This window comes from Melospiza georgiana, chromosome 24, assembly GCF_028018845.1.
Source record: "Melospiza georgiana isolate bMelGeo1 chromosome 24, bMelGeo1.pri, whole genome shotgun sequence".
NCBI lineage: Eukaryota > Metazoa > Chordata > Aves > Passeriformes > Passerellidae > Melospiza > Melospiza georgiana.
Window position 1 is genome coordinate 8,603,529 of NC_080453.1, and position 59,450 is coordinate 8,662,978.

The window sequence follows — 59,450 nt, forward strand, 5'->3', positions numbered from 1 at the left end:
GGAACCTCTCAGGTGCTTTCGAGTGAAGCTCTTTTTGTGAGTCAATCTTCTTTTTGAGCATTCTGATAAAGAGGTTTTTGTTCTGCTGCTACGAATTTGAAATCTGGAAGTTCTCCAGTGTATGAGGAAATCAAGGTTACTCCATTTATTCCTATTGACATGTGAATCCAAATCAATCCAAGTAAGGACTGGGCTGAAGGAACACTGCTAATGACTTTGAATGAGGTTTAGGCAGTTTGGGGAGCACACAAATGTTTGGTGGCCTCAGGCTCTTCCCTTCAATCCTCCTCTGCATCTCCTTTGTGACTCAGCCTGCTTTCCATCCTTTCTTCATTTCAAATTCCATCCTCAGAGCGTGAGAATTGTTGCTGAGCTTTGAATGCCAGAGCTTTGAATGCCAGTGCAGAAGAAGTTGGGAGCTGTCAGCAGTCTCCTGTGACTTTGGGAATAACTGGTTTATTCAAAAAGCAGATTAAAGTCTGTGATAATTTGGCTTCCTCATCACATGGGCTGAAGCAGTGACTGAACCAGCAGCTGTCACAAGTGGAGAAGAGCAAAATAGTTGGGAAGCAGAGGTTCCTGATCCATTCTCTGGATTCCAGGGCAATAAAATCCTCATAAATGAGTTTTTCAGAGGCAAGAATGAGTGATGGCGTGGGGCTTTTTTAGCCTTATCTTCCCCCTCTCTGAGAAACTGCAAACTAATTGAAATCTCTTGGAGAAAGTGGCTGCTGAGTCTTATCTTGCACCTGGGTTCACAGGTCTGGAGCACAGGCACAGCACTTATCTGAGCTGCCCCAGAGCAGCAGGAAGGGAGGGAGATAAACAGCTTTTATTGGCAGCTGGGTGCTGGACCCAGTGACCTTTGCAGGTCCCTTCCATCCCAGGCTGTTCCACGATTCAGGAATGGTTTAAAACTCTGCTCTTCTCCAGGGTGTGCAAAGCCCTCTGGGTTCCTTGGCTGAATTTGATAATTCTCAATAATTGTGTGTTCCCTTGGTTTTGCAGGAGAACTTGATTGGGGCACTCCTGGCTATTTTTGGGCACCTTGTCAGCAGCATTGCCCTCAACCTGCAGGTGAGTGCCCTGGAGCAACCCCTCACCCTGCACTGAGATACCCAACGCACCGTGACAAAGCTGCTTTGTTTGTGTGTTCTTGCCCAGAAATACAGCCACATCAGGCTGGCAGGCTCCAAGGACCCCCGGGCCTACTTCAGAACCAAGACCTGGTGGAGTGGCTTCGTGCTGCTGCTGCTGGGGGAGCTGGGGGTGTTCTGCTCCTACGCCTTCGCTCCCCTCTCGCTCATCGTGCCCCTCAGTGCAGTGTCTGTCGTGGGTAAGGAGCAAGGAGCCCGAGTGTGGTCTGTGGGAGATTCCTCACTCCACAATTCACTGTTTCTCTCTCCTTTTCTTTTTTCCATAGCTAGTGCAATCATAGGAATTATATTTATTAAAGAAAAATGGAAGCCCAAGGAATTTTTGAGTAAGTTCCACAGTTCCTTTTCATTTCTCCTCTGTGTTTACAGTTCATCACACAGCATGGGCCCTCAGGAATTATAATTACAGGGCTGGCAAGGTCTCATTAGCACCTCTTGGATGAAATGTGTCATCTCCTCCACTGTTTATTACAAATGGAGATCTTTTTCCTGGCTTGTGCCAAATCCCCTGAACCTCACAGCATTTAGAAACAGGCTGAAGCTGCAGCACAGGCACAAGGGAGTGAATTCCATAAATGTGGAGGTGTTTGCAGAGGTGGGAAAGGGCTGTGGGCAGTGCCAGGCAGGATCACAGACCTTGCAGCTGGATTTATTCAGCAGATGCCACCTGGTCCCAACTTTGTCTCAGCTCCCACATCCTGGTGGCTGCAAGATTTTGTAGGTGGGTCAGAAGGGCACCCAGAGGAACACCCAGTGATGGTGCTGTGGCATTAATTCATTAATTGCATGCATCCCTCATTAAGCCTGTGCTCTCCTGTCCCGTGCTGCCCCAGGGCGCTACGTGCTGTCCTTCGTGGGCTGTGGCCTGGCAGTTGTTGGCACTTACCTGCTGGTGACATTTGGACCCAACAGCCACGAGAAGATGACAGCAGAAAACATCACCAGGCATTTAGTGAGCTGGCCATTCCTGCTCTACATGGTGAGGGGCCATGGAGGGAGGGGGCAGTTTCATTTCCAGCATTATTTTTCCTGGTTGTTCCCTGTGTTCACTCACAAACCTGGGCCAGCTTTTCCAGGTGTCACACACACGCACAGCTCCTTTGTTTCTCTGGATTCTGTAGGATTAAATGTCTTTGACTGAAAATTTACCTGAATCTGGGCTTTTTCCACACTGATTTTCTCTGGGCCCACAAATCTCTTATTGAAAATCCCATGAAATTTGTGTTCTAAGGAAGATAATCCTGGCATTGCCCCAGGGATCACTTGTGGGAGCTCAGTGCAGAAAGCAGACTGAGATCTCCCCTGTGAATATTCAGTCAGGACTGTTTGATCAGCTGCTTTACCATAAATCCAGCATCAGAAGTGCCCTGTGTTTCCTGTTCTGCCAGCAGCTGCTGAGTATCTCCTCTAACTGGAATCTGAGATGATGCAGAATTTGGTCTGTAATTGTGTGGGATCCCCATTTCCCTTTGATTTGCCCTGTTCTGATGTTTGATTGGCTCAGAATCTCATTTACTGCCAACCCTGTGTGCTCTGCATCTCTGATATTCTCATTTCTCTCTCTTGTAGCTTGTGGAGATCATTGTGTTCTGTCTGCTCCTGTATTTTTACAAGGAGAGAAATGCAAACTACGTTGTCATTATTCTCCTGCTGGTGGCTTTGCTGGGTAAGTTGATATGCACTTGTAAGATCTTTTATCAGTAAATTGAGGCATGCAGGGGATTATATTGATTTAATTAATGCCATGAAATGCACTAATTTCCTCCAGAAATGTTCCTGAAGCTGATATTTAGAATCTTTGCAAAGAACCTTTGAACAATTAAGGCTTTTTCCCCATCAGGCAAATAATCTGCCAAGCACAGAAAGTGCAGGTTATTTATTAATGTTCTTAATTTTAATCTGGGCACACAAAGGGTGGCATTCAGTGTGTGAGGAGGGCTGAGCCAGAGGGTGAGAGAGAGGATTTGACCTACAAGGATTCTCTTAGCTCTGGTAAAGAAATGGGGAATCCTCTGCCACCCCAGCTTGTCCCTGTGAAAGAATCCCTGGTGATTCTGATATCCCACAGTGGGATCCTGCAGTCATTTTGGATTTACACATTTAATACTTTTTTAATGGAAACTGTAATCAATTAAACTTCAAAAAGGATGAGTAATGGCGAGTCTGCCATGCTGAAATCTGTGTCACAGTCCTCAATTTTTGTTTATGCACCCTCAGTTCCTGCAGTGTCTTTTCTTTTACTCTTTTTTGGTTTTTTGTGCTGTTTGGGGCTGGATTTCAGTGGTGTCTCACAGGGTCCATGAATTACAAAGCAACTGCCCTACTTCTGAATGGCCCAACTTTCAAGAGAGGAAAATTCTTCCTGATTCTTGTTTTGGACACCTTTTTGGCTTTATGAACCAAACCAAATGGAAAATTTTATCCTCCCATCCTGTAATTGCAGAACACTCTTTACACACTGACAGCACCAGTAAATGTGTAGCCATGATAATTTCTGAAAAATCCTTTCCTTAGGATTTTTCCTCCTGAGAAGCTGAGAGGCCTCAGGAACAAAATGCAAACATTGATTATCTGCTGCTGTGGAATGCAACAGGTGCATCTGGGATTGGTCTCATGTGGCTGTTTCTAATTAATGGCCAATCACAGTCAGACTGTCTGTCAGAGACACAAGGCTTTGTTATTCATTCCTTCTTTTTCTATCCTTAGCCAGCCTTCTGATGAAATCCTTTCTTCGATTCTTTTAGTATAGTTTTAATATAACATATATGATAAAATTATAAATCAGCCTTCTGAGACATGGAGTCAGATCCTCATCTTTCCCTCATCCTGGGACCCCTGTGAACACCTTCACAGTAAATTCTCCCAGTTCTGTAGCTGGAGAAGGGTTCAGTGATTTATTGGAGGTTGCTGTGGTGGGTTTGTGGGGATAGAATGGGCAGAGCTGGTGGCAGACAGGCAGAGCTGGTCTGGCCTGGCAGGAGGAGGTGCTGGGGTTTTTGGGGTGCTGGGGTTTTTGGGGTGCTGGGGTTTTTGGGGTGCTGGGTTTTTGGGGTGCTGGGGTTTTGGGGTGCTGGGGTGCTCTGCAGCCTCGTGCAGCTGCCCCAGCTGAGTGTGGTGCCCCCCAGGTTCCATGACTGTGGTGACAGTGAAGGCAGTGGCTGGGATGATCCTGGTGTCCATCCAGGGCACTCTGCAGCTGGACTCCCCCATCTTCTACATCATGTTGGTGTGCATGGCTGCCACTGCCATCTACCAGGCCACGTAAGGACTCCTCTCTTGCTCTGTGGGGTGTGGGGTGTGGGGCAGGGGCTGTTTGTGCCATGCCAAAAATACCATTAAAATCTAGGGGAATTATCCATTCTTTCCTGTGATCTGTCCCAGGAGCCTGGGGGTCTCTGCTTTTCCACTGCCAGGTGGTTTTAATGCCACCATTCAAGTGTTTGCCAAACAATTTTAGGGCTGGAATGGTGGCCAATCAAATGCAGTATCTGCACTGGCTAAAATCAAAGTGTTGTTGAAAATGTGACTATTTTTAGGGTTTTTTTCTCTTTTGTACTTGCAATAACATAAAAATGTTTTAATGCCACCATTCAAGTATTTGCTAAACAATTTAAGGGCTGAAATGGTGGCCAATCAAATGCAGTATCTGCACTGCCTAAAATCAAAGTGCAGGATCAGTGTTGTTGAAAATGTGTCTATTTTTAGGGGTTTTTTCCCCTTTGTACTTGCAATAACATAAAAAGCTGCTAGCAGCAGGGATAAAAGGCTTCTCAAAACATGAGGGACACTCTGGCCCTGAGGTTGGGGCAGTAATTTCAGTGCAGCCACAAACCTCCCTCTTCTGTCCTTTTTATTCTTTCCAAGGCTTGCTGCTGCTGTTCAATGAGAAAAAGAATGAATTTCCTTAAATTTATGCATCACTTTTGAAAGGTGTTTCCAAAAAAGGATCATCCCAATCAGCCCCTGTTGCCTGTGATTGTGTTGCAGGTTTTTAGCTCAAGCCTCACAGCTCTATGACTCAGCTCAGATCTCCAGCATTGGCTACATCCTATCCACCACAGCAGCAATCTCAGCAGGTAACTGCACAAACCTTTCTGAAAAAAGGGCAAAAGATTTTGGGAAATAATCCTCCTGAAGAAGGTGAATACTCAGCAATATGATGACTCTTATTTTTTTGTCATCTCTCATCTGTACTGGCTTTGTTTGGGTCTTTTTTTCCTTTTTAAAAATGTGAATTATCCCAGTAGACTGTTAAAATTTTCTGTTCAGTGCTGTCATTTTGTTTAAAGTGCAGGGGAATTTGTTTGAGACTGTTCCTCATTCAAAATGTGTTTCTAGATGTGCAGGTAAAATGTTTCCTTGTTATTTATTTTTTACTTTATTTTCTTTACATTAAAAATGTAAAGAGGAGGAGACAGAATGTGTGTCCTGCTGCCACCCAGGACACTTCTAGAATTTGGAGCTGTTTGTTGTTGTTTGGGGTCAAGAGTTTGCATCTTTTTATAGTTAAATCCAATTTGTTTCATCATTCCAAAATAGTCCCTCTTGTTTTTACTGCACAGTTTCATTTATATCTCTGTTAGTGACACCAGCAGAACTATTTTGGTAGTGACACTCGAAAAGATTTGTCAATAATTTGTGTTAAAATAGAAATCAGGACACCTATTTTCAGATGATTAAATAAACAAAGGTGCTGGCTATAAAAATAGGAATCCTGGCTGAAGATGGAATTGGGAAGATGTAATTGAATTATTTCCTTTTCAAGGAGCAACTTTTTACCTGGACTTCATGGGTGAAGATGTTCTCCACATTTGTATGTTTGCACTGGGGTAAGTGCTCCAGGTTTCCTTGACAGGAAACTGTTGCTTCATGTGGCTCACATTTTAAAAATGCAAATCTGTTTTAAAATGCCTCTCTGTCAGAGCGGAGAGTGGCCCTTAGAGCTCAGTGTTGTGTTTGGAAAAAATTGTGTAACCCTTGGTAATGCACAATTACACAACAATTAATCACTAAATCCTGGGGATCAGCTGGGGTGCTCAGCATATGGCTTGGTTTTCAAGCTGCCTGCTCATGAATTGTAAAATAACCCAAAGACTCTCTCTGGGAACCTTATTTCAGATTTTGCCCCTTCCCTGAACTGTGCCTGACTTCTGGAGTTTTTAGAGCATGGAGAAGGCACAATGCAGATCTGATCAGTGAAACATTTCCTGTGTAACTCAGTGTTTTGGTGTAATTAGCTCTCCATAATCAGGAGACATTCTCAAATGGCTTTTAGATAAGTACAGAAAAAAATCCCCAAACAATTGGGAGAGGATTGTTCTGAGCTGCACCTTGCTCTGTGACAATGCAGGTCCGTGGCTGTTGCTGTGTTTACAGGGAGCCTTGGAAAGGTCAGGCTGCTGGATCCTGGAATCCCATCAAAGCAAAACCAAATGTTGCTATGCTTCCTTGCCCCTGCAGTTAGCCAAGGTTAATTAATTAATTAACATGGAAACTTTTTGTGTTTGATAAAGGTGAAGCTGTGCTGGTTGCTGGGGGTGTTCCAGTGCTGCTCAAGGGGGCTCAGTGCCCTGGAATTCTGCCTTGGCAGTGCCCAGACTGCAGCTCTGAATTCTGTAGGGAGTAACAGGGAATAAATATTGTGTGCTCTGCCTTGCCAGGCATCTCAGTGACCCCTTCTCCTCCCTCAGGTGCCTCATAGCATTCCTGGGAGTGTTCCTGATCACCAGGAACAGGAAGAAGCCTGTCCCCTTCGAGCCCTACATCTCTATGGATGCCATGCCAGGTGACCAAGCCCAGGGTTTATCACCCTGTGAGGGAGCTGGGCTGCACAGGGAGGGCTCAGGCTTTGGCTCAGGGTTGGGTGGGTCACACAGTTGTTATCTGAATTTGAACTGGTCTGAGCACATGCTTGGGATGGGGCAGGGTCCAGCAGGAAGAACTGATTTTTGGGGATGGCTCAGCAGTGAGGTAGAGGAGCAGAAATCTCCTTTGGGAAGCACAGCTAAGCTCTCTGGTGAGCTGTAAGAAAGATCTGCAGCACTTGCTGGATAACTGAGAGCCATCCCTCATTCACTGGGACCTTATTTCTCATCAGCTGCTCCAGTGCTGAGCACAAAACCTGTCTTTGATTCAGCAGCTGACGAGCCTCAGGGACTGCTCATTTCCTGGCTGAGCAGAGAGCAGCAAAAATGCACTTTTGTGCCTAATGTGTGCCTCTGCTCCTACAGGCATGCAGAACATGCACGACAAAGGGATTGCAGTGCAGCCTGACCTCAAAGCCTCCTTCTCCTACGGCGCCCTGGAGAACAACGACAGCATGCCAGAGATCTACACCCCAGCCACGCTGCCCATCGTGCAGGAGCAGCACGGCCCCAAGGGGGGCTCTGCCCCTCCCTACAGGGTGCTGGAGCACAGCAAGAAGGAGTGAGTGACCTTCAAGGACTCAGCACTTGGACCTGTATTTATTTACCTGTTCAAATAGAAGCGAGCGTAGAGCCGACCTTGAGAGGAGTTTTAAGCTCGTCTCGAGCTGAACTTTCCAGGCTGATTATTAAAATCAACAACTTTTGCTAGTTGGGAAGTTGAAAGCACTTGGCAGGAAGCAGCTCCCAGTTGTGCATGGAATTGTGCTGGCTGGGAGTGTGCAGTGATGGACTGGGGAGTGCAGCCCTGTGGAACTGATGGCAGAGGAGATGCTGTGCCAGTGACTGTGCAGTTTTCAGCCCTGCTGGGAGTGGTTTTATCTCCAGACAAGTTTGCAGGAGCTGCTCACAGAGAGGGGAGGACAGGATTTAATCTCTCCTTTACAGGGACTGTGACAGATTTCCAGGAAGGCTCCAAATCCTGGTGTGACCACGGAGCTCCCCTGACACAGCAATAAATGGAATTGTGTTGAAGCACCAACACTGGAACTCGCTGTGTCTTTAGAGCAGCAGGACTGGTGAGAGTGAACATTTATTCCCTCAAAACACCAATTCTGGGCACTTCTGTTCTGGTGTTGAACACAAGCACTGAGGATGGGGGTTGTTTTTAGAGCACCACTGGATTATATGGCTTAGAACAAAGATTATTTGCCAGTTTTCTGATTTCATAGCAGGAGCTTCAAGTTGGATTAAATGGTGCAGAGGGAGCACTATGAAGGATGAGGACAAGGAGAAATGAGAATGATGTGACTGTATCTATTGGGAATTGATGTAATTTTGGACAAAATCTCAATTCTTTATCTTGCTTATTTATTTTCTTTCTGATTGAGGCAGGATTTCCAACTTTAATGGCCCCAACTCTTAAAGGTGTCAAAGTTCCTTAGTTAAAAGCTCAGTTTAGGTGATGTAAGCTGGGGTCTTCCCCCTTTTTCTTTCTTTTTAAAAAAGGAAAACCAATACTTGTCTACTACTGTGGATGACCTAAGGAGAGAAGTTGCCCAGCACTCACTGAGGCCTGTGAGGACAATGGAGCTTTGTGTACTTTGACATTTATCTTTCCAGCTTCCAGGAGATGGCCAAGAGATGATACTGAGGGAGAATGGACACAGGGGGGACAATGGGGAACTGTCAACTCAGGAGAAAGTACAACATTCACTGCTTATCCTGCACTTTGATAGCACTGGCTGCTCTAAAATTGGGGTTTTTTTCCTGAGAAATTGAATTTTAAGTCCACTCAGTGGGGTCTGGGCTGTCTGCACATTAGAGTCTCCAGGACCCTGGAACTTTATTTGAAAGGAATGTGCTCGTGTTCTGTGCATTTTTAAGTGATTCCTTCAATACCACGGAGTTTGGGATTATCTTAGATTTGGAATAGTGTCTTTCTGCATCTATTTATTTTTATTTGTTAAATTGACTCATGGCCAGTTTCTGTTCCCACTGCCAGAAATTCCCAGCAACTCCCCTGACCTGCACATGATTACTCTAGGTTCTTGTTGTTGTAAATGCCAACAGAACTGTTCCTTTGCATTTGTTTGCTTTGCAGACTGATTCAATCTGGGCATGCTTTGGATTGCTTTGGCATTTTTGTGCAGCTTAGAAAAATGACCTTCCCCTGCTCAGGGGAGGTGCCCTGGGGCTGTACCCAGCTCCCTTCATCAGCTGGGCACAATTCAGATCTTATCAGTGGCATCCCCTGCAGTGGGACTTAGGAAACCTCAAGAAATAACAGCTTTGCTTTCACCCTCAATCCTTGATTTGTGATTAAGCAAGATAAGGATGTTAATGGGCTCCTGCTGCCAGAGCATTCATCTGCTGGGGTGCAGCGACACTGATTGAGTGCCTTTGGATGTGGCCATGGATTGTTGGTGAATTTGTGGGCAGCTTTTGTTCATTAACAATGCAGAATGAGGCTGCATGGGAAGGGCACAGGAATGCTGCCTTTCCGTATCTCTTCCCGTTTCATCAACCTCTTGTGGCCTATTGGTTCTGCAGCCACAGAACACAGAGTCTGGAAACAAGCTGTGCCACCACACACTTGTTCCATGGCAATATTCTCTGTGCTTAATTGAGTGGTGTGAAATAATCCAGGAGGGCCTAAATGGCTGCTGACACCCAGATCAGTGATGGTCCCAGCTCTCAGCAGGGATTAAACCCAGCACAGACTGGAGCACAGACTTGGCAGCCATGGATTTGGGTTTGGGTTTTCCTCCTCAGCACAGCCCTGAGAGATGGACACAGAGCCAGGGGACAGAGCTGAGGTGGCTGTGCCTCCTGTTCAGGGGTGGTTTTGCTGTAAACTCCCCAATTCTCCTGAGCCCTTGTTGCCTTCACAGAGCCCTCAGGTGTCAGCCCTTCTCTGAGTGAAACTGCCACGAGCTGAGCTTTTATGCTATTGTGTGGCTTTGGCCCTTTCTTTGCAAAGATTCTAAATCCAAAGCTTTACATAACCAAGATTCTAAATCCAAAGCTTTACATGTTTTATTTACACAGGCTCTGTGTGCTCAAATAATTCTACTTAATAATGACAGTTCCCTTTACCTGCAGCCACAGGGAAATCTTCCTTTGTTTGCTTCTGGAAACTTCCCTGCCAAAGGCCTCCACTGGAGGTGGTGTCTGTTTCTGCACCACATCAATCACAATATTTTTGATCACTGTGCCACAGCAGTGGAGCCTGGGGTGTTCCTTGGCCATGGGCCTCAGCTCCATGACTGATGTAGGGGTAGGGCTGAGGGACTGCACCTCACTCCTGCTTGCTGCTGCTGTTCAACACTGGAATCTTAAAATGAGGTTGATTTTGTTTGGTTGGGGTTTTTTTGGTTTTTTTTTTTTTTTTTAATTTTATGCATATTCCTCTTTCTTGCTTTTTCTCCCAATCCTCCAAAAAATGTTATTTTCTGCTCTTCAGCCTAAGAAAAGGCATGAGCAGGGCCCAGAGAAACCAAGTGTCTTGCTTAAACTTGACTGAAGGAGTTCTGTGCTCTTTCAGGAGTGAATTAAACTCCTCACCTCCCTTCTAGTCCAGAGAAGCTGGAACAGGAAGAGTTTTGCACCCTCACACTGAGCTTTTCACAGAATATTTGTCAGTCTGAGGTGACAGTGGCCATGCCTGGGACTGCAGCAAATATTTACAGCAGGGCAGCACAGGAAGGTTTAAAGGAGAGGAGCCCTGTGCCACATTCCAGGGTGAAAAATTATTTAAGTGTTGTCCAGCACACTCTGATCTGTGAATGTCAGCACTGCAGGGTTCATGCAGCACCCCCAGATTCCAAATGGAAGGAATTTCTCAGCACCAGGAGCTGCTCCAGCACTTTGGTGAAGGAGCAGCTCCTGGGGTTCATCCCTGCCTTCCTTACCCAGTTTGAGCTGACATCTCTGGCCTCCCCTTGTGTGGCTTCCTGAGGCACCAGAGCACTTAAAACATCCTCAGTGTGTGTTTTATGTGTAACTGCACTCTGTGGAGCACAGCTGAATGTATAAAATGATCTGCCTCCAACGTTCTCCTGTCACCTTAAAATGTGTAAATAAATCAAGCTTTACACTCTTGCATTGTAAAGGATAACTGCTTCATTTTTCACAGGCAGTGTTGCATGTCTGTTTAATTCTGTTTGTCTTTCAGGTGAGACAAATGAAACCAAACTTTGAATAAATGATTGTGGTAAAACCTATGGAATTCTGGCTTGCTCCATGCTCCTGGTAGAGCTTTCACTGACCAGAAATGTTCTGGGAGAAGTTGACAGGATTTAGGTGACTAAAGTGAATATTGAAAGAGTTCTCTGTCTGTTTTTAACAGGACACTTGTAAATGAGATGCAGATTGTTACAGCATTACTAATGCTCCCAGTTTCACAGGAGTCTCCACAGGGTTGGGGTCAGCTGTAGGAATTGTGCAATTTACCTTTAAAACTTCCTTTTACAGGGCTTTGGAAAAAATATTTTGCATTTAGTATTTTGAAGAGGTTGAAATTGGGATCCAAAGAAAGGAGTGGGGACACAGCCCAGACTCACTGTATGTTTGGTGGCCTGTTTAGTGATGTTTATTACTGAAATTGAGCTTCTCTGACACATCAGATCCCCCTGAGAACAGCTGGAATGCAGCTGTGGCAGGAGTCATCCCTCAGGCACAGGGCACGTGTCTGGGGGACAGAAAAGTGGCAACTTGGCTTAATGGACTGCTTGCCAACCTAATTAACACTCACCAGATGGGTTTGCAGTCCACCCGGAGAAGCAGAAGATTACCCTCAGGACACTTTTAATTAAGTGTATCTCTTGGGGTCCCAAACCACAAAGGGAGACAAGACAAACAACCCAAGGGCAGCCTCGGTGTTAGAGCTGCACTTCACTGAATCCCCGATTCCCTAATCCCCAGAATTTCTGATAAAAGTCCTTTGTTAACATCCACCATTCAAAGATTAGAGGGTTATATTACAAGTGTTCCAAGTGCTGATACAAAGATGTGCCGTTGATGGCAGGAGTGTTACAGGAGTGTTACAAACGAGGTGTTATTGCAGGAGACAAAGTATTTTAAATGCCACTGAAGTGGGCACAAATGTTGCAGTTAGTGGTATTAAAAAAGAATCTATTGTTGCCCAGGGAGGAAAATGTGGTATTGAATCGATAAAGCAGGAGATTGTAGCAAGGGAGGGCTGAGGATGGAGAGTAACCTGTTACACCTGGATTTGCACTGCATCTAAATTGCACAATGTTTTACCTGGACAGGGAAAACTGATCCTACCTTCCTGAAGTGACATCTGCTGGGCTGTTTTCTTCCAAAGGAAAGGGACAAATCTCCTGTAGAGAAGCCCAGCTCAGCATCTCTCTCTGTCTGTTTCTGAAATTTAAAAGAAAATATTTCAGCCACAGAAATTTCACTACTGCTATCAGCAACCCACGCTGTCTTCTGCCTTTCCAAGCAAGGACAAAGCTGTTGAACTCGATATTAGTGTCAGTGAAACTCAATAGTTTTGTGTGGGTTTTTTGTGAAAAACCAAAGAAAGGATGTTGGTTTGTGTTTTCTTTCTAGAGGTAAATGTGCACAGGCACTGATGTATCACTCAGCTCAGATGATGGCTGTCTGAACCATCTCATGGCCGGATTAAGCTGTGATTTACTCTGAGGAGGACACAAACCGTCACTGTTCCCAGCTGGCAGCTGGCCGAGGCTGATGGCAGAGCCATCCCGATTGATGGCAGGGGACGAATCAAAGAATCCCAGAATGGTTTGGGTTAAAAGAGACCTTAAATCTCATCCCATCCCACCCCTGCCATGGCAGGGACACCTTCCACTGTGCCAGGCTGCTCCAAGCCCCAGTGTCCAACCTGGCCTTGGGCACTCCAGGGATGCAGGGGCAGCCCCAGCTCCTCTGGGCAGCTCCTTCCTCCACAGCAGCCGCCGATCCCTCGTCCGGAAGCTGCTCCGAGGGCGATTTGCAGCATTTAAAATAAATTCTCATGGCTCTGAGCTCAGCCATTCCCACAGGGAGCCTGGACGGCCGTTCCTCGGGGCCTCTCCAGGGCTGGCTCAGAGCCACAGTGCCATACAAACACCGTTTGAAGCGTACCCGGAGCGCTTTGGGGCTCTCCCTGAAACCTCCCGGGGGAGGCGGCGGCGGGGCCGGGACCGCGGCGCCCCTCAGGAGAGAGGACCCGCCGCGACCCCTCACGGCGCCGGGCATGCGCAGAGCCCCGGCTCCCTCCCGCCTCTCTCCCTTTCTCTCACGGCTCCCTCCTTCCCTCCTCTCCATCCGGGTCACCGACCCCCCTCACACACCCTCAGCTCCCGGGGACGGCGGGAGGGGGGGAGACGCGCGCGCAGGCGCGTTCCCGCCGCCGCCCCGCCCCGGGACCCGCGGGCGCCGCGCGCTCCCGGCGCCGCTCACGGACACCCGCGGGCGCCGCGCGCTCCCGGCGCCGCTCACGGACACCCGCGGGACCCGCGCGCTCCCGGCGCCTCTCACGGACCCTGCGCGTCCCCGGCGCCCCTCAGGCAGAGCCGTCCGCAGGTGAGCTGAGCCGCGGCCCCGCCGGAGCCGCCCGGGGGCCGTACCGGGCCGGGCCGTGCCGTGGATGCGGGCGGGGAAGTTGTTTTCATCCTCTCTCAGGGCGGAGATGGAGTGTTTGAGGGTTGAATTAAAGAATATTCGCAGCCGAGCTCCGGCCCCCGGCCCGGGCTTGTCCCGGCGCGCTGAGCCAGGGCAGCTCCGTGGGGTCCCGGGGCAGCTCCGTGGGGTCCCGGGGCAGCTCCGTGGGGTCCCCAGGGCTTGGAATCGTGGCATGGTTCGGGTGGGAAGGATTAAATCCCACCCGGTGCCACCCCTGCCATGGCAGGGACACCTTCCACCGTGCCAGGCTGCTCCAGCCCTAGTGCCCAGCCCGGCCTTGGGGATCCAGGGACAGCCACAGCTGCTCTGGGCATCCCCGCCCTCCCACGGAAGGATTTTCTCCCTGTCAGAGCAGATTTAACTGCTTCTGTGGAAATTGCCACTATTCCCAGCCCTTACATTCCCTGAGCGGTGAGATGTGACCGTGAATGAGCTGCTGCTCCAGGGGATGCCAAGGAAAACTCCCCGGTGCTGCCTGAGCCCGTGAAGAGCCACAGTTCCCTATGGCAGGAGCTGCTTTGCTTTCATTTCAGATGATTTTTAGCCTTCTATGAAGTTGGGGAGTTTGTTTGTAAGCATTGTTTGTTTATAAGCATTTGTCATTATGAGTATTTCCCTGTCAGCTGGTATTTAAATGATAAGCAGGTGTTAATGCTCAGAGAAAGGACTTAGTGAAAGGTCTGATCCCAGTGGCTTTAGTTCTTGGAATCCTTTAAATTGTGCTGTTCAATCTGAAATCTATGAGGGAGTGAGTGATCCAATAGTTTGCTAATGAGTATTGCAATGAAATTGTTTATATCTCTATTGCTGTTAATAGTATGATAAGAATAAGCTGATTGTAATAAATAACTTAGATTTGCATATCTCCATTCACATCAAACAATTTATAAATAGGAACTCTCACCTTTCCAAGGAGGTAAGTGAAGAAATTCCTTTTCCTGAAGCAGTTTGGCTGTTGCACTGATAATCACATTCCTGTACCTGTCAAGTTTGGAGTGTCCTTCTTCTGATTTTGATGCTTTCTAATAATTGCACAGTAAATAGTTCTACCCAGTCTGTTCAAATATCACTTCTCACAGGGCTGTTACTCACTGTACTTCTTAATTAATATTCATACCTGAGTCTCACCTGTCTCATCCTGATGGCAGGGGGCTGCTGGAGATATCTGCCTTGCTCAGCAATCAGGTGTTTTGAATTGATTGGGTGAAGTAATGAAAAATCAGTTATCTGAGAAAAGAAATAGAATTAACCATCAGGTTTATGATTAAAAACAACACAACTATGATGAAATCTTAATTTAAAAAAGAAAGAAATACAAAATGATTGCAGTATCTCCTACAGCCCAGTGTGTTTCTACAGAAGCTCTGTGCTGAGCTGGCTTTGGGCTAATGTCACTGCTGCCCTGACTTGGTTCTGCACTGAGGCTCAGACCTGACCAAATCTCGACTTGCTCTGTGTGTTCCTCACTCCATGTTTGAGTCACCATTCATCCAAGTGTTTGAGTTTACTTTCCAAACTCTCCCTTTTCTCTGCCAGTGTTGCTCTCTCCTTGCTGGAGGCCTCCCCATCCTTTGGGCTGTCAGGAAAGCAGAGTTGGTGGGTTGGGTGCTTTGATCCCTCAGGAATGTGGCTGGAATGTTGCTCCCAGCCCAGCAGAGCTTGGCTGGATGTGGGAGTCTGTCCTGCTGCTGTTTGGATGAGCCCAGATCTCTCAGAGCCAGATGGTGCCTTTGGTTTTCACCATGCTGGCAGATTTTTGTTCCTCTTCTCTTCCCTCCTTGCATGAATCAGCAAGCACAAGGACTGAGGTTTCCACCAGCTGCCTGTTCTCCCAAATTTCCATCCCTCCTGCCATGCTGGGCAGCAGAACTGAGATCCCCAGGTGTGACTGGGGCAGTCACTGTCATTAACCCACTTAATCCCCCCTCATTAGGCAAATATTCAAATGAGATCATTGCCAATGAAGCATCATATATTTACTACCTTCTTGTAGTGTTGTGTCACAATTATCACTCTTTCCAAACCCAGATCTGGTGCAATTAACCTGTTTTTCTCTCAGCTCAGAGCAGTGTGATAACCTCAGGAGTTCTGCAGGGATGGGTGGCAGAAGGCCCACTCCAGCAAAATCTTTTCCATTGTTTAAAAAAATACTCTCCCTGATGTTTTTTATTTGCTTATTTGCATCTTTTTGTCTTCCTTGATGTGTCTACTCCTGTAAGTACTCCTACCTATGGAAAGGTGCAGGAAAAGGACATTTCCTTACATCAGGAGATTTCAGATTCTGGAGAGGCTTTGGAGAGATGATTTAACTTTGTCCACATGCTCTCATTGATAAAATAAAGTTATTTTTTCAGATACCAGAGGACTGCTGTGATTACCCAGGGAATGGTTTTAATTATTAAACAAGAAATTGTTGCTCACTGTAAAGTGTGTCATGGAGAAAAGCTTCTAGAACAGCGCTGTCATTTTGGATTCCTGTCAGAGTAAAGGGAGGAGAAATTGCAGTTTCCTGACGGGGTGACTTTATCTTCCCTTGGATGGAGCAGCAGTCCTCCCTCCATGCTCAGCAGGGGAACTGAGGGTTGGTGCTGATTTGTGGGGACAGAACAGATTCTGTGCTGATTGCTGTTCTTTGAGGAATGATTTGCCTTTACAGTGGGCAGGGAGCTGTGCTGCCCTCACATTCGGGTTTTTGGCTGGCAGGGCCCTGCTGGAAGCTGGCACCTGAGGAGCTGCAGGGCGGGAAGGATGCTCAGGGATTCCATGAAGTCCTGGAGCGACAGCCAGTCAGACCTGTACAGCAGTGACCAGGAGGAGGAGGAGCAGATGATTTTTGGTGAAAATGAAGAGGATTTGGAAGAGATGATGGATTTCAGTGACTTGCCTACCTCACTCTTTGCTTGCAGTGTTCACGAGGCTGTGTTTGAGGTACAGGAGGAGAAGGTAAGGGAGAAGGAGTGTGAGGTGTTCTCAGTGTTCATTGAACGTTTTTGTCTGGATTTTCAGTGTATTAATGCACATCATAATTGAGGGGGGAAAAATCTGTAAATGAGGTCTCTTGTGGATCAGAGAGCTGGTAAATTAATTGAATTTCATAATTGAAAATTATTAATTGGATTTCAGAAGCATGAAATCGATTTTCATGCCAGTGCAGTGCAGCTGCAGCACTGGGCAGCTCTCGCTAGGTGGCACCTGGTGCATTCAGAGTTTCTGGGCTCATTCACATCGGTTTGCTCTTGGGATTCAGGTGTAACCAGTGAGACAATGCTCTGCTGCCCTGAGTGTGGATTTACAAGCAGGGAGGGAGGTGTGGAATGTGCAGGTTGAGGTGATTCAGGAAATGGATGGGATTTGGGAGAGGAGAGTAAAGGAAAATATCTTTTCATGGAGTGAGAATGCTCATTTTACACCTGGAGAATGTTTGTGCTTCTCTCCAGGAAAGGTTTGAAGCACTTTTCACAGTCTATGACGAGCAGGTGACATTCCAGCTGTTCAAGAGCTTCAGGAGGGTGAGGATAAACTTCAGAAACCCCGAGGCAGCAGCCCGAGCTCGGATAGAGCTGCATGAGACCGAGTTCAGTGGGAAGAAGCTGAAGCTTTACTTTGCACAGGTACAGGGGGACCAGAGACCTTGTACCTCTGTCCTTGCTCCCTTATTCCTCCTTTGCCCATGAGCTTCATTTGGGGGAAATAGCTGAAATCACCTCATAGTTACATTGAGCTGTGCCAACATTTTAGGGCACAGTGTTGTTTTTTGTCTTGAGCTAAGATTGGTTGGGACAGTCACCAAACCAGACACACAGAGGGGCTGAAACAAAATAAATGGGTCCTAAATTCTCTTTCTAAGAGATTTGTCCCTGCTGCATTGGCACAGGTCTCACAGCAGCCCCTACAAAGGTTCTGAGCTGCAGCAGTTCCTGAGGTGTTGTACAAAGAGCTGAACCCGTTTTTTAAAGCTAGGCTGAATTAGTGGGGAAATAAACCAAATAACAAGAGAATTAATATTTGTGCTGCCTGCAGGTGCAGGTGTCCAGTGAAATTGGGGACAAGTCCTACCTCCTTCCTCCACAACCTGTGAAACAATTCCTGATTTCCCCCCCTGCCTCTCCCCCAGTGGGGTGGAAGCAGAGTGAAGATGCAACTCCTCTGATCAATTATGACCTGCTCTGTGCTGTCTCCAAGCTGGGGCCAGGTAAGGACATTTACTTTTGTTTGGTACTTCCCTTCAAAAGTGGCTATTGAGGGAGTTTTTCTACTTGTCCTTTTCTGTGAGAAGAAACTGAGTCTCTTCTCTTTCTAAGCCTTCCTGGGAAATGTGGTATTTGCTTTCTGTGAAAAGCAGGAAATGGGGAGGCTTGATGTGCTCAAATGCTTTTGTAGCTTTTAGTTTACAAATGTCACAGAAATCTACAGCACAAATGATGCCACTTAGAGATGTGTTTGCTGCTCATGTTCTGATATCTTCCTGGGATTTTTACATCCCTCCCTTCCTCTAAATGTCAATTAAAAATTGATTGTATTCAAAGTGTGCTGTAACTGCTACAGAGACTGTTTCAAGGCATTTGGTGAAAAGTGGAGGCAAAGCACATTAAAGATGGGGTGGGAATTAATGATTGCTTGGTTGTGTTGTTGAAGTTAAGGGGTTTTTATCTAAATGCTTTTCCTGGGGGTATTTTTAACCTTGCTCTTGCTGGCTGCTCCCAGGGGAGAAGTACGAGCTGCACGCAGGGACAGACTCCACCCCCAGCGTGGTTGTGCACGTGTGTGAGAGTGAGACTGAGGAGGAGGAGGAGATGAAGAACCCCAAGCAGAAGATCCTGCAGACACGGCGCCCAGAGCCGCCCCCCACCATCCTGAGTGACTCCAAAGCCTTTGAGTGTGCCCTGGAGGTGGGGGGCACAATGCCCTGCTAGAGCTGACCTGCTCCACCTGGCCAGTCCATGTGTTCTGTCTGTGCTGCTGCTATAGGTCACAACAGGTCTGACTTGTAGTTGTCTCTCATGTTCAAGATTTTGGATGCCAATGCTCTGAAAAGCACTTTAATTTTAGGGACTAGTCCCCCCCGAGTGTAGCAAATCCACCTGACTTGAAATAGTGACAATTAGGGAGTCTGGCTGTGTTTTGGTTTTTTAAGATGTCGCCCTTTGCTCTCTGTTGTACAGTGTGATGTTCCAAGTGCTGAAATAATCTCCTCCTGCCACGAGTGGGTTCCAGCAGGTTCCTTGTACAGCAGTTAAAAGCTGATCTGTCCAACAGCTTCCAGTTAATCACACAAGTGAAATGCACTCTCTGTGCTCAGATTCCTTGCCAGCCGAGGTGAGGGTTAACCTTTGCTTTTCTCAGAAATACCAGCTGTGTGTGTAGTTTGACATGAGGCACAAATGCACTGAGGAGCTGAATTCAGGGGGAGAACACCAGAGGAAGAACCTCAGAGTCCATCACCAACACTCCTGCTCTGGTGCCTGTGGGGGTGCACTGAGCCCTAATTAGGAGTTAATGACAGTGGTGGAGTGAAATATGGATCCAGCTGGTGAGTGTGCTGTGTCTGATCCTCTCTGACAATCTGGGATGTTTGTTCCTCTCCAGTCCTTGGGACAGCCTCCACCTCTGAATAAACCCAGTGACTGTTAGGTCCTGGCAGGAGCTAAAACATCCAAGGGTTAATTGTTAACTTCTCCAGTCTGTTTTGTATTTTCAAAGACAATCAGTTGCCTGGCTTAGCCAGTTTTTATGCAGTTTCAGCCCTTGTTTGCTGTTTTTCATGAAGACTTTTTCTGTGTGGCCTCCTGTGTGTCTGACAGAGCATCTGCTGCTTCTGAGACCAGGATGCATCTTTTAGAATACAGATCTTTGATTTTGTGATCTTGTGTTAAATGTTTTAGTAGGAGGAAAATATGCCTTGGTATAACAACACCTGCTCCTGTGCTTTTATGCTATTTTATAGCCAAACTTTTTTAGTCTAGACAGATTCTTCTTTTTTTCTATTTAAAAAGATAAAATGATTTGTGAACAAACCAGGCTGCTGATGTTCCTGTGTAGAAATCATTCAGAAATTCAGACTTTTCAGGTTCATTTCAGTGTGTTTCAGTTGTACCTGATGTGCTTCTTGAACTTCCAGAAGTGTTTTCACTTGGCTGGCAGCAGGGGGAAAAGGAATGGGCAGGGATTCTCATGGATGTGGAGGTTTTCAGCTCTGTGTTATGCCTGCTCAGGATCCCTCCTGCCACCAGCTTCAAAGTGAGATCCTGCAGGTCCTTGCTCCAGAGACAGGAATAGCACAGAGTGAAAAGGTGGGAAATGGGGTTTGTCCTTCTATCACAGGTGTGGTATTTATGTATCTCTTCAGGTATTGAAATCACTCCAAGCCCAGCTTCACTGTCTCACTGTTCCATGGAATTAAAACAAAGGTAAAAACCCCAACAAAAACCTGTGTTATCCAGCAGGCTTATGGATTTTTGAAATTCCAGAAGTCCGAGTTGGATTCTCTGTGGTGTTTCTATTTTTTAAATGATTTCATTTCTACCCCAGTGTAGAAGTTGCTGTAAGTAGGAGTAAATGGGAAACCTTCAGAAACAATTTTATAAGAATCAAGTGTGATGGTGTTGATGTATAAATGTGTAAAATGTGGAACAACATTCCAGCACTTTCCATTGTGTAAAGACACTTCAAATAAAACAATGCAGTGCCATTCACACTTGGGATCTGGAGTGTTCCATCAGGACAAGGAGGACATTGAGATCTGTGATGGTGGTGTCTGCCTGAATGTTCTCCTGGGCTGAAGGGATGGCAGGGACCTACGAGAGGGATTTGGGAACCTTGGGTGGGAAGGAGGATTCAAACATCTTTAATGAGGCCACTGATCAATATCAGAAGTGATTTTCTCCACTCCAGGGTGACAGGCTGCCTTGGCAAATGAAGCTGGAGTTTGTTTTATTCCTCCATGCCATGATTCAGTGCCCCCCACCAGAACTTTCTCCCAGTCACTGACCTGCTGGTGAGGGCTATTTTTAGCAGCAAGCTTGCACAGAGGCACCAACTCAGCCCTTTCTGAGCTTGCACTTTGTATAAATACCCCAAATTCCTTTAAAACGTCCTCCTTGAGCAGCAACTGAAATATGTGGTGTTTCTTTGTGTTCTGGATTTATGGGAGTACTTTGGTTCTGTAATAACTGAGAACCTGTGATTGCACCTCCTCATTCTGCCTTGTTCCCTGTGCATAAAATCCCAATTGCTTCATTTATTCCCTGAAAGGTTTAATTCCCATTTTTGTCTGTGTTTGGATTAGGGATACTTTTGAGCCCAGAACAGAAGGCTGGTTTGTGAATTTTACTGGGTTTTGTTTATTTGCTCCACTCTCAGTGTAAAACCTGCTAGGAGAGAATCTTGGTGTGGAAAGAGACCCCAGCCAAGCTTCATCTCCTTGGAGAAAATGCAGAGCAAGATAAAAGAGTTCTCCTGCTGCAGGTACTGACCCTGAGATGTGAGTGAGTGTGACACAGCTGTCCCTGCCATCACTCACAGCTCCAGGGAGGGTCCCAGGGGCTGACTGCTCCATAAAACAAGAGCAGGGCCTAGAGAGTAGAAAACACTGTTTGGGATGTTACCTAATGTGTTAAAATCCTGCTCTGAACCAGGCTCTGTACTGGAACACCCTGGCATGCTCAGGCTTGCAGAGGGAATGTTTGATTCCCCTGCTGAAGGAACGTATTCCAACCATCAGCAGCATCGGGGTGAGGCAGTGGGAAAGACACTCAGGCAGTCTGCTTTGTTCTTACATAAAACATATAAAAAGAACCAATTCCTGTCCTCTGTGGCTCTGTGTTGGGATCACAGGCACAGGACAGGGACTGGGAGGGCAGCCAGGCTGAGCTGTGCCCTCCTAGTGGGACAGGTCACCTCAGCTCCTTCATCCCTCCCAGGGGGTCTGGTAATTATTTCTGAGGCTGTGGGTGCATGGAGGGCCTGGTTTCACAATTCAGTTCCAAACTCAGTCATAATGAATGTTTAGCTGGTTTTGATATCTGCTGTGATCTCTGTTTCCTCTTGGTTCTCACTGAGACACTCCAGCTCTGTGTGCCCTTCCAGGGGTAGGCAAAGTGCAGATTAACCAGCAGAGCCATTCCAGGAGGAGTCCAAACCTGCTCCATGGTAAATTCACTGAGACTCCACACCTCGTAAGGCTGTGTCACTTCCTGGGGGTTGGTAATGCTGTAGTAAGCCTGGAGTTAATTCAGAGTTATGTTTTGTCCTTTGATGTCCATTGACTTCATCAGGATTTTATGGAGCATCCCAGAGTCTCCTTTGGTCCTCCTTTAATGGGATAAGCTCAGGGTTGGTGCCGCAAACTGGGTCACTGATGGTGACAGCAGAGCTTTATAGTGACAGTATATAAACATTTATTTATCCATTTAACAGTGTATAAACCTGGTGTGTGCCTCTAGCTGGTAGTAAAGGGCTACAAGTTTAGGACTGGTGAGGGACAAACCTTGGGAACTCCCGCTGTGACACGGGGGTTTATCCCAGACCCCTCCATCCCCTCGGCCGCTGCCCGGCGGGATCAGGGGCACCGCAGCCCCGCACAGGGCCGGGGAGGCGGCGCCGGGGGCCGGGCCGGGCTGGGCGGCCCCGGGGAGGCACCTGCGGCGGCGGGGCTGTGCCGGGGCTGTGCCGGGGCTGCCTCCGGCCGCAGCGGCACCGGGCTCCCCGCGGCAGCGCCGGGGCGGGGCGGGGCTGGGCAGCTCCGCGCTGGGGAAGGGGCGGGAGCGGCGGCGGGGGCAGCCCCGCAGCCCCGGCGGGCGGACGGAGCCGGAGCCGCTGCGGCAGCGCCGGAGCCCCGAGCCCGCAGCATCCTCCGTGAGTAGCGCCGGCCGAGGGTCGGGTGTAGGGACCGCTCTGAATGGGGATAACTGGAACCTCTCTGCCCTAAAACTCTCTTCCCTTCTGCCCCAAAGCTCTGCTCCTTTCCGCCCCGTTCCAAGCGCTGGTGGGAGCGCAGTTACTCCGGGTTTGTGTGCAAGGCAGTGTGGATGTATCATGGGAAACGCGAGTTCTTCATCGGCGCCTCCAAACCAGAGGGAAATAGAGAGCAGATGTCCTCGCACGTTTTTCTGTTCAGCTGCTGCTCGAGCAGTTGTTCATTAATCGGGAGCCCGCAAGGGACGGCACTGGGACTGCTCTGGCGCGGTTTCCTCCCCACAGGAAGGGAAGCCCGCATGGCTGTTGAAAGCTCATTCCATCGCCGGCGGTGTCCTTTCATCGCTGGGGACGCTGAATCTCTTGTCCTGACTTATTCAACCCTGGCGCTATAAATATGGGTTTGTCGTTGGTTATTTGTTTGTGGGTTTGGATTTTTTTTTTTCTTCTATACTTTTTTTTTCTCCAATCTGCTGAGCGGCGTGCTGGAAAGAGCTGGCAGAGTAATATTTAACAGGAACAGAACTCGAAAGCTCAGAGCATTGTGTTACAGTTCACTGAGTGTCCCCAGCACAGAACAAAACTACACTGCTTGCATTATTTGGGAACACACTGAAGCTGCTGACAGGTTTAAATGGTAATTTCTGGTTTTTCCTGGTAATTAATGTATTTAATGCCCCAGGAAGTCCTTGCTAAGGGAAGCGTAGCTTTTTGTAAACAGCTTTCACTGATGGGGTGCATTGTGCTGGGTGGCAGGAGGGGTTGATTTAGTGATTACAAACCAGGAGACAAAGGCAGAGCAGAGACCAGTGACTTCAGGGTCTGACAGAGTTATTGTCCCTCTGTGGGTGCCAGACTGGGGCACTGAGGGTTTGCCAAGGGGTTCTGGTGGAGAACGGGCTGCGAGAGTGAGGTGTCAGCTGCTGTGTGTCCTCAGGGCTCTGCAAAGGGAAGGCGCCTCACTGATTCAACAATAGGCAAGAAATCCTGGGGCTGCCTCTGAGCTGCTCTGAGCACTGAGAGGAGCTGCATTTCTGTGTGGAGCCTTTGTACTGTGTACAGAATTCTTTACATATAGAAGCACAGAACAGGTTGGCTTTGAAAAGACCTTAAAGCCCACCCAGTGCCACCCCTGCCATGGCAGGGACACCTCCACTGTCCCAGGCTGCTCCCAGCCCCAGTGTCCAACCTGGCCTTGGGCACTGCCAGGGATCCAGGGGCAGCCCCAGCTGCTCTGGGTACCCTGTGCCAGGGCCTCATCACCCTCACAAGGAAGAAGTTTTTCCCAATATCCCACCCATCCCTCCCCTCTGACAGTGGGAAGCCATTCCCCCTTGTGCTGCCTGCATGAAAAGCCCCTCTCCCTCCTTTTTATATGACCCTTTAATTGCTGGCTTTAAAGAAAACCTAATTGGGCAATGTGCAGTTCACAGTCTGCTTTAGACACTGCTCTGGATGAGTCAGTGACAGAGGTCTATCAAGTTTATATTTCCAGGCTTTAGAAATGAGGGTGTTCCTTTTGGGGGTCCTGTTGTCACTTCTTGTCACCTGTGGGAGCTGAGGGGTTTTGGTGCCTCTCATGATCTAAAGCAGGCAGGTAAAATTACTGAGGGGTTTTTAGTTGCTGCTACTGCCCAGAGCTGCCTGCAGTTTATGCCCCTCTGTCTTGGCAAGGCAGTGAACTGCTTTTAATGTGTGTTTTAGCAGCAGCTCAGCCTGGGCAGCTCATGCCAGAACCTGAGAAAATGCTCATGTAAAGGTGCTGCCCTGACAGGGGGACACTCAGGCTCACACAGGGAGGGTTGTTTGCCTCAGGCCACTTTCAACCTGGGCTTTTCTTTCCTCCTTCCTCCCTTTCTGGAGCCTCTCAAGGTAAAGCCAGGCACGTTCAGGTCTCACTGAAGGACATAATGTTTTCACTACTCCCTGAAATCACAGCTTGCCTCAGTCCCTGGCGGTGTTCCCGGGGTGCTGGGAAGGTGAGGGCAGGAACAGCTCCATGCAAACCCCACCTTTTCCCTGGTGAAAGCTCTGAACCTGTGTCCTCCTAACCAGCACCTGCCTTCCCTGGCAGGGAGCTGCCTCTCCAAGTCCAGCCACCCTGGAAAAACCCTCAAACAATCCCCTCTGTTCCCTGTGGCCCCTCTGCTGTAATTGCCAGGTGCTGCTGACAGGTGAGCTCTGATCCCCATCTCCTCACAAACAAACCCAGCCCAGCAGGGCAGGGGCAGCAGAAGGGAGGCTTTGGAAAAGGGGGCACTGCCCCCCTTACCAGAACAACCCATCCCCTGTATCTGCCAAGGTGTTTGAAATGGAAACGTGCCCAAAGCTGAACTTTATGGAAACATTTCCAGCTCCATAACGTGGGCATGCAAAAATAACCAAAAGTGTGGAGAGTGAGAGTGAATGAGAGGCTCTGAGAGGCCAGGCAGGTGTGTGTGCACAGGGGGAAGTGCAGCCCTGTGTCATGGACAAAGAATGTCCTGTGATTACTGTATCAAAGTCCACTTCTTCTCCCCTGCTGAATGGCTTTTATCCAGCACTCCTGATTTTCCAAATGTTTTTCTGAACAGAGTAGAACCCAGGCTGAAAATCAGTAGGTTCCCATGGATTTTGCTGGGCTTTTCTGGGTCTTTCTTGCAGCAGAGGCTTGGTCAGGTGTAACCTGCTGATTCACAGGGCAGGAATGGAGCTGGGACTCCAGGTAAGAGCAGGACTGGCACCTTCCACCCTGGCTGGAGACACAGACCTTGCAGCTCACAAAGCAGAAAAATCCCAACCTGCTGCACTTTTCAAACTGCACCTCAGATTGGTGCAGCCTGCTGGATAAATTCATCCCTTTCATAAACAGGTGGTTTCACTACGACAATAAAAATTCTTTGGGTCTGGGTGACTCATGCACAAACAGCTCCCCATTCCCAAGGTGGTTTGAGAGGGAAGGTAGGAAGGATGAATATTTCATGGCTTAATATTAAAATATTCAGCCTTATTTATTTGGAGTTTTTATTTTGGTAGCCAGAGGAGGAAAAAAAGGCTTCTGTAGGTCTGGCATTTGCAGTGCCCGAGTCAGGAGCCACAGGGTGAGAGCTGGATGTGGCTGTTTCTGAATTATGTCCATAGAACACTTGCTCAGCTTTTCATGAAGAGTCTCTTGAGCCTCTGCTGCCATTGGTGAAACCCTTTTCCATATGGGAGGATGGGTGGGAAGACAGGAACAGCTGTCCCTGAGCTCTGGGGCTCCCAGGTCCCTCTGAGGTGTGAGCCCTGTGCTGGATAATAGGGCTGGGCAGAGTCTAAACACAAAATATTTCAGCTGATGCTCATGTTGCTGAATTAACTTGGCCTTGGCTAAACAAAGGAATCATTCACTCATAGGAGAATGACCCAGTTACAGGCTTGTGGCAAAGTTATTTTGGTTTTTAGATTAAAGGAAGAAAACCAAACTTTTAACTTGAGAGGATTGGAGATTTGAAGAGTGGCCCTTGCAGTTCTGATCCTGCATCCCAGTCAGACACCAACCAATTCCCTTCCTGCTGCCTCCTGATCCCTTTCATTCCTCACTGACCTGCTCTGCAGGTTTTTAATTGGTATTAATTTTTATTACCAACTGATTTCCACTGAATTATTTCTAGCTATTGTTTATCTTGTGCTGTGTAAAATTGAAGTTACCATGCCACAATATCCCAGGGGAGCACCAGAGCCCTGCCTGGCTGTACTGAGCAGCATCTGGAGTGGGAATTCAGTTCCATAGCAAGTGCTGAAGGATAATTTACTGTTCAAGGGGCAGCTGGAGTGTCCCAGCTCTGGGACTGGGAGCTGAGCTGGTTCCAGAGGGCTCTTTGAAGTGCTGCTCACACCCCTCTCGGCCTGAAGGAGCCCTTTAATGGCTCGGGTTTCCAGGGACACTTGGAAAACCCTTTTAAAACCAGCAAACACCCCTGCTGCTCTTTCCAGATTCAGTTTTACCCACCAAAACACAGGCATGTTTTCAGCTGTGCCCTTGGAAGTTCATCCACTGCAATAACAGACCTGAGCTGACACTGGGCTGAACTCACAACCTCCTGCCACAGCCACGTTGCAATGTTCAGGGGCTGCTGTTTGTCCTGACACTTTTGGAGCTCCAAGTGAAGGAGCTAAATGGTTTTTCTTCTCCATGGTAGATGAAGCTATTTTAAATTCTATTTAATAATAGAGTTTTTAAACCTTTCTGTGATGAGTTTTTCCCTTCCCTCAAGACATTGCTGAATTCTGGATGCAGAAACCTCCACACTCATTTGCTCAGTGATCTGAATCTCAACCAGAGGTGATAATCTAAAATCCCAAAGCACTTAAGATACATTATTGTGTTTGTACCTTATTTTTTTCTATTACCACTGACCAGGGGATATTTTGAGGCAAATTGCCCAAGACTGTACCAAAGTTTCCATCATACCCATTTTGAATTTCCATTCCTTCAGCAGGGCCAGGTTTCCACCACAATGAAAATATGAAGAACCCCAGTTCAGTGAGCCTTTGGTGGGCAGTTGCCTAATTAGCAGTGTGAAATTTGGGTGAAGATTTTGGGAATTCAGTCCTTTTTCCCCTCTGCAGCCGACTCAAGATGACGACGGCCACGCCGCTGACCAATAACACTCAGCTCTCAGTGAATGTGACCACAAAGTCCCAAGAACACAATCTCTATCAAAGTAAGGCAAGGACTGGGGTGGTGGCTCTTTTTGGTTTTAAGTGGACTTTGAACTTATCAAACTTCAAACACTACAGTGACAACTTTGCAAATATGGCTTTTTTTCCTTTCCTGCTTCTCTCCCAGGCTCTGGAGCAATAGTTGCTGCCATCGTGGTGGGGGTGATTGTTATTTTCACAGTGGTTCTGCTCATCCTGAAAACATACAACAGGTACGTGACCAAGCCAAAGCAGCATGAACCAAAGTCCCTGCTCGCAGCTCACAGAGCATTTCAGGGCTTGCTGCTGAAAATTTCCAGGAGAATCTAAGCACTGAAGTGCTGATTGCAGTGAATCTCACTGTCAGGGCTCTGTGGCTGGATCTTAGGAAGCACAAAGAGCTCCCTGATGGGGGCTGCATGGTGAGAGCTGTTTTTAGGGATTCCTGGTGGTGCAGGGAAGGTGTGAGCGTGCACCCAGGCTGCCACAGGGAGAGCTTGATTCCTCACTTCTCAGAGCTCACATGCTCTGGGAGACTTTTGGTACCTTTGGGATAAATCCTGGCTCGGTGTGACTGTGTTGTGTGGGAACCTCCCCAAAACTTCCCCTGGGAGAGGAGAGCCCAGCCCAGGAGCCAATTCCCCTTTTACCTTTGCCAGGCGCATGCGAGTGCGGCGGGAGCTGGAACCCAAGGGCTCCAAGCTGGCAGTGCCACCTCCTGTGGGGCACAGCAGCCACAGCCTGGCCCAGCAGCCCTCGGTGACCTTCATCCCCGTGGACATCCACCTGCAGAGCAGGTAACCAGGAGCTCCCTGCCAGAGAAGAGATGGAATTGTTACCCCATGGAGCTGGGACTGCCCTGGGAGCAGCAGCCAGCTGGTGTTCCCTCTGTGAAGTGACACAAACCCTGGTTCCCAGCTTTGGGAGGAAAAACCAGAGGTCTGGACACTTCTGCTGTGACTGAAATGACAGCTGGAGGTCTAGGATGGCAGTGAGGCCTCCTCTGGGTCTGGATAAACCAGGAAGAGAAGATGCCCAGGTGTTGTGGAACTTTTGCTCCCTCAGAGACTCTGCACCCTCTGTGTTCTGCTGAGGAACTGGAGGGAAAGTCTGGACATGCCCCAAACCCAGCTGGGACCTGAGTTTGTTACGAGTTACATGAAAGGGGTTTGTGGATTATTTTATACCTGATGGGTAGTACAGGAGGTATCAAAATTGTATTTATCTTTGCTCATATTTCATGTTTCTAATCTCAAATATGTACAGGTTCTTATTTTCAAGTATTTTAACTGTTTCTATAAACTCTGTAACTCTCCATTTCTGAAGGAACTCGGTGTCTGAGGGGTTTCACTCTCCATCCACGTTCATGGCTGGAGCTGTGTTAGAATGCTCAGTCTAACACAAAATCTGAGTTCTTTAACTGACAAAAATAAGCATGGAAATAGAAAAACCAGCTTGGACAGAGCAGGGGAGGCTCAGTGCAGCCCCAGTTGCCACTCACCCTGCAAGGCTTTGTTCCCTGGTGCAGCCCAACTATTTTTAGCCATTTTTTATTCTCAAACCAACCCCAAGTGAGGCTGTTCTGTGAGTGTGAGGGCTGTGGGTGTGCAGATCGGCACAAAGGAATTCCCAGGGACACTCAGAGCCCACGGGCTGGGAACACAGAGCACCATTGTCACACACTCACTGCCAGATTGTCTGAGATTTTATAGTTTGTACTTTTTTCCAATAAGCTTGGATCTCTTGAGCAGGTCAGTTTAACTAGCTGGTAAGTTTTATTGTGCAGAAACTAAATTCAATTACTTTGCCATATTCTTTTTTGGCTGAAACTGGAGCACGGTTTGGATTCCAAACCAAATATTGAGACAGCTGTTTGTGAAGTTTCTGAATCTCCTTGTGAATATTTCTCCTGTCCAGGTTCTTTACCTTATTTTTTGTGGCAGGGAGAATTGATTTAAGAATTCAAAAGGGACAGCAGATGCACATCTAATTCTTTTTCCAAAAAAGTATAAAGGAGCTGGTTTTTTGTTTCTATCTCTGGATGTTCTCTGAGCAGTTCCATGGGATCAAAATCAAGATTTTTGGGGAAGATAAGCCCATCTTTACTGTTGTTGTTTTTAACATCCCTAGCCAGACCTACTTGTAGTAAACAAACATTTTGTTTACTTTCCATTTGCTTTGTTTAAAGCCAGCACAGTTCACAAGCAGAGAAAGCAGAACTATTGCAAGCAGCTCCAGTTTCACAGGGTTACTATTGCTGGCAGCAGAACTGGCTGCTAGGGCCACACCAGCATTGCTCCAGCTGAAAAATTCAAATACCACTAAAATCTGCATCCCATTGGCACCTCCTGGGAGGCCCCACAACCCCTCCTGGCAGCCAAACCCAGAGCAGTGCTGAGCAAGCAAAACACCTTCCCAAGGAACAAAAATCCCTGCTCTGTGCCATTTGCTGTGCATTCCAGCTTTCCAGGAACAATCCCACACTCTCCCTGCCCTGGGAACATCAGGGCTGATCCAGCCTGTCCTGATTTGGCCCCCAGGTTCCACTTCCAAGCTCACAGATTTTGGGAGTGCTCCCCCTCAGCTGGCCCTGCCTTGCAAGAATCAACTGTTGGTTTTTCCCTCCTGAAAGTTCTACAGGATCTTCAGCAGGTCAGATCCTCCAGCTGGAATTTCACTGATTCAGATACTCTGGTAAAATGTTTAATTTTTCACTGCTGGGTGAGTCCTGACCCCAAAACTCAGCTCTCCCCCCAATTTCCATCCTCCTTGTCCCAGCAGAGAGCATGGAGCTCCACCTAGTGTCCTCCTGCCTTCCCACGGGCTCTAAATCCTGTTCCTCAACAGAAACATAAAGCAATTCCAGCTTCAGCTGTCGCCTTTACTAAGCTCCCTCATCCACAGTGCCAGGGCTGTGGAGCAGCCGAGTCAAGCACTGTCCGAAGTTTGGCCATGCAAGACTTAGATCATTACAAGTCTAAGCAGATAAAATATTATTATTTCCCTTGAGTTTTATTCTTGAGCCCCATAAGCAATTTATTTCCCAAGAATGTGTCTGTAATTCAGCCCAGAAGGAGCCACAGAGAGCAGTGACCCACACCAGTCACACCAGTTTGTCCGGAGTGGGATGGGCTGGAGAGCTCATGGCTTCTCCTCAGGACCAGAAAGGCAGGGAGCTGCTGAGGGGGTCCAGTGGAGGCCACAAAGATGAATCGGGGTCTGGAGCATCTCCCTGATGAGGAGAGACTGCAGGAGGTGGGCCTGGTTATTCTGGAGGAGGGAAGGCTGAGGAGACCCCATAAACCCATAACATATCCCCAAGGGCTCTTAGAGGATGGTACCAGGCTCTGTTCAGGGACAGGACGAGAAGCAATGGCCATAAAATAAAACATAACGAGTTCCACCTCAACGTGAGGAAGAACTTCTTGCCATGAGGGTGGCAGAGCCCTGGAAGAGCTGCCCAGGGAGGGCTGGAGTCTCCCTCTGTGGGGACATCCCCAACCCACCTGGACGTGTCCCTGTGCCACCTGCTGACCCTGCCTGGGCAGGGGCTGGGCTGGGCCATCGCCAGAGGCCCCCTCCAACCCCAACTCTTCTGTGATCTCTTCAGAGCCCTGCCTTGCGCCCAGTGACCTCTGTTATTCCGGGAAGGAGCAGAGGGGCGTTGCTGAGGGGTCGCTGCCGGGGGCTGAGGCGGCTGCGCCCTCACGATCCGGCCCGGCCCCGCCGCCACCCCTGAGGGAGCCGCGGCCGTGAGGGCACCGGAGATGTCTCGCGAGACACCGACATCAGCAACAGCTGCGGGGGCCAACATCTCGCGAGAGCGTGACTCACCGTCGCGCTCCCCACGCGCGAGCGCGCCGGAGCAGCCGCGCTCTCTCATTGGCCCGGCTCCCGCGCGCGCGCCGGCGCTCCGCCAATCAGCAGGCTGCGCGGGGAAACCCTGCGCTGCGCGTGCCTGGCTCCGCCCACCCCCTCGCGCCTTCCCTCCCGCCTTCCCTCCCTCCGCCCCCCCACACCCCCGGCACGGCTGAGGGGGCGCGCGGTGCACGCCGGGACGGCAGCGCGCGCCGCGGCCGGGAGGAGGCGGAGGAGCCAAGATGGACGCCGGGTTCTTCCGCGTAAGTGCCGGCCCGGGGGGCCCCGAGGGCGGACGGGCGGCGCGGCGGCCCCGCCGGGGCACGGGGGCACCGCCCGGCCCCGCCGCAGGCCCGCGCTGGAGCCGCGCTGCCCCGCGCGGCGCCGCCGTGCCCCCCCGCCCCCGCCCTGCGCAAGCTCCTCGCCGCGGAGAAAATGGCGGCGGGAAGAGGCCGCGGCGGCGCGGCCCGGGCGGCAGCGCGGGGATCGAGCGGCTCCGGGCCGGACTCCGCACGGGGGGAGCTCCGCGGGCGCCCCCGGGGCTGCGCTCCCTGCCCAGGCTCCTCACGGGGTTCCTCACGGCCCCGGCCCCGGCGGTCCCGACCCACGCGGGGCCGTGTCACCGCTGCGGCCCCCCAGGCGCGGGGGGACAGCGGCCGAAGGGCTCTGAGGGGCCAGCCCGGGTTTGAGCTGTCCATGCTCTATAGGGGCCACGGTCAAAGCAAATAAACAACCCTGCCCCGGTGTTTATTGAGATTTTTTTTAGAGGTTTTAAAGGGTATTCATAGCAAAAAGAAGTGGGGCTGTATTCGTACGTTGGTATTTTGTTTTTAATCCTTGAGTTTCTTCTCTAGTCTTAAAGCTGTGCTGCATTTTCTGCAGAGACCGTGAAACCTACGCAGAGTCTATTTCTTTTCGTCCTTTTCCTCCATTAATTGAAATTACCTTTTCTGGGGGGTTTCCGTGATAATTTTTCAGAACCAATCTAAATTTCAAGGTTCATTCATTTGTTCAGCCCATATTATTTTAATTTCCTGCAGCTAGGGTGCTTTTAAAATACAGCAGCACACATAACCCCTCCCTTAGTTCAGTTCTGTGTTCATGGACTAACTTGGGAAAAATAATTGCAGATTAATTCTGCACTTGTTCTAATGCAGCTGTTAAAAGGTTTACAGTTGATTGACAGCAGGATTACTGGAGCTGAAAACTCTGGATTAGAACTGTAATATTCTTTTAAACTGGCCTGTGGAAGGTGGCATTTTATAAAAGCCAAAGCAGCGTGGCACAGAAATGGGGCTGTGAACTGTTCTGGTTTTATTCTGGGTTCAGGAGGAACCAAATGTGAAATGACAGAAATGCAGCAGAGCAGCAATTTGGATTCCCCATACCAAGCACTTCCTATTTATAATTCTGTCAGTTCTTCACATTTCTGTGAAGTTTCAGTGCAAACTTATTTTGTCTGTCTTTAAACTCCTGCAGCCCCCTTGCTCTGTCCTGTTTGGTTCCCTTTGCTCCCTGCCACGTGTTAGCAACAAGAAACTTCCATTTCCCTTCTGAGTTGTGAAATAATTTTCAAAAACCCCAAAAGGACATTGAGTTGTTGAGTGAGCTGGCAAGTATTGTGGGTTGTTTTGTAAGCCACACACAGACTGCAGATGTTGTAAAGAGTTTTAATCCTGGCAGTGCCTGTGCCACAGCCAGACTTTGGGATTCCCATGGTCTGTAATAGCAGGGAATTGTCAGTGGATTGTTCCCTTTCAATACCTGATGACTTTGCAATGTGTTCTGTTGCTAATTCCAGGTGCTTTCTGACCATAGTGAATTTACAGTTTGGGGTTTTCTCTTCTTTATTATAATTTAATTCCTTGACAGTTTATATTTTTGCTTGTGCTGAGCCCTGTTGTTCCATTGAGACTTACCTGTATAAAATTCCCTGGTTTCCATCAGTGCTTTCCAGAGTCAACTTCCCTAGCTGTGGCTTTGTCCTCAGTCAGGAGCAGCCCATCAGATGCAGCCCTGCATCTCCTCTAATCCTGCCTGCTTCTGCTTAAGCTCTGCCAGTACATTTTCCAGAACTGGGCTCCAGGCCTTTCCCTCCATAATGAATTAACCCACAACTCCTGTCCATGGAAGTGCAGCCAGCTGGTGAACTTTTAACAGAGCAGGATCAATAAAATGCATTCTTTGTGCTTCTCTTTGCCCCAGGGAAGCTGCCCAAAGGTTTCAGGGTGTCACTGTAAGCAAACAGGACATTTTTGCTCCTGGACAGAGGAAAACCACTTTATTTCTTTTATGAAGGAATTAATAAAGCCTTTTCCTGCAGTTTGATGCTGCTAATGCTTTAATTTGTGGGCAGTGCTGGGGGGGATATGATTAAGGTGTCACTGTGGGGCTCAGGAGCTGCTCACCCAAAATCCTCAGCCCTTGGTGAGAGCTCAAATTGAAAAGCACCTGGAAAGGAATAATTGACCAAAAGCAGCCTTGCAGATTGGTTTCACTGGTGCACTGTGCAGGCGTGTGGGAAATAACCCTTGGAGGTGGGCAAGGCCCTGCAGCTGAACCTGTTGTTTGCTGTGCTCCAGGGAACCAGTGCAGAGCAGGACAATCGCTTCAGCAACAAGCAGAAGAAGCTGTTGAAGCAGTTGAAGTTTGCAGAATGCTTAGAAAAGAAGGTAAGTGGGGTGGGGGAATGGGGAGCCAAACCCAGCAGTCACTTTTCACTGGGTATCAGGTGGAACTGAGGAATGTGAGGAATGCCTTCCCTGAAACCATACTGGAGCATATTTGGGATGTCCCCTTCAACATCAGGTGCAGCAGTGATATAAATGATCTGGTTGATGTACTAAATACCACCAGCAGGCTTTTGTGTAACATACAGCTTCAAAAGAAGTCAGCTTCCCAGCAAATACTGATTGATTTGGTGTTCTAAGCATCCTTAAATGCAGCCCCCCAAATTGCTGGGGTCTGGTGGACAGGGGAAGTGGTGAGCCTGGATCAAGACTTGCTTTGTCACTCAATTTCATTTCATTCATTTACTTGGGAGTGGCCAATAAACCGTACACAATCCAAGTTTCACTTTGGTTTTTTCCCTCTCTCTGCTCTTGCCAGTACTTTATTAGGGTTTGCTAGAAACTATGTTTTGACTTCTGTTATCATCTCCAGGTTCTAATTTTGGCTGTTCAGGAGAGGGAAGTCTCTATTAGGGAAGAAATAAAAGGGTATCAAAGGTGTGCTTTGATTAGACTATAACCTCTGCTGAACAGCAGCAAAGTGGTTTGAGACAAAACTAGGCTGAGGTAGTTATGAAGCAGCAAAAAATTCATTCTTCAGTGAAAGAATTCAGAAAAAATGTTGTGTTTCTGCTGGCTTTTTGATACAGGTGGACATGAGCAAAGTAAATCTGGAAGTAATCAAACCATGGATAACAAAACGAGTAACAGAAATCCTTGGATTTGAAGATGATGTAGTAATTGAATTTATATTCAACCAGTTGGAAGTGAAGGTAACAATTTTGTTGTGGATATTGTTTCTAAATGTGTAACATAATTATTTATGAATTCTATTGAATCTGTGAATTTCTCAAGTACAGTTAGGAGGGGTTTTGTTACTTTGTATATTTTTGAAAGAAATTCACTGTGTAACAGCTGTAAGGCTGCAAGTTTAGTGAAGGTGCATAGTTTGCAAACTGCTCAGGTGAAAAATCAAACTTACTGTTTTAATTTTGCTGTTACATGTTAAGTTACTTTGACAGCAATTTTCTAATGATGATGTGATTTATGATTTAAAAGGCCTGAACCAAAATGGAAGTTATTCCTTGCGTCTGAAGTATAGCACCATCACCTTATTAGGTCACAGCAGAGTGAGTGTCCAATGTCGCTCTGACCCAACTCCCTTGATGATGCAGTGTGTGTTTGGAGGTGAGTTGTGTAAAGTGGCCGAACCAAAACATCCAGGAAAGAGCAATTGGGCAAAGCTTTACACTGCTCTTGAAATTACTGTAAAGTAGCTCAGGGTTTGTGTGCAGCATGAGGGGAATTCTGAATTGATCCGATGGTAATTTAATGGAGAGTGCTGGAGTCAGTGTAGACACCACATCTATAGCCATGTTAATTTTTCCTTTTGCTAATTGCTGTAGGCAGTATTTACAAATAGTATTTCTATTTGCTGTAGTTAACCTTCAGACTGATACACCGGATCATTTAATGCAGTAAACTTCATGTGAAGGCTATGAATAACATGAGGTGGTAATAAACTCAGTTTTTGTTAATATCTGCCACTGTGCCACTGCAACCCAAGGGACAGTAAAAGCTGTACAATACGAATTATTGGCAAACATTCTCATGCTGATGTACTTTACACTTAATCTTTCTTCCTAAGAGTTCAACCTTGTGTTTTGAGAGAACAGTTGACATTTCAACTGATAAAGGTATTGCTGTTTAAAAAAAAACCCTTTAAATTTCACTCTATTTTGAAGATGTTAATATCTATTTCATGAATATTTAGATACTTTTATATATAGAGAACAAAAAGGGGAAATAATTTTAAGTACTAAGCTAACTAAAGCCAGGGGTCATAATAGGAAATGTTTTCGTATCATGTGTTAGTGTAATACAAACTGAATACTCATTTTAATTCCCCTTATACTAAGCATGATTAAAGTTTAGAACTTTTTTTAAAAAACAATCTTTTCTTTTTTGTGGTTGTGTACTCATTATTGCTTGTTCGTCTTTTGCAATTTAGATAAATGATATAACATTAAACTCAAGGTGGTTGAGTTGCAGTAGGGAGTCGGAAGCAAGCCAAGGGAACATCTTTCTCTACAGGGGACTTGGCGATTCCAAACCCCCCAAGGTTCCAAGAAGAAACTGAAGACACCTGGAATCTGTACTTGCTTTGTGCTGTTGAGCTGTGCTTGTTATATGGACCTTGTTGCTTGACCAACAAACGACATTAGAATTTAAAAGCCCATTTTAACTTTGAAACCTTTTGACCTCTTAACCCTTTGTGGACATGACATGGTGACATTGAGACAATCTGTAAGGCACCTACTTAGCTCGTGCTCCCTCAGGCAGGCAGAGCCTTAGTTTGGGAGAAAGTCAGAAAATGCATGCATGACTCTTGGCCTTTGACTGCAGGAGAGAGGGATTGACAGGCTGCCATCTCCAGTGCCAGGCACTGACACAGCTTCTGTCCCTTGTGCAGATGTTCAGAGAGAGATTTCCAAGCAAGCAGAATCAAAACAACCAGGAAAATCATGTTTAGAACATAATTCTGAAATCTTGTAGCAGCATTGTAATGGTGTGTTAAATTAAAGGCCCCTGATTTCCTGTAGAGCAGCCACATGGTCCAAAAACTTACAAAACCCACAAAGGATTAACAGGCCTTTCTGACTATTTATGGTAAGGCACAAAAAGAAAAAAAAAAATAATACAATAAACTTACATTGATGAGAAATGACTAGGGAAAGATTTTTAAAACGTAGTTTTTGAGTGTATATGTATTTTAGCCCCCATGGTAGTTTTAATTTAAGTTTAATATAGACTGTCTGTTGTTTTTTCAGATAACCGGTTTGTCTTTCTGTCATATCTCTTTGCAGAACCCAGATTCCAAAATGATGCAAATCAACCTGACTGGTTTTTTGAATGGGAAAAATGCTAGGGAGTTCATGGGAGAACTGTGGCCACTGCTATTAAGTGCACAAGAAAACATTGCTGGTATTCCAACTGCATTTCTGGAACTGAAGAAAGAAGAAATAAAACAACGACAGGTGGGATTCTTTTAAATGGAATTGTGGGTGGGTGGTGAGCATGGGGCAAAACTGGTGGGTGTTCCAGTAGACATTTTGGGATCAGCAAAATTCTGTCTGGGCAAAATGTTCCAGTCCTGAAGCAGATATTTGCTGGTGTTGGACATGCATATTTGATAAGGTCTGTGTGCTGCCTCTGAGTTAAGTGCTGATATTTGGTTGCACAGATAGAGCAGGAGAAACTGGCTTCCATGAAGAAACAAGATGAAGACAAAGAGAAGAGAGATAAGGAAGACAAAGACAACAGAGAGAAAAGAGACAGATCCAGGAGTCCAAGAAGGTAATGAAAATGCACAGGCAGCATATGAGGAACAGAGGGAGGACACGTGGCAGAGAAGAATTAATTGAGCTGTGGAAATACTCCCCTTAGCTATTGTAGCAGGCTGGCCTGACCTACTGCTGAACAGGAACTGCAAGTAAACCAGAGCAGCTCTGACGGGGGCGTTGTTTTTAGTGCTTTATCTGTTCCAGGCTTTGTTAGTTTTAGTTTTGAGGGAGTTGAGTTTTTTGTTTGACATCTTAATTTGTCAGTCAGCAACAGCAAGTGCAGTGCTGTGTGTGCTCTGAGTGCTGCAGGCAGTGCTGGGTGTCCCTGGTGCAGAGGGCTCTGAGTGTGGCTGTTCCCAGGCAGTGCTGGGTGTCCCTGGATGAGGAGGGCTCTGAGTGTGGCTGTTCCCAGGCAGTGCTGGGTGTCCCTGGGTGAGGAGGGCTCTCAGTGTGGCTGTTCCCAGGCAGTGCTGGGTGTCCCTGGGTGCAGAGGGCTCTGGCTGTTCCCAGACAGTGCTGGGTGTCCCTGGTGCACAGGGCTCTGTCTGTCCCCGGGCTGTGAGTGCTCTGGCTGTCCCCGAGCTGTGAGTGCTCTGGCTGTCCCCGAGCTGTGAGTGCTCTGGCTGTCCCCGGGCTGTGAGTGCTCTGACTGTCCCCGGGCTGTGAGTGCTCTGACTGTCCCCGGGCTGTGAGTGCTCTGACTGTCCCCGGGCTGTGAGTGCTCTGTCTGTCCCCAGGCTGTGAGTGCCCTGTCTGTCCCCAGGCTGTGAGTGCCGTGACTGTCCCTGAGCTGTGAGTGCTCTGGCTGTCCCCAGGCTGTGAGTGCTCTGTGAGTGCCCTGTCTGTCCCCAGGCTGTGAGTGCCCTGTCTGTCCCCGGGCTGTGAGTGCTCTGTGAGTGCTCTGACTGTCCCCAGGCTGTGAGTGCTGTGGCTGTCCCCGAGCTGTGAGTGCTCTGGCTGTCCCCAGGCTGTGAGTGCTCTGTGAGTGCTCTGACTGTCCCCAGGCTGTGAGTGCTCTGTGAGTGCCCTGTCTGTCCCCAGGCTGTGAGTGCTCTGTCTCTCCCCAGACGCAAGTCCCGCTCTCCCTCCCCGCGGCGGCGATCGTCTCCCGTGCGCCGCGAGCGGAAGCGCAGCCACTCGCGCTCCCCCCACCACCGCACCAAGAGCCGCAGTGCCACCCCTGCCCCTGAGAAGAAAGAGGCCACTCCTGAGCCAGAGCCCTCCGTGAAACCAAAGGAGACCGTTGTGCAAGAGGCAGCTTCAAACAGGTGAGAGCTCTGTGTGTAGAGCCATGTGTTGCCTTTAAAAAATGGAGTTATTATTCTGATACCTCACTGGAGCTTGGTTTGGGCAGTGCCTGCTCTTCCCTGTGCCCCTGCAACAGTCAAAGCATTTATTTTAGAATCTTCAGTGAGATTTCTTTGTCCTCTGTAGAATTCTAAGGACAGTGTGCTTTGCTGCCGCTGTGATTTCATTGTCCTGCTCATCACTGACACTTGTGACAATGTCATGTTAACTTCCAGCTGGTTGTCATCATGTAGCTTCTATGTTACTTACTCTTTTTGAATCATTGTACCACATTCTAACTCTTTTCACAATTCTGGAGCAGTTTATCAGAGAATGGGCAGGAGGGTGTTTGCTGTAGGGGAATATCTTGGCAGCTTCTAAAATGCAGGCTGTGGTTTGTATATGCTTACAAATGAAGTCCTTATTTTTGACAGTGATATCCCAAAAGCTCCTAAACCTGAACCACCTGTACCAGAGGCTAAGGAAACTTCACCAGAACGTAATTCAAAGAAGGAGAGGGAGAGGGAGAAGGAGAAGGAGAAGGAGAAGACTCGTCAGAGATCCCCATCTCGGTCCAAGTCCAGGTCAAGGTCCCGGTCCCGTTCTCCATCTCATTCCCGACCCAGAAGGCGCCATAGATCACGGTCAAGGTAGGGCTTCAGGGGCTGACTGTGAAGCTTGAGAATATTTTCTGCTGCAGGTGCCACCTAATGTTCTTGGTCAGTGATGTTTTTAGAGGTGTTGAGCTGTGGATGTTTTGGGCCAAATGAGAAGGATGCATTTAGTGTATAAATGTGTTTGGGAGTGTTTTGTTTGTATTGATTTATGAGAAGATGCTCATGGTGACCAGCACTGATCAGAGAAGGAATTCAGCTGCTTAATATTGATAATGAGAATTGTGTAGCCTTTCTTTAGGACATGGGTTTGATGCTGAAAAATGCTTTCTTTACCTCCTTTTTTTTTATTATTCTACTACTTAATGGAGTGACATTGTTAAACTTCAAAGCCCTGATTGTGTCTGTACATTTGGCATCCTCACCTAAATACAGCCTTGATACAGTGCACTTGGAGGAAAGCAACTCTGCACTCAGTGCCCCGAGGATACATTTCCTCAACTCTGGAAGTTAGATAGTTGCTTTTCATTGGAATTTCTGATTGTGACAGGTCTTACTCCCCTAGAAGGCGACCCAGCCCGCGGCGCCGGCCGTCCCCGCGCAGGAGGAGCCCACCCCGGAGGATGCCTCCCCCACCCAGGCACAGGAGGAGCAGATCCCCCGTCAGGCGGTAAGAGCCCTGCTTTTTGAGACAGCTGAAGTGCTAAACCTGCAAAGTTAAAGGGAACTGTAGCTGTGTTAGCAAAATTCCCTGTTGATCTCACCTCAGCAGTGGCAGGTGTGTGATCAGAGTGATGGAGAAACTGCACTGTCACTTTTCCTGAGTGTGCTGTGGGGGAACACGGTTGCAGATGTGAAATTATTTATTCTGAGTTAGGGTAGTGATGAGAATTCCACCTTTTTGAAAAGTGGCAATTTCAGAGCTTTTTTTCTTTTTTGCTTCTTCAAATGGCTCTGGGTAGTTCCCAGCACAGGCTGACATGATATCCCTTAGGGCTTTTTTGCTTAAGTCTTAGTACTTTTCTTTCCTGACTGGGGGAAAAAAAATGAGAACAAGTTGGGAATTTTACTTGTTAGGAATTTTTAATTATGACTTGTATTTCTATCACCTAAAATTAAATTTGGACTTGAAGTATGTTTCTTCTTCATGTTCTCTTCCTTAAGATTCTTCAAGATTTGCCCTTTGGTGTTGCAAGTCACATTTTTCACAGCATAAGAATTGCTGTAGAGGCAAAGCTCTTAGCTGCCTTGCAAAGTAAATGATGTGCTTTTGGCAGTGTCAAAATAGACATTTGTCTTCATGGGGAGAGAATAGATTCTGATCCTTTTCATAGGAAGAGAATCAAAGTGATGCTTCTTTTGTGTACAGCAGTTGTTTTTGAGGAAGGAGCACTTCTCTTCCTTTCTGTGACAAGGTGATGACTATTTCCTGAGTTTGTCAATATGTTCATTTCACACAGTTACTGGGAAAACTGTGAAAAGTATCAAACATGTATGTTGCAAGATGTACAAGAGCACCCTTTCAGCAAATGTTTATCTCACTCAAGGTAGGGTTTCTTTTTTCCAGGTTCTCAGGAATTCTGCAGCCAAAGGTGGATTCTGCAGGTACACAATTGCAACAGAACTTGCCACAAATTTTGCCGCAGAATTCTGAGGCCCTACCTTTTAAAATTGCAAAGTAAAGATGAAAAACTAAAACATAAGGATGAATAGATGGATTCTGAATTGTTAAGTTGTTAAGTTGTCTGAAATTTTCACCTCCTGGTGTAAAACATTTTAGTGTCCTTGCACACTAAGCTCTTACCCAGATCTGCTCTGGAGATTGTTAAGTGACACGTGCTAACACAGACAATTCTCTTAACCACCCAAAAGTTACAGAGCCCAACCAAAACTAATTGTTTCCAGGGGCAAAGCTTAGCTGTAGCCTGTAGATTGACAGAAAGCCAGTGAAGGTGACACTAACAATTTTTAGCGCACTATTATAGTTAAGAATAACTGTGAAAGATTGGTCATTATCCTCCTCTTCTCCAAACCGAGTGTTGCAGGCAGTCCACCATGTTTGGGAAGTGCTGTTGTCTGTGGCTCAGTGTCTGTGCTTGCAAACAACCGCAGTTCTTTGTTCTTTGTGCTGACATGTTCCCCACCGTGGCAGGGCAGGAGCTGATGTGACTTTGATTTGCAGGAGAAGACGCTCCTCGGCCTCGCTGTCCGGCAGCAGCTCCTCCTCGTCCTCGTCGCGCTCCCGCTCTCCACCAAAGAAGCCTCCCAAGAGACCCGTGTCCAGCCCCCCCCGCAAAACGCGCCGGCTGTCCCCCTCTGCCAGCCCCCCCCGGCGCCGCCACCGGCCCTCGCCCCCCGGCAGCCCCCCGGCCAAGCCGCGCCGCTCGCCCACGCCCCAGCAGTCCAACCGCGCCCGCAAGAGCCGCGGCTCCGTCTCGCCCAGCAGGGCCTCAGGTGAGGGCACCGTCACAGCCGGGTTCCCTTTGGGACTGCTGTTCACATGTGCTTGTTGAAGGAGTGGTGTGAATTGCAGCTGAGCTGTTTCTTTTTGTCTTGTAGCGCCCAAGCATAAGAGCACTGAGAAAAGAGAGTCTCCTTCGCCAGCACCCAAGCCCAGGAAAGCAGAATTGTCGGAATCAGGTACGGCTCTGACTTCTCAGCTCTGCTGCTGGGTGTGGGGTTTTTAGTCAGAAATACTTGGGCAGGGAAGTGCTGAGCCGTCCAGGAAGTCTGGCACTGAAGGCAAGAGTTTTCAGAACTCTAAAAATGATCACTCCTGCTGCCTCCTTCTATTCAAGATTGCTTGGAATGAAAGTTCAGCCAAAGTGTATTTCAGCCTTATGTTATCCTAAGATTTGAGTGAGGGAAAACCCCATACCTGATGGTCTGCTGTCCGTAACTTCCCTTCTGCCTGCATAGGCAAATCTTCATCCCTGGTTTAAGTGCCCTGTCCTTGTGTGTCCTTTCAGAAGAAGACAAAGGAGGCAAAATGGCTGCAGCAGATTCTGTCCAACAGAGGCGTCAGTACAGGAGGCAAAATCAACAGTCTTCATCTGGTATGGAGCACAGAAATTCCCGAAAACTGCGTTGTAGTTTCCTTTTGCAGGAAGTAGTTAAGTTCAAATACAGATTAAAACTATTTGCTCTGTGCTCTGCAGTGCTATTGTAAACTTAATTACAGATTTGCCACTCATAATGAGGTCACTTTAATTATTACTCAGGAGGAATAAAAGTGACTTTTAAAGGTCATTACATCTTTTCTTAATGGGTTTGCATCTTTAAAATTGCGCTTCTAAACTCTTAACATCACGCACAAATATTGTGTGCTGTGGATTACATCATCTCTCCTTACTTTGGACTCTTTATGCTTGAGATCAGTAAATTCACCTGAGTATTTTTGTCCACATAGTTTCAAAAAGAAGCTGCAGTTCACCTTTTAAATTACCTGTCTAGCCAAATTTTATGGGGACAGTTTTTTATACCCAGTAGATTTTTTTATCACTTAAGTTCAGCCAACACCTTCAGTCAATCTGTTTTAAATTTTGGGTTCTCATTTTATGGGAGATGAGGTTGGTTTGAACTGCAGCAGTGACCAGTGTCTCAAAGATCATTTTCCAAGAGCGATTCTTTCTATGTTTGCAGATTCTGGTTCTTCATCTTCCTCAGAAGAGGAGAGGCCCAAGAGGTCGAACGTGAAGAACGGGGAGGTGGGCAGGCGCCACCGGCACTCGCACTCGCGCAGCCCCTCGCCCCGCAAGCGCCAGAAGGATTCCTCCCCTCGGTAACTCCTGAGCTTAGCTCATCCCTTCCTGGTATTTATGTCTATCTCTGCAACTCTCACCAAATACACATCAAGTCATGCCCACTCTGCCCAGACTTCTTTCAAGGTTTCCTTCCCATTACACTCATTTGGCAGAAATTGCTCTGACCTTTCTTTGATGGTGTTCATTTTTGCCTCAGACCCGTGGCAGATAGATCTGTTCTGTTTTGTTTTGTTTTCCCTCCACTGCTCTCAGGATGCAGATGGAAAAGAGGTGGCAATCACCAGTGATGAAAAGGTTGGTTAGAAATTCATCTCTTAAACAGGCTGTCATTTTTTTTGGCATGGATAAGCATTTGCCATCCTTTTGTCCATTAGACTTGCACACTCACAGTGATGGAAATTCAGACTGATGTGCTCCTTCTTGTGTTGGACCTGGAACCATTTCACTGGCAAAAACAGAAGGAGCAGCACCTGCTCTGTGTCCCTCACTGCTCACCCCTTGTTAATTCACATCAGCCTGTGACATCAATAACTTTGATGCTGTTACATCCCACTGATGCCTGGAAACAGCTGAACAGTTGTGTTCCTCAGGGGCTCCTTGCTCCAGACACCCAGCTTTGGGTGAGCAGTGTTGGGTTCCTGCTGCCACTGACTCAAAACCCTCCTGCACACTTGCAATAAGCAATTAAGATCTTGATCTTCTGGGTCAGAGATGATTGGAGTTTTCAAAACTCTCATTTCTCAGTTCAAGCGATATTTGAAACTACTGGAAGTAGACAATCAGTAAAACAGCAGTGACTTTTTTATTTGTGACACTTTTTGCTCTGTGTTGGTCTAGAAATACAGAAAGGTGCAGGAAGCTTGATGGGTTTATTAATTGGATGTAATGACCCTTGAGCAGGCTGTAATTAAGCCTTAGCTAGCAGATACTCCCAGCACACATCATGATGTAGGAGATAAGGATGACTCCCTCACCAATGCAGACCTTCGTAATTATGGATCCTGTCAAACATTTCTATGGAAAACAGGTTGGGATTCAAAGGCTTTGATCTTGTTTTGCAACACACTGAATTCACGTACTGCCTGTTGCATAAATACATGTTTAATTAGGACAGTTGGTACATTTGAAGGCTGGGGGATTTTTGGATCATAAAAGAACATTGTATTTTGAAGCAAACTCTTATCTATAAAAGTGTGTTTCATTGCCTTGGAGAACAATACCCAGCATGTTTGAAATCAGATCTCACTTAATGTAAATGAGCTGATTTGCTTTTTAATTGCTCTCAATTTTCCCTTATCCAGTCATTTTATCTTAATTGCTTTTTTTAAAAAAAGGGAGTATTTCACTTTGCCAGTATTCCTTTCCTTTAAAATTCTATGCAAGAATGTGTTAGATTAAAATTCCCTTTTCCAGAAGTCTGTTGTTAAACCCTGCAAAGTAGAAAATGACTCATTTGGTGAACAGTTTTAATCCAGAGAGCTGCAGTTTAGCAGCCTCTTTTTTTTCTTTTCGTTGCATTTCAAGAAATAAATAATTTTGGATTTCAGATGGAGCACAGTTTCACACTGTGAAGAAAATTACCTCCACCCAAGGCAAAATCAGCATGTGATCCATCACTCATTCCAACCATTTGGTCTTTCTTTGGCTACAAGGTGTTGATGGATCAGGTTGTGCAGATGTGGAATTGTGTCCTGGCTGATGTGGTGGGCTCAGGGTCACAGTCAGACACCGTGGTGGGCTCAGGGGCACAGTCAGACACCGTGGTGGGCTCAGGGGCACAGTCAGACACCGTGGTGGGCTCAGGGGCACAGTCAGACACCGTGGTGGGCTCAGGGGCACAGTCAGACACTCATCATCTCACACTCTTCAGAAAGGTTCAAGTACGTTTCTTTCTATCGGTGCTCCCAGTAGAATTCCATTTTGAGGTGCATGAAGGAGCAGATTCTGTGTAGTGGGAGCAGCTGGTGCCCTGGCTGCATTTCCTGATGGGTGCCTGTTTTCTGCAGCAGGAGGAGGAGGAGCCCCTCGCCGCCCCCCGCGCGCCGGCGCCGCTCCCCTTCCCCGGCGCCCCCGCCCCGGCGCCGCCGCTCGCCGTCCCCGCCTCGCCGAAGGTACCGACCCCCCCGGGCACCCCCTGCCTGCTCTGGGCCTCCTCTGGGCATGGGAAAAGGGCTCTGCTCCCAGTTCCTTCACTGGGAAGCTGAGGGGGCTGTGTTGTGTTGGGTGTGGTGGGTGCATGGCCTGGATGTTGTTGGGTTGGTGCTGCAGATCCTGAATTGGAGTTACACAACCATGGGATGGCTTGGGTTGGGAGGGACCTTAAAGATCATCCAGTCCCACCCCCTGCCATGGGTGGTGACACCTTCCACCAGCCCAGGTTGCTGCAAGTTTTGTACAACCTGGCCTTGGACACTTTCAGGGATGGGGCAACCACAACCTTTCTGGATTTAAAGAGTTTTATTTTAAACTCTTTTGACTTCTAAAGAATTCTAGAATTTAAATTTTGAGAAGTTTAAAGAACTCTAGAGTCCTTTCCCCCCTCTTTGGGTGCACTGCAGGGCACTGCTGACTGATGTCCATGCCTGGGTGACCCCTGACCGTTTGTTCTCTTTGCAGGTCTCCATCGCCACCCCCGCGCAGACGTTCTCCCTCTCCACGGAGATACTCCCCCCCGATCCAGAGGCGATATTCCCCATCTCCCCCTCCCAAGAGGAGAACAGCTTCTCCTCCTCCCCCTCCCAAAAGAAGGGCCTCCCCTTCCCCTCAGTCCAAGCGCAGAGTCTCCCACTCCCCACCGCCAAAACAGAGGAGCTCCCCCACTGCCAAACGGCGCTCCCCTTCCGTGTCTTCCAAGCACAGGAAGGGGTCTCCTCCCAGCAGATCCAACAGGGAAACACGTTCTCCACCACAAAACAAAAGGCATTCACCTTCACCACGGCCTCGAGCTTCCCACCCCTCCTCCAGCCCTCCGGCGCCGCGCCGGGGAGCGTCGGCGTCACCGCAGAGGAGACAGTCACCCTCACCCAGCAGCAGGCCCATCAGGAGGGTGTCCAGAACGCCAGAGCCCAAGAAAACAAAGTAAAGAAACCCATCTTGTCTGCTTGGGGTTTGATGAGGGGTTGTTGTTTAGTTGTGATGCAGTGGAAGTGGTTAAGGAATCACAGAATCCCAGAATGGTTTGGGTGGGAAGGGACCTTAAAGCCCCTCTAGTGCCACCCCTGCCATGGCAGGGACACCTTCCAGTGTCCCAGGCTGCTCCAAGCCCCAATATCCAACCTGGCCTTGGGCACTGCCAGGGATCCAGGGGCAGCCAGACCTGCTCTAGGTACCCTGTGCCAGGGTTTCCCCACCCTCACAAGGAAGAAATTTTCCCCAGTCTGCCATCTAACCCTGTCTCTGGCAGTGGAAGCCATTCCCCCTTGTGCTGCCTGCATGAAAAGCCCCTCTCCCTCCTTTTCATAAGACCCTGAAATGTGCCACAAGGTCTCCCCAGATCCTTCCCTTTAATTGCTGGCTTTAAAGAAAACCTAATTGTGTCTTTAAACCTAACTGTGGAAGGGGACCAACACTTCTCATCAGCTCAGAAATAATTCCATAAGTGACCATTCATGATAAACTGCTAAGATTGTAAATATTTTTGGCTTTAGTGAGATGCTGCTTTTCTGAGCAGACTGTGAGAAGTGTGGTGCTGGCTTATGAATTTTTTTCAGAAGGAAAATGTAGCTGAATGGAAAGCCTTGCACATTTAAATAGCATTGCTGTTCTCTTGGCTTTTAATGGGATTATAACTTAGTTCAAACAGAAAGGCAGCAGTCAGTTCTGAGCAGCAGCAGGGTTGTTTAACAGCTTTTCAGGCTGCATTATCCCTCTGCATTATGGATCCACTCTGCCATTGGATTGTTTTGCCTTTTTTATCACACCAGCAAAGCAATTTATCTATTTATTTTTTAAAATCAATTTAAATGTTCTAAGTGCAGTCTGACCAAGTTAAAGCAAAGATGTTCTTTTGGCTCTTGTGTTGATGTTGCCTTGTTCTGTCTCACCTCTGACTCTGTGTTCCCCAGGGCTTCCACCCCCAGCCCCCGGCGCGTGTCCTCGTCCCGCTCTGCGTCAGGGTCACCTGAGACAGCTCCCAAAAAACACCCAGGACCTGCATCTCCTGCCCGCTCTCGCTCTCCTTCTGCAAACTGGTCACCTGCAAAAAAGGCCAAGAGCCCAACTCAGAGCCCATCACCTGCCAGGGTATTTGTCTGCTCATAAAACAGCCTCTGCTTGGGAGGGCTGAGCTGCTGAGCGGCCCCAGGGTTATTCACAGGGGGGAAACTGCTTGGGGTCATTCTTCATTGTTAAAAACTTCTAAAAACAATTTGTAACATGAATTTTTCAAGCTTAACATCTCCAAGTGTGGGAGAAAATAGTGCTCTATAGAAAATCAGACTTCTGGGGAAAAGTCTGTCCCATTTCATGAGTGTACATGAGTTTTATGGTCTGCAAAGTATGGGGGGCTTATTTATGGTCAGTATCCTATGTGCAAACCCAGAGTATTCCCAGTGGGAGGAGAACAGATTGTTTGGTATCTTCACCTCCTCTTCTGAGGTGTTTCCCAGGGGCAGTTCCATTCTTTGCCAGGGAGGTTTGAAGCCTTAGAGATGAGTTGTAACATCTATTGAATTATTTACCACAGAATTCAGATCAAGAAGGTGGTGGCAAGAAGAAGAAGAAAAAGAAGGATAAGAAGCATAAAAAGGATAAAAAGCACAAGAAACACAAAAAGCATAAGAAGGAGAAGGCAGCAGCAGCTGCAGTAGCTGCTGCTGTGGCTCCAGCAGACACCACCTCAGCACAGGGAGAGCAGGAAGCAGAGACAGAACCCAAAAAGGTGAGAATTTGGGACTTTGTCAAGGGTGGGTGTGCCCTGCTCTCCTGGGGTTCTGACAGCCCCAATTCCAAAGTGAGATTTGGGGGGTGTGATTCCCTGTGGGGATTTCAGTGCTGGGAGGGCTCAGCCTGGCCAGCCTGGGGTGTTTGAAGCAGCTCTTTGTGTTTGTTTGAAGGAGACTGAGAGCGAACCCGAGGACAACCTGGATGACCTCGAGAAGCACCTGCGGGAGAAGGCCCTGAGGTCCATGAGGAAGGCGCAGGTGTCCCCCCCCTCCTAGGCCAACCCTTTGATATAATGTACATTTTATTTGGTTTGTACTCAGAATTCAATTTCAAATTGCTAAATGTGTTTGAGCTTTAGAATATAACATTTGTTGTAATAATTGCTAGGTTGAGGTTCACCATGTACAAAGGGCATGGATTTACATTACAAAAGGTGTCCACAGTGTACTAGTGACATTCTTTCATTGACAGCATAATTTCATTTAGAGTGAGACTTTTTAGAAGCAGTAGGAATTTGTTTTGGAGGTTTGAAACATGACCGTCAGTTCCCTCATTTCTTTGAAATCCAGCAGAGCCTTGAGCAGAATTTGTGAGGGGCTCATTTGACTTCTTTTGTATCACTTACATGATGCTACTAACCTTTGTGGTTTGTAGGCTTGCCCAGGAGTAAAACCACTGCAGAATTCAAGGAAGTACATCTCTATTTTAATGCTTTCTACTGTTGCCTGTATAGTCTCCATAAAGCCAATCAAGAATAGCAATTTAGAGTGGTACATAAATGAAAGCATGTTGTTTACCAGGACACTGTGGGTTTATATTGATGTAACATGTTGATTTGGAACACTGGAATTTCATTTGTATTTTTATGTTCTTTTTTTAAAGGGCAGTTTCCATGATCAGCAGACCCAGAAAAAAAATAATAATTCCTTCAGTTCCATAAATTTTGTTTGTGAGCTGTCGTTGCCCCATTCATAAATCTTGTCTCGTTACGGTTCTTCGGAATGGTCTGAGCAACTTTCAGAGCTGTGTTCTTTGAAAGTTTAGAGGAACCTGAACTTTGGATATTGTCATGTTTTCACTGTTCTTTGTTTTTGTTTTTTTAACTAAAGCTATATAAAGCTTGTGGATTAAACAAAATAAATTTCTAAATTTAAACAGATGTTGGCTATTTTTATCTGGACGTTTACATTTGCTAATCAGCTTTGTTTTGTGCAGGATTAATGAGTGTTCAGAGATGAGAAAGTGTTTGATCCACTGTGCTGGCTCTGGAAAAATTGGGGCTTTTAACTGGCCTGGTGGAGCAGGAAAAGCCCTTTAATTAGTGATGCTCCTGTGGAGTTCCTGCCAAGCAGGAGTCTAACAGCCTTACCTGGGCAGTGTTTTGGGAGAATGGAGAAGCTCAAACTCAATATTTGCTGTGAAAATTGCTGGTCAGAACAAGTGAAGTGTTGGAAGGCCCTGCAAGAAATGAACAGCAGGTTTGATTAACTTGGGGAAGGAGCTGTAGTGGTGTGAGAGCTCATCTGAGGAATCCTGGGGGCTCCTTGCCTTTCCATAATTATGGAATCAGAGTGGGTTGGGACCTTACAAAGCACCCAGTTCAAATCCCCTTTTAATCACTGGGAACTTGCTGGGTTGCTGCTGTGGAATTGTTGTAAAAACTCCAGCTGTGTTTCTGAAATCAGCTCAGTTCTAAAGCCTGAGGTTTTTCTGGAAGGTGCTTGTGAATCTTTCTGTGCTGCAGCTGCAGTAGCTGAGGTGCCCACAGTGAAGTTGGAGATTGATGAATCTTTCCTTGCCCTTGTGCAGGATCTGACCTGAGGCAGAGCAGCTCCAGCTCCTGCCTGGGAGGGGAAGTTTCAGAGCAGCTCCTGCACTTCCCTGTGTGCTGAACCTTTTGTTTCTTCACACAAATGTCATTGTGTGCCCAAGGGCTTGTAAACCTCCTCCAGAGCTGGAATGCTGAGGATCACCTGTTACTAAAACGTGTGTGATAAATTCCAAGAAGCTTCTGGATAGAGGCAATTTTCAAAGTCCATCTGGGTGAATTTGGTGCTTGAGGAGCCACAGACCAGGACTCAGGACGTGCTGATCCTCACTCACTTGGATTTTCCCTGATGTCCTGCAGGGATGCAGCTCCCCAGGGTTTAATGCCTCCTCCTTTATCATCCAAATCTTGCTTCTACCTGGGTTTGGTGACCTCTGAGTGCCTTTTAATCTTAGCACTAATAGAAGTTCTTTAAATACATTCAGGGCCTGAGTCACTGCTTATCTTCCCTCACACCTATTTCCATCTCCTGCCTCCAGGGCTGATGAAGGACCTCTGGATGGGCCAGGCCTTCCCTCCACATTTCCATCTCCCTTGCAGTTCCTATTGTTGCTGCTCCCCCTGCCTCTTTTTTTCATCTATCCATAAAGAATGGTGTAGGCTTTAAAAGAGCAATTAAATGCAGTGTTTAAAAAGAATATAACTTCTAAATTGTATTTAGCTTAATATTTTAATTCCTTTCTACTTATCCATTCAAGTAGTAACATTTCATTTAAATATCAGTTGGGGAAATGAGCCCTCTCCTCTCCTGAGCTGTCCCTGCTGTTGCACAGACCCTTTTTAGCACAGAATCTGCTGGGCTGGCTTCCATCTGTGTCTCTGCTGTTCCTGACACCACTGAATTCTCTCCTGATCCTCTGATTGAGCTCCCCTCATCCAAACCCAAACTTGTCTGATCCCTTCCCCACTCCAGCTTCTTGGTTAACCTCTCTGTTTTTAAATCCTTGTGTTTGTAGTTCAGAAATGACCCTGGTGTGATGAGGCAGGAGCTACCTGGATCTCGCTTCTTTTTTATCCTGGATCTGCTCATGCTGAATTTTGGCTTCCTGACCCAGGCCACCCTCGTGAAGTGACAGACGCAGGGTCTAGGTAAGGGACTTGCTGTGATGATTGTATCCAGCTCCACAAAAAGTTTAATTGGGCTGTGTAACTGAAATGGAACTGAGTCCTCAGCAGTGAGTGTGAGGCTGAGGTGAGTCACAGATCAGTCTCTGTAGCTGCTTCTGAAGAAAGATGTTTGTTGTGTCAACAGCTGGGACAATGGCAGGTGTGTGTGCTACAGTTCCAAGCTTATAGAAACTCAGGGCTGGATTGTTAAATTTTTCCACTTGTGTGATTTTGGCAATTTGCCCGGGAGTGCTGTGGAGCTTCCTGAGCCAAGGGATTTACCCTGCATTGCCCCAGGACACAGAACTGTTCTGCTGCTGCTCCCTGGGAGCCCAGGGACAAATCCCAGCACCAGGGCAGAGCTCTGTGCAGGGAGCCATCCCAAAACCTCCCTCACCTGACACTGCTCCATGTCTTGAGGGCTGCAGGGAGAGACCTGGGCTTGGAGGAGCAGGTGTGCACTGTGACTTCATTCCTGCAGCACCAAACTCCACATCCCTGTGTGTTGGTGTCAGAGCAGCTCTGGGAGGAGCAGCTCAGCAGGGCACAGAGCTGTGTTTTGGTGGAGCCCATTCCACCTGTTGTATGTCATAACTGATGATCTGGTAACAGGATCATCTCATAAATCTTTGATTTGTCTGCTTGAAGTCCACTGTGGATGTCACCAATATCTCAAAGCACTGACAATTCAATGGAGTTGTGTCTTACTCATAAATTACTATTGAAAGTAATTATATCTCTTCCAGGGTAATAAAAAGATTATTGAATCTCAGCACAATGGGATGGTGGGGAGTTGTGTATTCCCAGACTAATCAGCAGTTTGACTTTTGAACTTTGTGCAGCAATCCTGGATGAGTTCAAAGAGGCTGGAACTGCTGGGGTCCCTTCAGCTGGGTGTGAAACAGCAGCTGGGGATGGTCCCCCCCAGTGGCTGGAGGCAGAGGATGTCCTGTACCAGCCTCTCTTATCTGGGCTCCCTCTGGCTCAGGATCAGATGGTCCAGCAGGATCTGGGGTCCTTCCTGCCGTGTGGTGACACAGCTCAGCTGCTCTGACTCAGGTTCTGGGGAAAGGAGTGCTTGGCTTTATCACTTGTTCAGTTTAGTTCTGACTTGAGCCAGAGCATTTCCTCCTGCTGTGAGTGGAGCTCAGGGAGCATCCAACATGGTTAGAGATCTTCTGGTCCACTTGAGATGGTTTGTGTTTGCTGCCTTGGTGGTTGGAGGCTGTCAGGTGGTGAATTTTTCATTTGTCCCATCCTGAGTGTGGATTGAGCCTTGGGGAGATGGCTGGGAAAAGTGGGGTTGATTTTACTTGCTCTTAAAGCAGGAGAACAAGGGAGATGATGTTCAGAGGAGTCCCCAGTTCTCACTGCAGGTTTGTACCTACACATCCCCAAGTGGCTTTAGCTCTGTCTCACCAGGCTGGGGATGGACTGGAAGCTGTCCTGAAGAGATGAGGATCACACTTTGTTGTGGAGCTGGAAAGGAGGGTTTGGGTTTTTCTTGCCTTTTTTCCCAATCCTTTTTTTAAAATCAAGAGCCACAAAGTGCCTCCTCTGGGGTTTGCTGGTGTCTTGTGTAGGGCTGTGCCCAGCAGCAAACGGGAGTTGTGTGGCTCCAGCCCATCTCCCAGGGAGAGAAACGCGGTGGAGCTGTTCCCTAGCTGGGAGTGCCGGGTTTTGTAATGGGATCCGCAGCTCCGGGCAGTGACTCAGGGCGGCCGCAGCCGCAGCCGGGCCGGGTGAGGGCGGCGCTGGGGCGGGGGTGACTCACGGTGACGCAGCCGCGGGGCCACCCGAGCTCGTTCGTGTTTTGGGGTTGTACCGAGCCTGGTTTGGGCTTTGGATAATCCCAAAAATCAGCGCTGCAGGAGGGAACGTGCTGGCCCTAGAGCGGGGCTGGGGTCAGTGCCAGGAGCGCAGCTCCCCACGGGTTGGGGTTTGCTGCAGGAGAGGAGACTGAGCCTTCAGTGCAAGGTGTTTTAATCACCAAGTCGTTAATTATCTTCAGCACTCGTGTTGTGGCAGATTCTGTAGGAATCGTGGGTTTTTCCCATTCAGGATCAATCCATCGGGAGTTGTGTGGTGAGCACCTCCCGGGGCCAGGTGTGGGCCTTGACCTGCGAGCCCAGCCCGGGATGGGGTCAGGAATCCCTCTGAGCTCCCACAGCTCCGAGGGGCTGAAGGCAGGAGGGATGTGGGTCCGGAGCGTCCTTCCTCCCACACAAAGGCAGGATGTGGCTGCCCCGGGCAGCTCCCGGAGTCAATGCGGGCTTTGTGCGCCGGGCCTCGGGCAGGGACCAGCCCGGGGCTGGGACACCCGGGGCCGAGACACCCGGGATTGGGGCTGGGACACCCGGGATTGTGGCTGGGACACCCGGGATTGTGGCTGGGACGCCTGGAATTGGGGCTGGGACACCCGGGGCCGGGACTGGGACACCCGGGATTGGGGCTGGGACACCCGGGATTGGGGCTGGGACACCGGAATTGGGGCTGGGACACCCGGAATTGGGGCTGGGACACCCGGAATTGGGGCCGGGACACCCAGGATTGGGGCTGGGACACCGTGAGCTGGGGGCCGGGACACCCGGAGCTGGGGGCTGGGACACCCGGGGCCGGGACACCCGGGGCCGGGGCTGCTCCTGCATGGAGCTGTTGAATCCCAGGGAGAAACAGAGAAGGGACCTTGTCCAACAGATCCTGGGGAGCTTTGGCATGAGGCTGGTCCTTGTGCTGATCCGGGCATGGGGATGATGATGCTCAGAATCCCCAGGAAGTTCAGGATCCTTCTGTTTCACTTGAGAGAAAACACGGAAAGCAGCTGTCCTGGGAAAGCAGCGCTGGGGGAAAGGGAATTGTGGGGAATTGTTTGTTTCCCCCGCAGAGGCTTTGTGTTCAGTGCAGGGGCAGAGCTGCAGCTCGTGTAAATTGTTGTGGCTATGAAATAAATGGAATTCTGCTGCCGACGTCAGCTGGGGATGGCCCCTGGAGAGGAGGGTCAGCGTGAGGGGCCGGACTCTCCAGGGCACGTGAAGTCCTTATCAGATCGGCCAGAGCTTCCTCTGAGTTCGTTCCCACCCCTGACCTGCTCCGGGCTGGCCCCAAGCACACAAAGCTCAGAGGGGTCCGGCCCCTGACCCACACTTGCAGTAGGAAAAGGGAATTTCTATGGGGGCACAGCCTGGGAAGCTCTCAGGAGGTTTTTTACTTTTTGTAATTCCTCACTCAGGCTTTAAAACTCGAGCTCCAGATGAAACCAAAGCTGATGGAACAGTTGTGAGAAATGTGGATCCCTTTTAAGGGTAACCCCCCACAGGCTTCCCCTCTCCAGGAGGGAGGAAGCTCCCATTAAAAATTGATAGTCTCCCTGTCAGCTGGATTTTAATTCAGCAAGTGGATTTGACTACTGATGTGAAAAAAATTACCTTTGTCACCGTGCTGATATTTTTTTAATGAGACAGAAATGGTTTGGCACCTTTCCAGCTTATTAAAACCTTTGTGAATCCACAGGCACCAGCACAAGGGGACGAGAAGGGAAAATTGCATTAAGGGCATGATTGGCAAAACAAAATTGAGCTCTTTTTTATTTATTTATTTTTAATCTATTACAAGCCTGTGAATGAATCTTCTATTATTTATGGGGGAGGATAAAGGGAGCCGTCCCTGTGGCTGCAGGCAGACTCTGCTTTCAGTTCCACTCTTCTTTCCAGACAGGGAAAGGGGACACCTGCTGTTATCCAGGACAGAGATAAGTGAAGGGAGCTGTGAAAAGGGAGAAATCCCCACGTTGTGTGGGAGAACAGGGCCCTGGGGGTGACTGATCTCCACGGGTGCTGGGTTTGTGTCTGTGGGCTCCCAGCTCAGCACAGGGTGCATTTCTGCACTGGATAAAAGGGATCAGACTCTTTCAGCCTCTGCATGCCTCGAGTTGAGCAGCCCAGGGTCTCCATCCTGGCTGGAGCAGCTGCAGGAGCTGCAGCAGCCCCGGGGCCTGGAAGGGGCTGGCCCTGCTGGCACCAACCCCCAGAGAAGGGGCTGTGCAGAGAGGGGCTTCCCCTGCTGCCCACAGAGGATTTGGGTTCATCCTCTCCAGCTGCACATCCCACTATTAATGAGCAGCCAGGGCACCATTTGAATTTTAATGACATCACAGATACAGCGCTGCTAATTGCTCATTTGCTTATCTGGAATGAGTTTTAAATCTGTGAAAGAAACCTGAATAGTGGAAACCTCTTGTGCAGCTGGTCAGGGCAGGGTTAGAGAAGCAGCTGTCTGTGGTTTAACCCCTCAGTGACAATTCCTCCCCTTTCCATCCCATGGCCCACTTGGCTGCACTGATCAGCTGGGATTCATGGCTGGGATAAAACAAACGATTTAAAATGGGAAAATCTCCACGGCCTTGGTGCTCTGAGAGCCTGGCTGGGTTTGCACATCCCTGGCTGGGCAGAGGGATGGCTCCAGTGCTCAATTACCTCTCCCGGGTTTGTGCCTAAGCTTTTGCCTCTAACCAGCTCTTATCGTTGCTCAGTAGGAGCCCGAGGAGCCTTACAGCAATCATTGCACAGACAAACCACCAGGGTAAAGAGGTGATAATTACAATTGCAAAAGCAAGGACCCGATGATCTGAAATACCAGAATTTCAGCCTGAGCAGGTCGAGCCTGTGCTCAGATAAGGAGCAGGGAGACAGGAAGATTTGGGAGCTCTTGGTCCTGCCCTGCAGGATTGTTGTTGTTCTCGCCATCTGCAGGGCACAGTGGCTTTGCTGGGGACCGCAGCTGCATTTTGAGTCGGTGACTCAGGAGGTTTGGGTTCAGTTCCCTATCCTGCTGTGGCTGTCTCAGGGATTTGGGATGTCATTCCCTTGGCAGTGCCTCAGGCTGCAAGGTTTGGATAAGGTGGAGGAGTTTCTGTCCATGTTTGGCGAGCTGGAGCACCCTACGTGCTGCTGCAATGCAAATAATTTTATCAGAAAGATTATTTCCAAATCCTGGTAGAACTGCAAGATCTTGGCCTCTTGTCCTGCCCACAATTCCTTTCCTTTCCTGAGTACTTAGAAAAAAATCTGGCTCCTTCCAGTGTGACTCAGGTAGGAGGAAATAAACCCCACATTCATCATGTCACTGCTTGAGTCAGATCAGCATTTACGCCATGGCTTTGGAGCAGGGTGGCTCTGGGAGAGGTGTTCCCTTTGTTCCTTGGGGTCAATGTCATCCCTCCCAGATGTGGACTTTGCCCAAGGAACCTCCTGGAAAGCTCAGGGGATTTGGGATGCACAGCTTCACCCCTCAGGCAGAGCAGAGATGTGAAAGTTCAGCTGGTGCCCAGCTGTACAGAAGTGGTTTGGGTTTGTGAGATGACAGTCCTGCCCTAAACCAGGATGGGATGGATTATCAGGTGCCTGCCCTAAGGTCCTGCCCTAAACCGGGATGGGATGGATTATCAGGTGCCTGCCCTAAAGTCCTGCCCTAAACTGGGATGGGATGGATTATCAGGTGCCTGCCCTAAAGTCCTGCCCTAAACTGGGATGGGATGGGTTATCAGGTGCCTGCACTGATGGAATCAGAATCATGGAATGGTTTGGGGTGGAAGGGACCCTAAAAGTGATCCAGTTCCACCCCTGCCATGGGGTTCCACACCTTCCACCATCCCAGGCTGCTCATCCTTGGACACCACCAGCAGCTTCCAGGCTTTTCTGATGATGGGAATTCTGCAGGAAACCTCGCTGCTGGGTTTGATTGCTGCTGCAGGGGGCTGTGGCTGATTTAAGCACTTAATCAACCTCAGCCAGGCAAAGCTGGGGTTGCTATTTCAGGAGAAGCAGGTTGTGGAGTGATATTCACCAAATCTCCTTATCAGCCCAGGTGTTTGAATCACCTGGGGACTAACCTTAAAAGAAAACAGCCAATACCTGAATTTATTTACTTTCAAGCAACTTCTATACATAAAGGTGGGGAAATATAGATTTTAATCAGGCTCACTAAACTAGCTTTTTTTTTTTTCTCTTTCCCAAATAACTTTTCAAGCCAGGAATGCAGTGGATTTGGGGTTTTTATTGAAGAACTCCTTGTGTGTCCAATGCTGCCATGGGAAGGTTTCCCAGCACTCAGACCCAGCTCCATCTCTGCCTCTTTATCCTTTGCAGGTCTCTTCCTGCAGAAGGAAGAAGCCCAAATCTTTGTTTGCTGATGCTCACAGCAGAGGACAGGCTGATATCTGAATTTGGAAAGTAGGGCAGCGAGAAACCCTGGGCAGAGCACAGCAACAGCCTCCTGCTGAAAGGGGAGAGTCAGGCATTCAATTACTCCTGTTGTGTGTGTGGTCCTGGGAGCCAACTTTCCTTTCCCTCCCTTGGATATCACCTCCAAAGGCAGGGAGGTGACAAGCACTTCAACTTCCCCGTGTTCCAAAGGAAGGAGGTGAAAGCTCTGCCTGTGTCAGCATTCCCAACAAACTGCCCCTCAGTGGAGGGGACCCACTGCAGAGGGAAACCTGCAGACAATGCCTGCTTTGTCCCCTCCCTGCTTCTTGGGCACCCTGAGATGCTGAGTCCAAACATTTAACCACAAAATGCATTAATTACCATCCAGCTCCCGGGGAAAGGACCACATGCCAGTTTCCAGGGGAAACAAAAAAGGAAGAAGCACGGGAAGGCCATTGATTATTAAATTACTCCGAGTGCAATTACTGCCACGGAAAGTTCTTGATGAACATTTCCTAGAAACATTGAGTTCTCCAAGCTCTGTGCTCGGGCCATGGAGCACAGGAGTGACCCAGAAATTGTGGGATGAGGTCACCTTCCCACATAATGCCAGGGGATGTGTCCTGTGCAGGGTAACTCTGCTCAGCCCATGGCACTGAGCTGTTTGCTGTTTGCTGTGGCAGCTGTGAGCTCCAGGCCCGGCTCCACGCGTGTCCTCAGCTGCTCACTGCAGCTAATCCTAAAGTTTGGCAGCCACCCCGGAGGAGAATGAGCCATGCAGGGACAGCTGGTTGGGAATCACAGCAAGCTGCAGGCAGTCTGACACCGGCAGAAGTTGGGTTTCCCCCGCAATCCTTGCAAGTCTGGCAAAGCAAACCCTGCTCGTCGCAGGGGCAGTGAGAGAGGAATGAGCCAGAACAAATCCATCCCTCCCAGGAGGCAGGGGATGGATGGAGCCCAAACCCCCAAAAACAAATCCATCCCTCCCAGGAGGCAGGGGGTGGATGGAGCCCAAAACCCCAAAAACAAATCCGTCCCTCTCAGGAGGCAGGGGAGGGATGGAGCCCAAAACCCCAAAAACAAATCCGTCCCTCCCAGGAGGCAGGGGATGGATGGAGCCCACAACCCCAAAAACAAATCCGTCCCTCCCAGGAGGCAGGGGGTGGATGGAGCCCAAAGCCCTCTCGGTGCCTGGATGGGAGGGAGGAACGTGGAGCTCCTGGGGTGGCTCTGCTGAGGGGGCCTGAGCTCCTCAGAGCATCTGTGACACGAGGGCTGGGCCTGAGCCTCGCTGCTGCATCCCAGGATCCCGAATTAGCTGTGGAATGGGAATGTTGGTATTTATAGCCAGGGTGTGGCAGTCCTGCTTGCCTTTAATAGGTGTCCCTGGGCAGGTTCCTGTCCCAGCTGTGTCCAGCGTGGCTTTCAGGAGCTCTAATGAACCCAGCAGTCAGGACAGGCTCCTGCTTCTGTCACAGCCAGCCCTGGATGCTCTCCTTCCCAAACCTCCTCAGCATCCTTCTCCTCACAGCAGTTTCATTACCATTTAAAAAATGGGATGTTCTTACATGTGTCCCGCTGAGTGACAACATGACCTGTGTGCTGAGCTCCTCCCGTGCCTGAAAAATTCCCCGTGGAAATAAAAACCCATTTTTGAGCCCAGGGTCAGCGTGGCAGAGAATTCCACAGGAGGAACACGCACAGCCAGGGCAGGAGAGGGCCTGCTTTGATATCTTTAACATCTGATGCCTCCAGTTTCAAAAGCACTTGGAAAGTTTGAGATGGAAAAACTGCTGCAGAAAGGCCAAAACTGCTGGAGAAGTGAAACAATCCCATGTTGTTTTGCTGCTCTGCCAAATGGGGACCAAGCTCCTGAATGCAGCATAAAATAATATTGAGGGAGTGACCCACTGAGCACACGTGGGGGGCCAGAATTGCTTTGTTCCCACTCTGTGGCTCGGTGCAATTTTGGCTTTGAGTAAGGCACTGAACTTTCCTGACTCATTCCTCACTGCTGTTAAAGGTGGGTGATGCTCATTTCCCTATGGATTGTTAGCAGCACTGGTGATTTATTATGTAAAGCGTGGACAAATTAATTCTAAGTGTTCTAAAAAAGAAATAAATAAATCCAGAATAATACAAACAGCAATTACTGAAGGGGGAAAGAATTGAGAGCTTTCAGACTGAACATTGTTAGATGTTTCATTTGAATGGGGAGCACGAGAGGTTTGGTAAGTGGTAGCTGGAAACCAGGAAAATGTCATCTGAAAGTGAAATAATTGAAAAGATATTAAAGCAGAGCCAGGGCTGCTGCAGCTGGGTATAAATGAAATAAGCTATTAGCTGCTCTGCGAGATACCAGCAGGGGAGAGCTTTTGTTAGAGCAGAAATGCAGCACTGGTGAGGGAAAAACAGCTCTGGCAGTTCCTTTGTGGGGCTGGGAACATAAAAAGGCCCCAAGAGCCTCACAGACCTCAAATTTGTTGCTCTACACCCACTTTTGTGGGCGCCGTGGGAGAGCTGTTCCTTTGTGCTGAACCACTGCCTGTGCTGCAGCAGGTGGGTCTGGGCTCTGGGGAGCC

At 48.3% G+C, this 59,450-nt stretch overlaps 4 protein-coding genes across 13 annotated transcripts in view; all 4 read left to right on the plus strand.

Annotated features, from left to right (window-relative positions):
* Positions 1 to 8,063, plus strand: part of NIPAL3 (NIPA like domain containing 3) — a 9,643-nt gene extending 1,580 nt beyond the window's left edge. The window contains exons 3-12 of the mRNA XM_058040332.1: positions 1,009 to 1,077; positions 1,165 to 1,336; positions 1,424 to 1,483; positions 1,991 to 2,136; positions 2,727 to 2,823; positions 4,283 to 4,418; positions 5,145 to 5,233; positions 5,923 to 5,986; positions 6,848 to 6,942; positions 7,388 to 8,063. Coding sequence (XP_057896315.1) covers positions 1,009 to 1,077; positions 1,165 to 1,336; positions 1,424 to 1,483; positions 1,991 to 2,136; positions 2,727 to 2,823; positions 4,283 to 4,418; positions 5,145 to 5,233; positions 5,923 to 5,986; positions 6,848 to 6,942; positions 7,388 to 7,587 — 1,128 coding nt within the window. The 3' untranslated portion in view covers positions 7,588 to 8,063. The remainder of the gene's footprint in view (positions 1 to 1,008; positions 1,078 to 1,164; positions 1,337 to 1,423; positions 1,484 to 1,990; positions 2,137 to 2,726; positions 2,824 to 4,282; positions 4,419 to 5,144; positions 5,234 to 5,922; positions 5,987 to 6,847; positions 6,943 to 7,387) is intronic.
* Positions 8,064 to 13,488: 5,425 nt separating this feature from the next.
* On the plus strand, positions 13,489 to 20,370 carry RCAN3 (RCAN family member 3). The gene is made up of 5 exons (XM_058040333.1): positions 13,489 to 13,579; positions 16,382 to 16,621; positions 17,116 to 17,289; positions 17,699 to 17,870; positions 18,383 to 20,370. The coding sequence occupies exons 2-5, from the start codon at positions 16,427 to 16,429 to the stop codon at positions 18,589 to 18,591; spliced, it is 750 nt and encodes a 249-aa protein (XP_057896316.1). The 5' UTR covers positions 13,489 to 13,579; positions 16,382 to 16,426; the 3' UTR covers positions 18,592 to 20,370.
* A 2,090-nt stretch (positions 20,371 to 22,460) lies between these two features.
* Positions 22,461 to 28,563, plus strand: NCMAP (non-compact myelin associated protein). 2 transcript variants are annotated; one of them, XM_058040347.1, is made up of 4 exons: positions 22,461 to 22,531; positions 27,182 to 27,276; positions 27,402 to 27,486; positions 27,913 to 28,563. In XM_058040347.1, exons 2-4 carry the CDS (start codon positions 27,192 to 27,194, stop codon positions 28,052 to 28,054), a joined length of 312 nt encoding a protein of 103 aa, XP_057896330.1. In that variant the 5' UTR covers positions 22,461 to 22,531; positions 27,182 to 27,191; the 3' UTR covers positions 28,055 to 28,563. The 2 variants fall into 2 exon arrangements, with proteins under 2 accessions (XP_057896330.1, XP_057896331.1); XM_058040348.1 differs by lacking the exon at positions 22,461 to 22,531 and adding an exon at positions 22,987 to 23,228.
* Positions 28,564 to 31,272: 2,709 nt separating this feature from the next.
* Positions 31,273 to 48,892, plus strand: SRRM1 (serine and arginine repetitive matrix 1). 9 transcript variants are annotated; one of them, XM_058040098.1, is made up of 18 exons: positions 31,273 to 31,374; positions 33,694 to 33,783; positions 34,491 to 34,613; positions 36,708 to 36,878; positions 37,085 to 37,197; positions 38,252 to 38,452; positions 38,906 to 39,121; positions 39,636 to 39,755; positions 41,268 to 41,539; positions 41,645 to 41,725; positions 42,055 to 42,141; positions 42,728 to 42,866; positions 43,102 to 43,143; positions 44,856 to 44,960; positions 45,466 to 45,927; positions 46,914 to 47,091; positions 47,534 to 47,728; positions 47,904 to 48,892. In XM_058040098.1, the coding sequence occupies exons 1-18, from the start codon at positions 31,354 to 31,356 to the stop codon at positions 48,006 to 48,008; spliced, it is 2,721 nt and encodes a 906-aa protein (XP_057896081.1). In that variant the 5' UTR covers positions 31,273 to 31,353; the 3' UTR covers positions 48,009 to 48,892. The 9 variants fall into 9 exon arrangements, with proteins under 9 accessions (XP_057896081.1, XP_057896082.1, XP_057896083.1 ...); XM_058040099.1 differs by having other exon boundaries at positions 42,058 to 42,141; XM_058040100.1 differs by having other exon boundaries at positions 39,651 to 39,755.
* Positions 48,893 to 59,450: the final 10,558 nt, after the last annotated feature.

Excerpts from the sequence above, each read along its gene's own strand:
- NCMAP (XM_058040347.1), top strand. The coding sequence starts at position 27,192 with ATGACGACGGCCACGCCGCTGACCAATAACACTCAGCTCTCAGTGAAT. Across the intron at positions 27,277-27,401 it reads AGAACACAATCTCTATCAAA|GCTCTGGAGCAATAGTTGCT; the intron begins GTAAGGCAAGGA and ends CTTCTCTCCCAG. Across the intron at positions 27,487-27,912 it reads ATCCTGAAAACATACAACAG|GCGCATGCGAGTGCGGCGGG; the intron begins GTACGTGACCAA and ends TACCTTTGCCAG.
- SRRM1 (XM_058040098.1), top strand. The coding sequence starts at position 31,354 with ATGGACGCCGGGTTCTTCCGC. Across the intron at positions 36,879-37,084 it reads AAGAAATAAAACAACGACAG|ATAGAGCAGGAGAAACTGGC; the intron begins GTGGGATTCTTT and ends TTGGTTGCACAG. Across the intron at positions 41,540-41,644 it reads CTCGCCCAGCAGGGCCTCAG|CGCCCAAGCATAAGAGCACT; the intron begins GTGAGGGCACCG and ends TTTGTCTTGTAG.
- RCAN3 (XM_058040333.1), top strand. The coding sequence starts at position 16,427 with ATGCTCAGGGATTCCATGAAGTCCTGGAGCGACAGCCAGTCAGACCTG. Across the intron at positions 17,290-17,698 it reads TGAAGCTTTACTTTGCACAG|GTGCAGGTGTCCAGTGAAAT; the intron begins GTACAGGGGGAC and ends TGCTGCCTGCAG. Across the intron at positions 17,871-18,382 it reads TGTCTCCAAGCTGGGGCCAG|GGGAGAAGTACGAGCTGCAC; the intron begins GTAAGGACATTT and ends GGCTGCTCCCAG.